The 70971-nt window shown below is 38.4% G+C and overlaps 6 protein-coding genes across 8 annotated transcripts; 4 read left to right on the forward strand and 2 right to left on the reverse strand.

The window, feature by feature from the left end:
• The first annotated feature begins 24943 nt into the window (after positions 1 to 24943).
• Positions 24944 to 27976, forward strand: WNK3 (WNK family serine/threonine-protein kinase 3). Of its 2 annotated transcripts, XM_089628204.1 has the most exons (7): positions 24949 to 25443; positions 25613 to 25650; positions 25817 to 26044; positions 26121 to 26344; positions 26441 to 26598; positions 26722 to 27028; positions 27116 to 27976. In XM_089628204.1, exons 1-7 carry the CDS (start codon positions 25342 to 25344, stop codon positions 27760 to 27762), a joined length of 1704 nt encoding a protein of 567 aa, XP_089484330.1. In that variant the 5' UTR covers positions 24949 to 25341; the 3' UTR covers positions 27763 to 27976. The 2 variants fall into 2 exon arrangements, with proteins under 2 accessions (XP_089484328.1, XP_089484330.1); XM_089628202.1 differs by having other exon boundaries at positions 24944 to 25443; positions 26121 to 26598.
• Positions 27977 to 28199: 223 nt separating this feature from the next.
• Positions 28200 to 30334, forward strand: LOC149383473 (uncharacterized). Its single transcript, XM_089627808.1, has 4 exons — positions 28200 to 28366; positions 29009 to 29413; positions 29495 to 29869; positions 29951 to 30334. Exons 1-4 carry the CDS (start codon positions 28289 to 28291, stop codon positions 30332 to 30334), a joined length of 1242 nt encoding a protein of 413 aa, XP_089483934.1. The 5' UTR covers positions 28200 to 28288.
• Positions 30335 to 31411: 1077 nt separating this feature from the next.
• Positions 31412 to 33019, forward strand: LOC149383474 (uncharacterized). The gene is made up of 4 exons (XM_089628205.1): positions 31412 to 31556; positions 31626 to 32024; positions 32123 to 32271; positions 32868 to 33019. The coding sequence occupies exons 1-4, from the start codon at positions 31470 to 31472 to the stop codon at positions 33007 to 33009; spliced, it is 777 nt and encodes a 258-aa protein (XP_089484331.1). The 5' UTR covers positions 31412 to 31469; the 3' UTR covers positions 33010 to 33019.
• Positions 33020 to 33248: 229 nt separating this feature from the next.
• LOC149383475 (uncharacterized) lies at positions 33249 to 35591 on the reverse strand. Its single transcript, XM_089627809.1, has 4 exons — positions 35201 to 35591; positions 34483 to 35122; positions 34060 to 34377; positions 33249 to 33985 (listed from the first exon to the last, which is right to left on the reverse strand). The coding sequence occupies exons 1-4, from the start codon at positions 35589 to 35591 to the stop codon at positions 33319 to 33321; spliced, it is 2016 nt and encodes a 671-aa protein (XP_089483935.1). The 3' UTR covers positions 33249 to 33318.
• Positions 35592 to 37643: 2052 nt separating this feature from the next.
• RABE1B (RAB GTPase homolog E1B) lies at positions 37644 to 39490 on the forward strand. The gene is made up of 2 exons (XM_089628641.1): positions 37644 to 38352; positions 38446 to 39490. Exons 1-2 carry the CDS (start codon positions 37771 to 37773, stop codon positions 39298 to 39300), a joined length of 1437 nt encoding a protein of 478 aa, XP_089484767.1. The 5' UTR covers positions 37644 to 37770; the 3' UTR covers positions 39301 to 39490.
• A 693-nt stretch (positions 39491 to 40183) lies between these two features.
• LOC149383477 (protein DEHYDRATION-INDUCED 19 homolog 5-like) lies at positions 40184 to 43170 on the reverse strand. 2 transcript variants are annotated; one of them, XM_089627621.1, is made up of 5 exons: positions 42827 to 43170; positions 42204 to 42349; positions 41903 to 41980; positions 41593 to 41810; positions 40184 to 40523 (listed from the first exon to the last, which is right to left on the reverse strand). In XM_089627621.1, exons 1-5 carry the CDS (start codon positions 42897 to 42899, stop codon positions 40421 to 40423), a joined length of 618 nt encoding a protein of 205 aa, XP_089483747.1. In that variant the 5' UTR covers positions 42900 to 43170; the 3' UTR covers positions 40184 to 40420. The 2 variants fall into 2 exon arrangements, with proteins under 2 accessions (XP_089483747.1, XP_089483748.1); XM_089627622.1 differs by having other exon boundaries at positions 42204 to 42346; positions 42827 to 43168.
• Positions 43171 to 70971: the final 27801 nt, after the last annotated feature.

Consider the following 70971-nt stretch of genomic DNA (forward strand, 5'->3'; position numbering starts at 1 on the left):
TTGACACAGACAGGAAAGGTAAGATAAGAGACAGCTTCATCAGAGTCCGGGTTATGATGGACATCTCGAAACCCCTTCGTCGAGGAATCGCTGTGCAACTTGGCAAAACTGCAGAAAAAATTTGGTGCGACGTGAAATATGAGAGATTGCCTATGTTTTGCTTTGCGTGTGGTATTATTGGGCATCAACGGCATTCCTGTATGGTGCCTCAAGCGACGGGAGAGAAGCAGAATGAAAGACTAGGGTATGGGAACCTTATGGCGGGGACGTGCCCTAACCGGTTCGCGTCCCCGATATTCAGAATCGCCGAGACCCCTAATGAAGCGAAGAGACCGTTGAATGGCGGTGGTGTGGAGGAGAACCCACGTCGGAGGAAGGAGGAGACACCGATGACGTCGATCAAGGGTAAAACCGGTCGGGTTGAGAAGAGTAGCCAACCTGAGGTCGAGAGGACGACGGAGACGTCGAAGGTCCCTCCGTAAGAGCACAGCACAGCGGCCGCTCCGCGAGTTCCGAGGCGGATCGAGGGATGGAGGAATCGCAGGTTCCAAGACAAGTGGACCCCCCTGTCCTTGGCGAACCCAATTGCAACAAGAGGCAAGAAGACTGTTGCCCAACCTCCAGCCAATCGACACCCATGGACGTCACGAATTCTGGTGAAGCCTCGGGAAAATCCAAGGAGCACATTTCCGAGGGTGGTGATAAGGGTGTAGGGAGCGGGAGAGTTAATGAGACGAATAGAGCTAAACGACATGTCGCTCCAAATATTCAGGACAAGTTACGGGCCTTTGATCAACGGGCCCAAACTGACAAGGCCCCAATATCCATTTATCCTTTCAGCAAGGATAAGCCCAAAGGGGTAGTAGACCCTATTGGGCCGAAGATCGGGATGGGGGTTTGGGAGGCCAGTGCTAACGAGAGAGACCGAGTGAAACTGGGCCGGCCATTCACTACTACAAATATAGTTTTCCGGTGCGGTTGACTTTTGGGTGCGACTATTCGCACCTAAAAGTCGCACCAAAAAGACTTTCAAGTGCGAATAGTCGGACCCAAAAATCAATTAAGCGCTGGAAAATTTTCGGGAAATTTTTTGAATTTGGGTGCGACTAGTCGCACCCAATAGTGTGGTACTACTATTGGGTGCGACTTAGTCGCACCCAATACTGTCTCCAAAGTTATAGGTGCGACTAAGTCGCACCTAAATGTCCTAAAAATTTTCGCGGCCAAAACTTCCCCCTTTTTTTACAAAATGTCATTGGGTGCGACTTTATCGCACCCGAAACCACTGACACAGGTCATTGGGTGCGAATTTGTTTCATCCAAAAGAGTCATTGGGTGCGACAAAGTCGCACCCAAATTTAAAAGTCTTTACATATAAAGCATGCTCGATGGGTTTTCATTCAAACACCCAAAAAAACCTATTCGCCCAAAAAAACCTCTGCGCCTCTATCTCTCTGTCTCCGAGTCTCTCCTTCTCTCCCACCCCGTCGCCGCCACCACCCCGTCGCCGCCGCCACTACCACTCTCTCTCAGCCTCCGAGCGCCACCACTACGCTCCTCCGACCGCCGCCACGACCCTCTCTCTCTCAGCCTCCGTCACGAGGACCGCCGCCACTGCCCTCTCTCTCTCCCACCCCGTCGCAGCCACCACTCCGACCGCCACCACTACGCTCCTCCGACTGCCGTCACTACGTACCATCTGTCTCTCTCAGCCTCCGTCACGAGGACCGCCGCCACTACCCTCTCTCTCTCCGGCCACCCCGTCGCAGCCACCACTCCGACCGCCACCACTACCACAAGGTTAGGATTCTTGAACTAGAGTTGATTTTGGATTTTTGAGCTCCGAAATTCAAATTTGGTGTTTCGGATTTCAAAGATGATTTTTGTGAAATTGATTGGTTTTGGTTGCTCATTGAACTCGATTAGTGATGGTTATAGCTTGAATTTGTGGATTGAGTTTGGATTTCCTTGGTTTGTTAGTGATTTGGCCGAAATTTGATGAACTAGGGTTTGAAGTGTCGAATTTTGGGGCTTTTGATTTCTGCGTGTTGATTGATTCCGACGAGCCCCTCCGCTGCTGCCTCTCCGACCAGCTCCTCCGACTTGTCCCGAGCCTCCGACCAGTCCCTCCGCTTCATTAGGTATTTTTCATAATTTGATTAGTATTTTGATTACTAGTTTAGTTTGATTAGTAGTTTAGTTTATAATTAGTTAGTTAGTTTGTAATTGATTTGTAATGAATTAGTTAATTAGTTTGTAATTAATTTATGAAATGAAATTTGTTCTAATTAGTTTAGGTTAATTGAAATTGTAATTAGTTTAATAATATGTTTAAGTTGTTTAGTTTAAATTTGTTTAGGTTAATTGAAGTTGTTAAATTGAAATTGTAATTAGTTTAATAATATGTTTAGGTTGTTTAGTTTTGATTAGTTTAGGTTAATTGATAGAAATTGTCAAATTGAAATTGTAATTAGTTTAATAATATGTTTAAGTTGTTTAATTTTAATTTGTTTAGGTTAATTAAAATTGTCAAATTGAAATTGTAATTAATTTAATAATATGTTTAAGTTGTTTAGTTTTGATTAGTTTAGGTTAATTGAAATTGTCAAATTGAAATTGTAATTAGTTTAATTAATAATATGTGTTAAATTGTTAATCATGAAATTAAAATTAGTTAAGTTATTGTATAAATGAGTTGAGAATATTGTATTTTTGTTGTAAACGAGCCACAGAGGTTCTGTTTAGGGTTTAGTTGATTATTATGATAGTTTTAGATGATTTGTATATGCTTTTAAATGAGTTTGCAGGTTTTTGGTTTGTTAGTATTATAGGGGAAACTCTGCCGAATTTTATATTGAGTTTCTAGCATATTATTCTCAAATAACATAAAATTCATAATCTCATCTTCATTCATTGATCTTCGTCCCGTAGCAATAAGTAATCGACTTCATTCGTCTTCGTCACTTAGCAACAACTCTTAATAATTGTTCTTTTTTCATTTCGTTTAGCGAAATCAATGTCCAATCCAAGTAGAGATTGGATCACCGAGAACAATCGGTTGTCCTTGCAGTATAAAATCGGAGTTAATGAATTTATCCGTGCTGCAAGAAGATTTCCGAACGATAATTACGAATATCGATGTCCATGCAAGCCTTGCAACAACGTGAGATGGCACGACATTGGAGTTGTAAGGCATCATCTGCTAAACAAAGGGTTTACCCCGGGCTACACAGAATGGTATCATCATGGCGAGGTCGTGCGTTCCGTCGGTCATCTTGAAGAAGTCCCCATCGGAGAAACAACCCAGAGAGGAGTAGGAGGAATACATGCTGCTGTGGAGGATATAAGAGATCACGAGGATTTCGATGGTGTTACGGAGCCGGCTCCGAGCGATGTGCGTGCGGAGGAGCAAGTGGAAGACTTGTTCGCTGAGTTGGAAGCGGAATTGTACCCTGGATGCAAGGAGTTTTCTTCGTTGTCATTCTTGGTTCAGTTGATGTACCTCAAAGTCACGAACCATTGGACGAACAAGTCGTTCACAGAACTGCTGCAGCTTTTGAGGAAGTCTCATCCAGTCGGTAATCGAATACCAGAGAAGCACTACGAGGCAAAAGCGAAGCTGAAGCGTTTTGGCATGGGATACGAGATGATCGACGCGTGCATTAATGACTGTGTCCTATTCCGAAAACATCTCGCGAACGTCGACGTGTGTCCGATATGTAACGAGAGTAGATGGAAGCCAACTGGTAAGAAGATACCGCAGAAGATATTGCGATATTTTCCCTTGAAAGATCGATTGAAGCGACTGTACGCATCTCGACACACGGCGCTTCATATGGAGTGGCACGAAAGAGATCGCGTCAGGGAAGCTGGCGTTCTACGACATCCTGCTGATGGTACCGCGTGGAAGAATTTGGACGAAAGATACCCAGGTTTTGCTGCAGAGCCTCGGAACGTGCGGCTTGGGCTAGCTGCGGATGGATTCAACCCGTTTGGGGATATGAGCCTATCATACAGCATGTGGCCTGTAGTATTTACGGCGTACAACTTGCCGCCTTGGTTGTGCATGAAGAAAGAGTACCTGATGCTGACGTTTCTGATCTCGGGGCCCCATTCACCAGGAAAAGACATGGACGTTTTTTTGCAGCCTGTGGTTGAAGAGTTGAAAGAACTGTGGGAGAATGGAGTCCGTGTTCGTGATGGAGCCAGAGATGAAGTGTTTCGGTTGCGTGCCGCGTTACTTTGGACGATAAACGATTTTCCGGCTAGATCGTATTTATCGGGATGGAGCGGCCAGGGGTATCTCGCTTGCCCTACGTGCAACTTTGACACGCCGTCCCTAAAAGTCAGAAGCAGGATCGTCTACTACGACCATCGTCGGTTCTTAAAAAGGCGTCACCGATTGAGGAAAAGCAACGATCACTACAAAGATAAGCACGAGAAACGAAATAAACCCGAGAAGTTGACTTCGCAAGACATACTCGCTCAGTTGGCTGGTGTTTCTTGCACGACTACTGGCAAACACGCTGCCTCTGTAGGCAAAAAACGAAAGCGAGCTGAGAGCGAACTGAATTGGACCAAGAAAAGCATCTTTACGAGTTGCCGTACTGGTCTGAGTCGCAGTTGAAACACAACATGGACGTGATGCACGTAGAGAAGAACGTGTGTGAGAATCTTCTCGGGACGATGCTCAGCTTGGAAAAGAAGAACTATGACACCGAGAAGGCGAGGCTTGACTTGATGGACTTGGGCATCAAGACCGCTTTGCACTTGGAACCAAATGGGGGTGGGTATTACAAACCGCGAGCGTCGTACGTTTTGACCCTTGAGCAGAGACAGCGATTTACAGAGTACTTAAAATCTGTCAAATTTCCCGATGGTCTGCTGGGAATTTAAAAAAAAATGTGACAACTGATGGGAAGCTCACAGGTTTGAAGTCGCATGATTGCCACGTGATCTTGCAAAGATTGTTGGCTGTTGGTATTCGTCCTTTTGTGCCACAACCAATACATGATACGATCACTGAGCTTTGCAACTTTTTCAAGTTGATAAGTTCGAGAACATTAAGAGCTGAAGATCTTGAAAGAGCGCAAGAGTCTATCGTCGAGATCTTATGTAAGCTTGAGATGATATTTCCACCTGCTTTTTTCACGATCATGGTTCACGTGGCGATCCATCTACCAGAGGAAGCGTTGCACGGCGGCCCGGTGCATATGTGGTGGATGTACCCTTTTGAGAGATACCTTGGGACGTTAAAACATTTTGTCAAAAATAGAGCTAGACCAAGCTCTATTGCTGAAGCTTATGTTGTAGAAGAAGCTCTAATGTTCATTGCAAGGTATATTGAAGATAAGAAAGTAGTTGAAGAAGTTCAAGTGCGAGAGCTCTCCGTTTTTCGATCCGAGATGTGTGTGCCTTATGGGATGATGAACGCGATAGTATTAGACGATGAGCAAAGAGAAAAAGTGGAGTGGTACATCTATACCAACTGTCCTGAAGTGGATCCGTATTTGGTGTAAGTAATCGATCCACTTGCTTCTCTAACTTATTTCATTGTTGTATTTTCTTTAAGCAATGTTTTAAACATGCAACAGCGAGCATTTGGATTTCTTGAACGAATCTGGAGTTCGCGATATTGAAGCGGAGCATAGAAAGGGATTCAAAGATTGGTTTGCGAACAAGGTAATAACACAATAACCCGGTTTTTTATAATTTTGAAGTACTTAATTTGAACGTAAGTTATTCTAATTTTGAAGTACTTAATTTGAAATAAATTCAGTACTTATATTTTCATAACAATTACAGAGTAAGGATGATGGGACTTTGGGCTCCGTGTTAACGACGTGGGAGCAAAAACACCATAATAGAAAAGGTGAATGGACGACAGATTGGGCGAGACGAGCACATGTAAGTCATATGTGATAATTAAGTGTATGTTACTTACATAATAATTAAGTTTTAATAATTTTTTATGTGTAAAGGCGCGGATAGTTACTCTACTGGCGGATCTTCAGCGACAAGCAGAAAAGCAAGGCGTAGTCTTTGACCAGGACGCCGCAGAGGAGCACGCGATGCTAGAAATTCTCGGGAACCGTCAAGATTGGTACGTTGGAATAGGTCCAACGGTCCCGAGAACATCTTGGGCTATTGCTCAGGCTCAGGACGAAAGCTCGTCGTCAGGCTCAGGCTCGTCGCGGCGTCGTGTTCCAGATCTAGTGGTTGGCGAGCTCCAAGCTCAGGTGGCGGCACAACAACTCGCTATGGCGGCACAACAACAGCAGATGGAGGAGATGCAGCGACAAATGTTCGCGTTCACGCAGCAGTTTTCGCCCTTGCCTCAGATGTCGTCCGGCACGATGCCACAGATGCCTCAGATGTCGCCCGGCATGATGCCATAGATGCCTCAGACGACGCCGTCGCCTCAGATGCACCCTATGCATCAGACAACGCCGCCATCAGTTTCAATGGCAGATGCTCAGACGACGCCTCCAGGTTCAGTAAATTACCAGCGAGAGCGTACGAGCGGAAGTGGACGAGGAGGTAGCAGCAGTTATGGAGGAAGATTTGGCAGAAGAGGGAGTAAAATGTTCAAGGATTGGTTTACAAACCGAGGAAAAGGAAAGGGAAAAGAATGAACATTTATTTTAATTATTTGTCGTACATTATAATAATTATTGTAATCGAACAACAAATGGTTAGTTTTTATTATGATTATAAATATTAATTAATGAATTTTCTAATTAATAAACTATTTAGTTATTTGATTACAATTATAGAATTCATAAAAAATAATAAATAAAAAAAATCTTAAAAACAATTATCGGGTGCGATTAGTCGCACCCAAAAACTTGGCGCGAGGGCCATTAGGTGCGACTAGTCGCACCCAATGACTTGGCGCGAAGGCCATTGGGTGCGACCAGTCGCACCCAATGACTTGGCGCGGACTTTTTCGAACATCTTTTCTGACTTATGGGTGCGAATATAGGTGCGAATATCCGCACCTAAAAGTCATGACCATCGGGTGCGACTAGTCGCACCCATGACCTTTAGGTGCGAACTTTCAGGTGCGACTTTGTCGCACCTAAAGTCGCACCTAAAGGTAACAATGGGTGCGACTTTCGACCTTTAGGTGCGAAAAAAGTCGCACCCAATGCTGTTTTTTGTACTAGTGATTGGCCGGGTGAGTTTCGATCGGCCAATGGCCGAGTGAAGGGCCTGGGCCGGCCAATGGCCGAGTGAGTCTGGGCCGGCCATTGGTCAGGTGAGTTTGTCTGGCCGCTCGAATGGCCGAAAGCGTCATCGGGTCTCGTCGGGCCGATAACACAAGGTTCCTCTCAGAAATCAAGTTTTCGATCATATCGACGCTGAAGGCTGTGAAGATGATGCATCAGTGATGCACTGGATACCTTGCAAGCGTGGTAGACGTCACGAAGACAGTCAAGCCCCAGCCGCATGATATTCCAGTTGGGCCGACTGGAGAATCGCACCAAGAAGAATTTGACCGAGACTGTGGACTACCAGCGTAGAAGAGGAGATAAGGCCGATAAGTGCGATCACCGCGGCCGCTATGGGAGTAATTCAGGGTGGAAGTCTCATGAGGAAAGAACGCATGTGGGAAGGGAGAGGATCTTGGAAGTGATAGCCAGTATGAGAAGCCGGTACCGCAGTTTGAGTTTGGTGCGGTTGGTGAGACTTGGGTCGGAGGGGAGGGTGATCCGGGTGCTGCGACAGAGACAGCAGGGCTCAGGCGGAGAGGATATCGGGGCAGGGAAAATAACCAGAAACGGGCGAGATCCATTGTGGCGGAGAAGGCATCCTGGAAGAAACGGGCCCGGCAAGGGCAGGACCCTCGTCCTGTGCCTTTGTCGGGAGGATTTGTGACAGACGGGCGTCCTATTCTTGAAGGCTTGAGTGGTTCAGTGTCTTCTCCTGTGTTCGCAGTGAGACAAACGCATGAGGATCTTTTTGTCTCGCCCTCCACTACATCACAAGATATTTTCGGCTCGGCAAAGCGGGATTTAGCTTGTGACTCTCTAAAAACCGAAGCGGCGCCCCACGATGATGTGGGCGACCGGGAGCAATGATTTCCTTCGTATGGAACATCTGGGGGTTGGGTAATCCTGGGACGAGGAGGGCCCTTCAGTCGCACTCTCTTAAGTATAAGCCCGGCGTAATATTTTTGTCGGAAACTAAACTTAAGAGTAGTGCGGCTGAACGGGTTCGTGTGTTGTTGGGTTTTGAGAATTGCTTCGCGGTGGATTGTTTGGGAAGGAGTGGGGGGCTGCTTATTCTTTGGAGGGAGTCGGTGTCCTTTACGTTGTGCTCCTTCTCGAGATACCATATCAAGGGGTGGGTGACCGATGAGGAAGGGAAGCGATCGAGATTTCTGGGACTCTACGGGGATCCGGTTGCAGCCAATAGGAGGTTCTCGTGGGTTCTCATTCGACGAGTCTTGGCCTCCTTTAATGGGCCTTGGCTTGTAGAAGGTGATCTTAACGAGGTGGCGGAGGATTCGGAGCTTAGCCATGGGAGGAGGAGAGAGGCGTATCTTGTCGACTCCTTTCGGCATATGTTAGAGGTTTGTGAGCTTGGAGATTTGGGCTTCGAAGGTATGGAGTTTACTTGGCGGAAAAGTTCGGACCCGGATAGCGTGGAGGAAAGGTTAGATCGTTGTCTTGGCAACCCGGAGTGGTTGGTTGGTTACCCGAAAGCAAAGGTCTTCCACCTAAAGTATTGGAGCTCGGACCATCGTCCCCTCCTTCTTGCTTCCGAAGGGAGGAGATTTTCGCTTTCCCCGAGGAAGGCGCGGTGGTTCTTCTTTGAAGAAGCGTGGTGCGGAAAGGAGGAATGTGCTACTAGGATCCGGACGGCTTGGGAGGCGAGTGAAGGGGTCGGTGTCTCGGCACTCCTTGACTCTCTCAGAAGATGCAAAGAGAGCCTCGGAGGTTGGGGTCGAGAGTTGAAGGCGGGTTTGAAGGACAAAATTGAGAGTCAAAATGTGGCGGTGAGTAGGGCGGGGGATAGAAGGTTCGGCCCGGACCGAGGGGACTTGGGCGTGAACAACGTCAGCTAGATGCGCTTCTTGAGAAAGAGGACTACTACTGGAAACAAAGAAGTCGAGCGGGATGGCTGAAGTGCGGGGACAAAAATACTACACTTTTCCACCGGAAGGCCTCGGCGAGGAAGAAGAAGAATCTTATCCGCGGCCTTGTTGATGATTCAGGGACTCGGAGGGAAGGAGATAAGGGTGTTGAAGCGGTGGTCTCCTCTTACTTTAAGGAGATCTTCACTTCGTCTAGACCTTCCCCGAAGTGCATTGAGGAAGTCGTTAGGTGGATGCCTTCGAGAATCAGCCCCGAGATGAATTTTGAGCTCCTCCGGCCCTTCGACGATGAAGATGTGAAACGAGAAGTATTCTCGATGGGACCCATCAAGGCCCCGGGAAGTGATGGGTTTCCGGCCTTATTTTATCAGAAGAATTGGGCGGTGGTGGGAGAGCGGGTGACGAGTGTGTGTTTGGGTATCCTCAACAACGGCGACTCGGTGGCGGAAATCAACGACACCATCATCACTTTAATCCCCAAAAAAGACAAGTCCGACAAGGTTAGTGAGTTCCGACCTATTAGTCTTTGTAATGTGATTTACAAAGTGGTTTCTCGGTGTCTTGTATCGAGGCTTAGGGTCTTTATGGAAAGGATCATCTCGGAGAATCAAGGAGCCTTCGTAGGGGGTCGGCAAATCTTCGACAATATCATGGTGTGCTTCGAGGGTATCCATACGATGAAGAGAAGAAGATTCATGAACGGGGGCTTTGCGGCTCTAAAAATCGATATGGCCAAAGCTTATAACCGGGTTGAGTGGGGATTCATAGAAGCCATGATGTTAAAGATGGGTTTCGCCGGGGAGTGGGTTGAGAAGGTTATGAGGTGTATCTCGTCGGTTAGCTTCTCCTTTAATATCAACGGCGAGGTTCGGGGGAAGGTGGTTTCGGAGAGAGGCCTTCGCCAAGGAGATCCGCTCTCGCCCTTCCTCTTTCTTATATGCGCGGAGGGTCTCTCGGGTCTTCTTAAGGAAGGAGAAAGAAGAGAGGAGATCACCGGGGTTCGGTTCGGCCAAGGTAACCTCCGGGTTTCTTACTTGCTTTTTGCCGATGATAGCCTCATTTTTTCCGTGCATGTGTGGAGGAAAGTGAAGCTATTAGGGGCTGCCTTGAGACTTACGCCGCGGCTTCGGGACAACTTGTCAACTATGCGAAATCCGATATTAGCTTTGGACGTGACGTTAAAGAGAAGGCTCAACTTGCGATCGCGGCTAACCTTGGGGTCTCTATCACGGCGTGTAACCTCAGTTATCTTGGTCTTCCCACGCTCACTGAGAAGAGGAAAGTTGAAACCTTCACCTTCATTCGCGAGAGAGTTTGGGCGAAACTCAAGTCTTGGAGGGGGATTTGGTTCTCTCAATAGGGGCGCGAGGTTCTCATCAAGTCGATCCTTCAGGCGATTCCGAGTTATGCGGTGACTTGTTTCCGTCTCCCCAAAACGTTAGTCTCTGCTATCCATAAAGCGGTGGCTAAGTTTTGGTGGGGTGGGAGTGGAGATGAGCGGAAGATGCAATTGTGTAAATGGGAAGAACTTACTAAGCGTAAGACCGAGGGGGGTCTCGGATTTCGAGACTTGGAGAAGTTTAATCAAGCTCTTGTCGCTAAGAGCGTTTGGCGCATCATTCGTAGACCGGATAGCTTTATTGGGAGAATTCTCCGCGTGAGCTACTTTCCGAATGGCAATATTCTCGAAGCCCATGCCCTTCGTATGGCTCGAATCTTTGGCGGGGATTAGTGTGGGGGAAAGAGGTGATTCGTCAAGGGGCGAGATGGAGAGTGGGGGATGGAGAGTCGGTGTTTATGGCGAGCGATAAGTGGATTCCCCGGTCCACCGGCTTTTCGCTCGTTGATCCCCCCTTCATCCCCGACGACATGCGTGTGGTGGAGCTCAAGAATCATGACGGTGAATGAAATGAAGCCTTGGTCCGAAATATGTTCGCGGGAGAGGATACGGATGCGATTCTTACGATCCCGGTTAGTAGAGGAGGGGCGGTCGATGTGCTTCGATGGCATTTCTCTACGGACGGTGAGTACACGGTTAGGAGTGGATATTGGAGCGCGTGCACCAACCTAGATATTCTGGGACCGTCGTCACACTCGGCCTTCGCTAAGTGGTGGAACTCCATTTGGAAACTCTCGGTACCCCCGAAAATTAAGCTTTTCATTTGGAGAGTGTGCAAAGGGTGGATTCCGGTCTCGTCGATCCTCCGGCGCCGTAAGATTTCCGACAACGACCGCTGCCCCTTATGTCACGGGGGCCCGGAAACGATCATACATGCTTTGTGGGGTTGTTGGTGGGTGAAAAAAATATGGAGGCTTACTACTTTCGAGGAAACCATCAAAGCCAACCTCATAGACGACGTGTTGGGGTTCTTCTACAACGTCTCGGAAGCCATCAAGGTTAGTAAATTTGAATTCTTTATTTTCTTGGTTTGGGAGATTTGGAATCATCGGAACAAAGTCCTCTCCGGACATGACAAATGGACCCCCGAAGCTCTTGTGGAGTGGACTGGTGGCTTCTTCGAAGACTATGCGGAGGCGAACAAGGGCCGTCCCAGCACGGGCTGCAAGGATCCGGTGCCGTCGTGGCCGCCGCCTAAACCCGGAGTTAGTGCTATTAGTGTCGATGCGGCGGTAGATACTACGGGTTACCGCTACGATACCGGCTGCGTGATTCGGGATCATCGGGGAGTGGTGTTGGTCTCGGAAATCTCGGCCAAACCGTATGGGTTCTCGCCGCCGCTTGCGGAAGCAGCTGCCATCCTTAGAGGCCTCTCTCTTGAAAAAGATTTGGGACTCGGGAGGATTGTGGTTCAATCCGATTGTCTCCATGTGGTGAACGCTATCAAGAATAGAGACACGCCTTCTACGGAACTCGGCACGTTGTTGGAATATATCAAGGGGAGTTCTTGTAATTTCTTTGATTTTAGTATTATTTATATAGCTCGTTCTTGTAATGTGGTTGCCCATAATTTGGCTAACTATGCGCTTTTTGTTAATTCGGAGGCTCGATGGTCGGGGATTGTCCCGCCATGTGTCGTCCGTGGTGTTCTTAATGACCTTATCAACTTGTAACCACGGTTTTCCTCCGCTATATGTGAGGGCTTTAATCCTATTTCTCGTGGTGCCGCCCACGTTTTATAAATAAAAAAACTCTGCTTTTTACGAATTCATCCAAATTATTTCTTTGATATTTTACTAGAGATAGATGGTAGATGATATTACTATTATGAAAAAATTATAAAAAAAAGACGCCTCATTAATGTGTTGAGAGTTGCCAGCCATGCATTGATAAATTTATGAAATTTCTTGCGACTATTTACAATTTTGCCACTCAATAACTTCTTGTCATTGGCTCGTCAGAGTTGGAAAACCTGCCTGCTTTGATGAAAGACGTCAAGAGGTATTCTACGTTGTTCTTTTGATGACGTGGCTATCACATATATTTTGACCCTTGCACTATTTTTTTTTAAAAATCCTATATGTGCAAGAAAATCTATTTCAGTCATTTTCTTAAGAGTATTGCTATTTGTCATGGGCCCAAATTTAAAAGATCCACACAATGTGTGACAAATTGAACAATTTTAAACAATTTATTGTGTTTATTGTTTTTGTTGGGGGTAATCGTGAGTCGTGAGTGGTGAGTGGTGTCAAAAATAATTTCCGTTTTCTTAAAGTTCATCAAAGAATTATAATTAGTCTTCCCTTTAAAATGGCAAAACAAAATATAGTTATCTATCGCTATCTCTCGACATATGTCCTGTAGCGTTTATTTTTGGATGATTATATTCATGCATATTGTTTTGTATTTAAGAAAGTATAAGATCGTGGTACTTTATTAAATACACATGCATTAATAATCCGGCCGGATATTGTTTCTATAGAGTTAATTAGCTTGTCGTAAAGTAATGTGGGCTTGTTTAGTGTTTATAATTCCACGACACTAACTCGTGGCCTCGTTTTGTTATTACTTCTCGACCTAATTTTCTTTGTAGAGGGTCTTTTTTTTTTAGGGTCTCATTAAAAATCTAAAAACCTTTTTAATTGAAAAGAAAGAAAGCAATTTAAAAAAAAAATTAATGCTTAGATTGGGTTTGGTAGGGCAATCTGGCCTGATCCAGGAGATATGTTAAAAGAAATACATGTTTAATGTTTTCTCTTTCTTTCCAAGTCCATATTTCTATATAGAAGTTTCTATCAAACTATTAGTGAATCCTTTCTGAAATGATTAGTCGATTTCGTCCACTTCAGTATACAGAGTATATTAAGTAATATATTTTGGTTATATTAATCCATGTGTGTTTTCGTAGTCCAATTGGCTACTAATCTCATATTTTTTTACATCTAAAAACTTTGATTTAATTTAGCCAAAAAAGATATCTCGAACGCTAATCGAATTAATAGTATTTAAAATTTAGATACTAAATTTTGTCACACAAAAAATTAAAAAAATTAAAAAAAAAAAAATTGATATCGTTATAGCGTTGTTTTTTCATGATGGAACAGCATGGCTCCTACTAAAATCGACAATCAGGGTCAAAGAGGACCGAGCTGAACTCACGAAATCATGTCCCAAATCCAAAAATGAAAATCACAAGCCAAGCTCACCAGGACCCACAACCACAAAGTTGTAACTTGAACAAAGAACAAATCACGACTCAAAAAGTGTTGGCCAACACCACACTTCACCCGGCGCCACGCCTTCATTTTTCTGTATTTTCTTGGGCGATAAGAAATCGAAAAGGAGAGCAAGACAAAGACGGTAATAGTTAGATGATTTTATCACTAATCAGTCTTATATATGATTATAAAGTTTTGTCCTAGATCTAATCCACGCGATTGTAAGTGTTTGATTTATTTTTCGGTATTAACATATACTATATATGATACAGTACATTCAAAGCAGTAGAAATCATCGGCCATGTAACTAATTTTAATGAGAATTATTTTAGCAGTAATAAAGTACAGCTACAACACACATTAGACTAAAGGAAATAGGTGCAATATGCATTTTATATTCTGGACGCATGTATAGCATTTTTGGCTCGACAGAAAATGGTTTATTCACTTATAATATGAACTCTTAAAAAAAATACTTTGGTCGGTTTACTCAAAATACTCTAGGTAACTCTCTTTATTTTTCCTTCTAAACATTTCATGTTGTTGGGCTGTTCGTGAGCTGGAACAAGAGCCTAAAACTTCCATGATTGCATGTGGAATTCAGGTCAAAATCCAATTATTCTCAAACCCTTTTATAATATTCTTACAGATAAAATAGCTCAACTTACCACCTTCCTTTGTCGGTTTGCTTCAATATGAGTTAGGACGGAGTTTCCAATCTGTGACTATATGAATTGGCTACACCGTGGAAGTCAAAATTTGACTTTTATTTTACAATAATGTCATATACAAATTCTGTGATATAATTAATTAGATTAGCTCTTTGTTTATTTTATGGGTATCAAATCATTAGGTGTAAGTGTAACACAATGATGAATATTTATCTCTCAATCTAATTAGTGCGCGTCCACGTGGCTCCCATCCCATATCACAAGGTTGATCTGCTGAATTCATGTGACTTTTTTCTGGAATAAACGTTGAACTAAAAATGTATTACCAGTAAAAACGACATAATTCTACATCATGAGACATTGATGGCTATGTTTGTAAATAATCTTCACTTTATTGTGTTTCAGCGTTACTACTATATGAGTGATATTTTGTAATTTTAAAAAAAAAATTGAAAGAAATCCAAGTTCTATTGCTTGGCGCTAGAGTATGATTTTTTTTTTAAATGGTTGATTAATAAATAAGCTTAAATAAAGTTCATTGTAGGCTTAAGCTGCTATTCATCGTGTTATTATATGACTTCGTGTCTACGTGAGATATAAATTTTACACTGCGTTGATACGACAGCGCAAGAAAAGGGAAAAAAAGGAATATGTTTAAATCTCCGCATACGAATATACATAAATCATTTTTCACATATATATTAATACATTTTTTTATCAACACGGGTAAACGTCACATATTATTTTTCTTCAATATATGTTGATCAACACAAATAAAAACTTCACGTAAAATATATTTTCATATGATAGTATTTTATTTCCATTCTTTTCATAATTTTTGTTTAAAGTGGACGCAGTCAATTAATCAAGGATAATAGAGCTACTAAAACTTTCCTAGTGGGCTTCGCCACTTCTAGGAGGCCGTTTACCACCCTTTTGCAACTCTAATGGAGTTCATTCGCGTGAATTTTTGCGTAAAAATCTTCATAGTTTAATGAAAAAAAAAATTGTAAAAGAAAAAAAAACGGATATATCATCATTTTCACCGACGACGATGATAGCCCTACTAAATCAGTACCATTTTTCTTTTACACAATAATCCTATTTTTTGCGTAGACATTTATGCTTAATTTCAAGTCTATTTCTAAATTAATACTCCTTTACCAATTAAGAATTTATGTAAATGTTAGAAGAAGAAAAATTAAGTGATGCAAAAATCTATCATTCATTTTTTTTTAAAGAAAAAAGAGCATTCAGTTAGAAGATTAGAAAATACTCACAAATCTATATTTGAAATTTTTTTAGGGTACAGCAACGACCTATATTGAGACAGACTCACAGAAATCTATCATTCTAAAAGAAAAAGTTCATTTTGTAGACTCCAAAGTTGTAAAAATATCAAGGTTAGACCCAGTAGTTTGAAAATATCTTAAATATACTTTTGACCCAATTTCAGACAAAAATACTTTTTCAGTTCATATAAACCTATTTCATTCATTCTCTCTCATTCGCTTCTCAAATCTCTCATTCTCTCATCATTTTGAGTCTCCAATTGGTTGAATTCGATCAAAAAAAGGTAATTTTGCTTCTTTATTCATCTTTTATAGACTTAATGATATATTTTAAAGAAAATCAAATATGTAGGTAGATGTAGGTTAAACTTTCTGGAATTTTACGTTATTTCTTGTGAAATCCGATAGTTTAGGATGAAATGCAACGACATTTTTCGATAAAATTCAAGAAAAAAGAAGGCTAATTTCCTATAGGATCCGATGGATTCCGATGAGATGATAATTTTTTATGGAATCCGATAAAATCCGACCAGTTCCGAGGAATCCAACCATTTGTGGTAGGTTCTAATTGAATGAGATTATCTTCTTATTTTAATGTATTTTTTACAGCGTATGTGTTGTTTAATGGCATGTGGGAGATAAAAAAAACACTTATGGGCATTCAAAAATGCGATAACATTTCCTATCGAAGTTTCGAAAGACATGATCTACATTGAGTTAGTGGATAAGGTCTACAAGAGAATCGATATAGACACATACAAGTTTGACTTAAAAATTGAAGTTCCATATGAAATGGGTACGATTCCAATGGAGCCTGCTTTCTTGAAGGATTATGTTGACGTTATGTATTATACGAAGCACAAAAATCGTAAGAGATTTCCACTTTGTGTAAGCTTGGTATCGAAAGAAATCATAGCGTCAAGTGCATATCGAGGAGTTGATAAAGGGAAAAATGTGATAGATGAAGAACTCCCTCGCGTTGAACCCAACAAGAGACAGAATAATATTATTATCAGCGATCGACACAATGTTGTTATCATCAACAATCGACAAGATGTTCCTATGTTCAACAATCGACAAGATATTCCTATCATCCGTTAACACAATGGTATCGATGATCAGTTGTATAATGGTGATGAAGTATACAGGCGTGACAGAGGTGGTGAACTAAACAGTGATGGAGGTGATGAAGACAACAGTGACGGAGATGATGGACACAACAGTGACAAAGGTGAAGAATTCGCGAACCCTGAAGAATATGAAGATTTTGTGGAACATTTTACGATACCCTCGGGAGACTGTCATCTACCACGTGAGCCTCTTATAGTAGTATCAGCAACGGATTGCGTGTCTTATTCATGAAAAGCGGCCTAGTTCACAGCCGATGATGTTGTCAAGGAAGAACCTAGTGAAGGTCCAAGTCTGTATCCAACTTCTTCCACAGGTAATATAAATGAGATGTACTTAAATTCGCGAATGAAAAAATATTACGTTATCAAAATTTTAACCGAATTTAATAGGTAGCACATAAGATATATATCTTAGGAACGAGTTTGAGTCCAAGAGATAACTGAAGCAAGAGATCCATATATATGCTCTTAGAAATAATTGAATTTAGAGTGAAATCATCTTCGAAAAGGATATGGTATATCATATGCAAAAATGATATGTGCACTTGGAAGCTGAGGGATGTTGTGCAGTGGTCTGATATGTGGCAGATTACGTCTTACGAGAGTATACACTTTTACTTGCATGTAGTTCGAACAGAAGGCCATAGACGAGCTGCACCTTGGGTTATTGGGCACGTCTTTAAAGATAAATATACTATTAGCTTTATGGCTGAGTATTTGACGCATAAAGTTAGAGAGGAAGTCAAGACAAGATGGGGTGTTGACATATCATACTTGAAGGCTTCGAGAGCCAGGGAGAAAGCTATTTTGTATGTAAGCGGTACGCTAGAAGATTCTTATAAGAAGTTACCATCTTGGCTATACATGTTGGAGCAGAAGAATCTTGAGACTTTGACTGAGTTTGTGAAAGATGGTGACAAAATCAAGTTCGCGTTCTTTTCTATTGGGGCGTGTCGTATAGGGGTCAAGTCATGTCGTCTGGTCATATCATTGGATGGTTCATTTTTAAGATAAAATATGGTGGACAGTTGCTCTGCGCAATTTTAATGGATGTGAATTCGCAGTTATATCCACTTGCATTCGAGGTCGTACACAATGAGTGTCATGCTTCGTGGATTAGTATCATACATGGTGTCGAAGTGGTATTCCCTGGTATCCCTCATGGAGCATGCTACCATCATCTAAAACTACATGTCCAACATAAATTCAAAACTGATCATTGTGGCACTGAACTCAATGTCGCCGCTTATGTCTTCAATAAGACAGCTTTCAAAGCTCATTTTTGGCAATTAAGATAGAAATATGTCGAGATGACAAAGTATCTCGAAGAAGTCGGTTTTGATCGATGGGCTAGAGCATTATTTCCTGGGAAACGGTAAAACTAAAACTCTACGTTTGTCATTATATTTTCTTAAGAATTTTATAACTTTGTTAATATGTTATTGTTTTGTATGTACTATGTACGATATAATGACGAGAAATAATGCAGAAAGCTTCAACAATAAGACGATGAATGATAAAATATTTCTCATTACCACGTTGCTTGAGGTCATTTAATTCACACTTCAAACTTGGTTTTTCTATCGAGAAGAAATAGCTAGGAAATACGATACAAAATTGGCGAAAAAGTTTCAAGATGATCCCGGCCATCTAAACAAAAAGGCATAGTACGTCACGGCGTACAGATTCGTTCTGTATGAATGTCATGTCAAGGAAACGAGAGGTGATTTTAATGTAGATTTGTTGGAAAATACATGCACTTGCGGACTATCACAACTCCTTGAAATCCCATGCGAGCATGCCATCGCATATGCACAACATCGGAGTGTCAACGTTTATTCCTTGTGCAGTCCTTTCTATTTGAAGGAGACATGGATTGGATTGTATAAGGAATCCATAAATCCTGTTGGAAATGAAGACCAGTGGAACGTTTCGGATGAGGTAAAAAAATATGATGGTTTCTGTACCACTTGAAAATAAACAAACCGATCAGCCGAAGAAAAGTAAACAAGGAAGGCGAATGGTCAATCGATACCTCACACAAGGCAAAAAAAATTGTTATTCATCGAAAATGTGAAAAGTGTGGTGGTATGAGCCATAAGATAAAGACATGCATTTGGAGGGATTGAGAACTTTGTTTTTTGTTCTTTTATGAAGTTTAGAACATTTTTTTAATGAAGTTTAGAACTTTTTTATTCTTATTTATTTATGAAATTTATAACTTTGTATTTTTATATATACGAATTTTGATTTTGTTATTTAGAACTTTTGATTCTTATGTTTATGACATATCATATCCAAAAATTTATTGACATATCATATAAAAAAAAAAAAATTTTGATTTTTATGTGTATGACATATCATTTCCAAAACAACGTTCCACATATCCCAAACATTTTCAAACGGAAAAAATAAAGAATAAAACATAGCATGGTATCTCTTCTTGATAAAATAAGTCGGTCGACCATTTCTTCCTGAACGTTCTTGTGTTATCGCTGTGAAGTGTATCAAACCCAAATCGACAAGGATGTGCTCCACATACTTGACTTCAAACATCCCACAATCACCACTGAAAAATAAAAAAAAAATGTTATAAACAAAATACGCTAAAAAATTAAGTATACAATTTGCTTAACCGGCTACACAATGTGGCACATTTTGGTCGACCAGCCATAGGAAATGTGGAAGTCAAATTTAGCTCCAACTAGCTCTCGCTCTACCCTCTAAGGCTCGCTAAACAATCCCAACGCTTCCATAACCGTTGGTAACGCTCGAACTCACATCTACATTATTGAATAAATATAAGATAATGACAACATCGGGTTCACAAGATTACATAAAACTTCAAATTTTACTAACCTAAGTCGTAGTGAAACGTCTAAATATTTCTTTCATCCGGACAAGGTCTTTCTGGCAATCCAAGACGGTTATAGTCCACTGTTCTAAGTCGACTTGGAAGGTGAACCAATGCATGTTTTTAAAGTTGACTACAAATAAAATCTCTTGCGCACGAGTCAATGGCAAAACTTTAGAATCTTTGTAGCCAGTCATCAGGATTTACACGATTCTCTCATCCCATTCCATGACATTCAGGTCTGTGCCTTGCCTTGCTGCAATTTTCTCTATTCCCTCATTCACGCTTTCCCGTTTGACTGCCGCTCGGGGAGGATTATAGAGAAGTATTTTTTTATTTCATTCAATATCTTGATTATTTCTTGAAAGTCTGCCTCTTAATGGCACTACTCATAGGTTCTATTCATGGGAGATATACTATACCATTAGAAACCAGTTATCTGTATGGTTTTCTCCTTCTAATGACATGCTGTTGTCATCGCCATATTTCATATGTCACTTAGTCATTCATATCTTTTTGTTTCAATTAATGATCATTCAGCTTTCTAAGTATATCGAACGTATATGTTTTGGACTCATCGAGTATCTATGATACAGACGTCTTGACGATACTCGGTAAACTATCTTTGGCGTCTCCGAAACATATGCGGAATAACATCAACATGCTATGAACGTGTATGAAATAACAAACATACTAATTAACTTTTAATATAAATACGTATTAACATTAATGTAATTCAACGCAATGTTCGAAATACCGTTTTCGATGCTATTTTGAACCTCTTGATTTATGGAAAATCGACACGCCGACGGAAAATCGAACGGAAAAAATGTGGAAAATGACAACTGAAATATCGTTTTCAAATGCCGTTTTTCATGGAAAACCGAACGGAAATAATGTTGCAGAATATACTAAATATATATGTATATATATATATATATATCTCAACATATGTACTACATAATATAGTTTTTTTTTTATCTATATCTATATCTATGTTATATATAATAATAACAATAGTATCAATTTATATATATATATATATATATATATATACATACATACCTATATATATATATTGATTAAACTAGTTAAGAATATTTATGGTCGCTTAAAAAGATTATCTACATAAATTTTTATGTAACTTAATTTATTTATATATATATCCTTTATCATTTTAAAATAAATACATTTAATGGGTTTTTGTCATTTTTAACTCTCTTAAGCATTGATTGGGCTTTGTTGTTTATTTTGGCCCTATATATTCCAACCATCATCATCATCCTCATATACGTTCTTAGCCGCAAAAAAAAATGATAACAGCAAAGGCATTGTCGCTGAAACTTACGTCGTTCATAACCTATGCTTTTGCACTCCGTCGAGCCGAAACAACGACGACATGGATATTCTTCGAGATTCACCGGCGTACGTGAGGTCTCATACACTTCTCTACCTTCTCCGATTTTCGATCGTCGATTTTCGTTTTCCCCTACTTTCTAAAGAATGAGACGATTTTTGATAATTTTTAAGGCAACGAGTGAACAAGCTTCGGCGAATGTCGTTCGGAGAAACGATAAGTCGTTTCGTTGATTTTTCGAACAACTTTCTACGACGAAACGAAAAAAATGTCTTCATCGGCCGTTAGTTCCGGCAGTGGCTTTGTCGACGAAAATTGCCGATTTTCGCTGACATTTGAAACATCGGTAGAAACGTCAATGGTCTTGGTGTAAACTTTCTCCATCAATTTCCTGTTAAATTTCATAGTGCGGGTCCACTTGACGAACTCATTAAAAGCAGCAGTGTTTGGTCCCTTCAAGGCTTTGAACGACGAGAGTCGAACTTCTGAGTACTTGGGCCGCGTTGGGTCCGTGAAATCGAAGGAGAATGTATCTTTCCGGTGATATTTTTGAGATGGCGTCCGTTGTGAGTCCCTTCCGTGTTTCTTCGTAGTTAGGGATGTAAGCGGGAGCAATTTCTTCGATACATCTTGCGCTGTGAACGTCTAATACTCTTAAAAGAAGATGGTGGCTTTGTCGAAGAGGGCGGCTTCATTGAAGATGACGGCTGTGAAGGAGGAGGAGGATTAGGAGGAGGGAATAGGATGAGAAGGAGGATGACGCGATCGAAAGAGATGACGTACGCCAGCTTGTGTAGTTGGTAACGGCCCCGGAGGTAAATCTATCACATCCTCTAATATGAGGTTGATCTTCTCGAACATGGCAAGATGTAAGTTGATGACACCAAATGTTTTAATAAGAAAATGATGATTTATAGAAACGAATGATTTAGAAATTAATTTTATAGTCAAATTATTTAAACATGGTCCCGCCTCATTCTCTCTAGTCTACAACTATTCGTGTACTCGGAGCTTTCAAGACGATTTCCTAAAATTGTACCATCTGATTTCACATATCCTCTGTCAAAACCCACGGAGCGGGATGAGAGGAGCTTCCACACGAGCGGGAGCACATTCGGACAAAAATGATTGATAAATAAACTAATAACTGATTAATAAATAAACTAATAATCAATTAATAAATAAACTAATATTTCATTAGTAAATAAACTAATATTTCGTTAAAAAACAAATTAATAATTCACTTATAAATAAATTAATAATCGATCAATAAATAAATAAATAATTCATTAGTAAATAAACTAATATTTCGTTAAAAAATAAACTAATAATTTGTTGAATAAATAAACTAGTAATCGATCAATAAATAACTAATAATAGATTAATAAATAAACTAATATTTCGATTAATAAATAAACTAATAACTCATTACAAAAAATTACCTGATGAGGAACTCGCGTAGTATCTGAAACATGATCTTCATCATCGTCTTCCACACCCAACAAGTCCTCATCTTCGTCTTCTTCAGCATATCTGAGTACGCCGACTTCTTTTGCCTTTGACTCTACTAGGTCAATCTCATCCTCAATACTACGTGGCCAATCACGTCATCGCATTCTGTCGGATAGAGAGATTGACTAAGTTGCGTCTCTAGCAACTGGAAAAACGTGCGCTCCCCCGGTCCATGGTCTCAATATCTGAAGAACGCCCAACTACAACACAACAAACATCTATAAATATTTTTAAGTTAGAGACGTTAAGTTCAAAGTAATTACTGTTTTTTTTACTAGGATCATCTCGACGTCCTTCTGGGTGACAACTCGGGTGCTGGGCCAGGAATGCATCCTTGGTACTCGAACACCGGCATTTTTACTGAGCTGTTGACTAGTCTCTTGGATAGCCTTGTACTCCCAGTACTAGCGTGCAAATTTCCCGACATCTGTCGTAGTAGTGCGATAAATTCACCGACAGCGACGATATAGTCTCAGGTCAGGTGATGTTTCCCCAATGCAGACTATAGAATAACGGCATGTCTTCTACCATATAAAGGTATTTTTCGTTGATGGTTTTGTTGTGTTCTACTCCGAGCTGATATCCCATGACAAACACATACAAACAAAGCTTGTAAGCATCATCTGGATCTTGACAAGTCTTGAATGCATTTACCAAGACGTCGAACTTGGCATTTGACACGTCGTTCAAGTAATCCGTTACGAGCTTATCGCTTTTTCGCTTGTCCTGCTCAACCCGCCGTTGGACCATCTTCTGTAGTCAAGCCGCTTATCAACGCGTACTCGAGCCGTCCGACCTCACGCATTTATTTCACAATCCGAAATGTATCTCCCTCCTTTTCGTTGGATCAATCTTATGGAGAAGAAGACTGTGTATGAGTACCGGGGAAAAGTTGAGCCTGCTCCCCTAAAAAAATTTCTCGAACAGAGTCTCCGAGAGCCGATCAATTAGACCAAGATCGTATATTTTTCCTTCACCATATTCAAGTAACCCGAGCCACCATATGTGACTCGTCCCGCAAAGTTGTGCTCGCAAAGGAACGTCAATTTGTCCTAAAAAATACACCAATAACATATAACTATCCTAAAATATAAAAAGAAACACCAATTTTTAGTATATTTTCCTAAAATATAAAAAAAATATCAATTTTGACCGAAACCATCAGATTTTATCTAAAAGTCATCGGAACACATCGGATTTCATGTTAAAGCATCGAAAATCATCGTAATTTATCTGAAACCATCGGAGTCATCAGAACCTATCTGAAAACATCGGAAAATCTCATATACCCTCGGAACTTGACGGAAACCATCGGAAGTTGTGCTAAATTTTGAAAATCCTAACTTCTATGAAAGCTTCTAAATTCGATTTAAATCATCCAATAATAACTAATAATCACTCCAATCACCTATTATATCTATCCTACACCAATAAAACATGAAATAAAGATAAAAAAAAAAAAAAAAAAAAAAAAAAAACGGAAAACCTTTTTCGTCATTTTGAGCTATGGAACCTTCAACCACGAATGAGAGCTTAGACAACCTTGAACGCCGAATTTAGAGCGTGGAAGCTCATCGAAATGACTTGGAGACGCTCGGAATCGGTCGGATTTTGATGGATTTGGTCGGATTCCTAAGGGTGAGAGAGAGCGAGAGAGAGAGAGAGAGATGAAAGTGTTTGAAATGAGAGAGAAATAGACAAGTTTGATGGTATATTTGATTTCAGGGGCATTTTTGTCCGAAAATGAGTCAAAAGTCCAATTTTGGATATTATTAAATTAGTGGGTCTAGTATTGATGTTTTAATAATTTTGAGGTCTACGTTCATTTTTGGGTGATGTAGCAAATTTAAAGTTATGAATTTGCAAAATAGTCAAAGTTTGTCGAATTTAGTGAAATGGAAAAACTGTGCAGTAGTCTGGTTTCAGGAAAAAAAAAATGATCCAAAAATTAATTTTTTTGAAAGTGATCAATTGTTTATAATAATCGTCAAAAATTTTAATCTTGGTTGTCAAAAAAAATTTGAAAATGTAAATTTAACTACTTTGCTTAAAAACTAAAACTTTGACTATTTTTCTAATCAATAAGTTTCAAATGGTTATTTTGTACAATTTTTCTATCATTTTTATGCATTATAATTTTTTTCACATAGTTTCACACTTAACATTTTTTTAGTACTCTTTTTTTTTCGTGGAGTCTCTTTATTTTCTGTTGTGATATAATAAAAGGGAAAGGGAAGGTTGGGTAAAAACATTCGGAAAATTGGTTGTACTTACTTTGTACCAAGAGAGAACACTGGTCGTCCTGCATTTCTGTTAACGTTACAATCAATAAATGCTTTCTTTCTCTTCTTTCCTAAAAAAAAGAATAGGTACTCGTATGTGTATCAAGAAAGTCCAGGGAAGAAGCGTCTATAGATCCTCATAAAGATCTCATCAGATGTTAGATCTAGCCACGTCATCATTGACTACGGATGCAGTGGGTCCTACATGACCACCCACGTGACTCGAAGAGCCAGTGTTTGTGTGACCAACGACGCTCACTTGAAAAGTCGCCTCAACTAATTACCAATTTCCCATTTTCTCGGCTCTCTCTTTCACCAGCAAGAAACACAAACGCACCTCTCTCTCTCTCTCTCTCTCTCTCTCTGTATTTCAGGTATCAGAATCAGGTTCGTACTCGAGTCTGGTTCTCGTGACGTACGATACACGTAATGGGATTGATGATCGGACGGGGTATATTTGGGGCTTTGCCGTCGAAGTTCGACCGACGATGACCGAAGCTAGGGTTTCCTAATTTGGACATTCATGGGGAGAGAGAAAATGCCTCGAGGTTCGTCGTCCGAGTCGGAACACGAGGATCTCGCGCCCGAGTTCGTCGAGATTGATCCCTCTGGTCGCTACGGTCGGGTCAGTATTTTATCGTCTCGTTTTTGTGGAGAGTCTAATGCTATGATCTTCGTTTTAATGGTTATTTCGTTGAGGCAATGGGATCGAGTATTCAATTTTCTATATTTAAATCAGCATCTCTTAACTGTTCGCGATCGTTTTCTTTCGCTGCCTATGGGTGATCTTGCAGTACAAAGAAATCTTAGGAAAAGGCGCTTTCAAAAAAGTGTATCCTTTTTGGCTGTATTCGGATTGATTTTAGGTTAATACTAGAAAAGTAATAAGATATATACGAATGTGTATCACCATACAATACAGCAACAGAGCAAAATCCGAGTGCGGATTCTATTTAGGTTTGAGACAAGTGTTTCCTTGACCGAGCTCGGTGACTCAGATATCGAGCCTTCGATGAATTAGAAGGCATTGAAGTAGCTTGGAACCAAGTCAAGCTCACAGATCTGTTGCGACACTCTGAAGATCTGGAACGACTTTACTCGGAAGTTCATCTTCTCAAGACTTTGAAGCATAAGAGCATTATTAAGTTCTACACGTCTTGGGTTGATACCAAGAAAGAGAATATAAACATCATCACCGAGATTTTCACTTCGGGAACGTTGCGACAGTGAGTTTTTTTTTTTTTTTTTCGTTTACTGTTTGATTGGCTGAAGATTGAGTTTTTTTTTTTTTTTTTTTCTCAGATACCGGGCGAAGCATAAAAATGTCGATTTGAGGGCACTGAAGAAATGGTCTAGGCAGATCTTAGAAGGCCTTCTCTATCTTCACAGTCACGACCCGCCTGTCATTCATCGAGATCTAAAATGCGATAACATCTTTGTAAATGGTAATCAAGGTGAGGTTAAAATCGGCGACTTAGGACTGGCTGCCATTCTTCGCCAGGCTCGTTCTGCTCATAGTGTTATTGGTAAGTGTTGCTTTGTTCTTATCATCGGTTTTACTATATCCTCTTATGATGGTGTACGGAATTTTGAAGCGAAAACGTGTTTCTTTTGCGAGTTAGGTACTCCAGAGTTCATGGCGCCTGAGCTTTATGAAGAGGAGTATAACGAGCTTGTGGACATATATGCTTTTGGCATGTGTCTGATGGAGTTAGTCACGTTTGAGTATCCTTATTGTGAATGTGCAAATGCGGCCCAAATTTACAAGAAAGTGACCTCGGTAAGAGCGTTCACAATCGAAACAATGTGTTGTGTGGCTTTTTCAAGAAATCAAACTACCCAAAAGTAGTTAGAAATTGAACTTTGCTTGAAACAATGTTGCCTAAACTTGCTCTTTCTTTAGGGAATCAAGCCGGCATCTCTGGCGAAAGTGACGGATCCCAAAGTCAAATCGTTTATAGGAAAATGTCTCGCAGATGTCTCTGAACGATTGACTGCGAAGGAGCTTCTAATGGATCCCTTTCTCCGACCGGACGAGGATGAAAGCGTTCATCGTTCGGTTCGACACGGATATCAAAACCCAAAGTCAATCGCAGAAGCCCACTCTTTCGAGGTTGATTCTGCTGAGCCAATTGTAGACTTCACAGTTCAAGGTCAACGGAAAGAGGTTACCAAAATATTTCTGAAACTACGAATAGCAGACTCTTCAGGTTTACCTCATTACTATCTTTTACCGTGCTACAATTTTGTTTACACACTATTGCATCCCAATGCTAAAATTCTCTTTATCGACCCAGGCCGTGTTCAAAATATCCACTTCCCGTTCGACACCGAATCAGATACTCCAGCTTCAGTTGCTGGTGAAATGGTTGAAGAATTGGATTTAACAGATCAAGATATTTCGACGATCGCCGACATGATCGAGTCTGAGATTCGAAAAAACTTCCCCGAATGGACACCGGAAGACGTTTCCGGCTACAATTTCGACGAACAAACCCCGTTTTCCGGTAGCTGGTCCTCCGAAATGAAGGACGGGGCTTCCCCTTTGGCCAGCCAGTCGAGTCCTCTGAAAGCTCTCGCTTTGGAGAGATTACCATCGGGCCGTAAGTACTGGTCAGACTCGCCCAAGGGAAATTCACCGGTCACACCGGGCCCGTCGAGCCTGTCTTCCCCGGGAGCCGCTCGTAGCTTGACCGAAGAGAACGAGGTTAACGACGACCCAGATAGCGACATGAGAATCGCAGGCGAGATTGAAGCAGATATCAAGACCGTCGCTGAGAAAGCAAAGACTCTGTTGGTGAAACAGAGAAAGGAGCTAGACGGTCTGAAGAATAAACACAGGTCGGAAATGTCGGATCTTCTGAACGGAATTTCGCCAGAAGCCCGTCAAAGAGTCTTAGAATTATGTAACGCGAAGATTCCTGACTGCGAGATTCAAAACTGAACACGCCTTTTTTGCTAACCTGTGAAGAAACTTGTCGTCTAGAAAGGAAGCTAAAAAAATTATGACCTGTGATTGTCCAGGTACATGTACAATACAAGTCTTTATAAGTTATAACTCTACCTACAGATGAAAATATATGCACAGTTCGATGAGAGGTATCAAAATTTTCCGACCAAGTCTGTAGATAATTGTACAGATGATTCATTCTCTTTGATTTCTGTCATGACCAGTGACACCAGTCTGCTTTTTATTCTCTTTGTTTATAAAGAGAAATTTCATTAAGTGGGCTTAAAAATTGATTAAATATCAAGATTAGACCCTAACTTTTTAAAATATCTAAAAATGGACTTTTGGACTCAAAACGGACAAATATACCCCTCTCCTCTATTTGAACTCATTCGCGCCTCTCTCCCTCTCTCCTCCATTTCACTCGTTCAAAACAAAGAAAAAACTGAGAACTCCTACGATATTGTACGACGGCATACGATCTTGTACGAGCCAGTACGATATAATACGATAGAGGACGATGGCGTACGATGGAAACGCTTCAATCTTCGGCGGCGGTGAAACACAGAAATCCCGAGCTCAAAAGTCATCTAAAAAGGTAAGTTTTCAACTAATTTGTTGTTAAATGTCTTTGGAAATAGTTAGAATAGGGTTTATGAGTTAGTATTAATCTTATTTGAGTTGATTTGAGTTGATTTGGGTCGGATTTAGAATGTTAGGGTTTGAAATTAGGGCCAGTGTACGATGAGATTGATGCATCGTACGATGTCGTACGATGCTGTACGATGTCGTACGATGAAATTCATAGAGCTCTACGATGTGATACGATGGTGTACGATGGGTTTATGTTTTCTAAAAAATTGTCGTACGACTTTGTACGATGTCGTACGATGCGGTACGATGCTATACGATGATTTTTAAAAAACTTTAATTTCTTGTTTTACGATGATATACGATGCTGTACGATGCTATACGATGATTTTTTTAAAAAATTTAATTTCTTGTTTTACGATGATATACGATATTGTACGATGCTATACGATGATTTTTTTAAAAAAATTAATTTCGTGTTTTACGATGATATACGATTCTGTACGATGCTATACGATGATGTTTTTAAAAAATTTAATTTCTTGTTTTACGATGATATACGATGCTGTACGATGCTATACGATGATTTTTTTAAAAAAATTTAATTTCTTGTTTTGTGATTCTGATTTAATTTTGTTGTTTTTTTTAGGACAATTTAAACTACATATACAACGTCTCATTCCCGGGGCGTATCACGTACGGTGGGACGGGGATCTTGAAGCTTGTACGGAGTAGATTCGATGAGCTCGGGATAAAAGAACGAATCCTCGGGACTCCGTTCGAGCAATTTTTTACGGAGAGCGAGCTTGGTTTCTCACCGGTGCTCGTACATACTCTCCTTCAGAAGAAGATCGAGGCGACAGTACGCGGCGAGATACATTTTGGTATCGGAGGCAAACGGGTACGATTTGGACGCCTCGAGTACGCACTCGTCTCGGGGATGACTTATGAAGACGGTCCGACCAAAGCCGAACAAGACGAGCGAAAGAACGATGGATTGATCACGGATCACTTGAACGGCATTGCCGGAAGCAAGTTGAGCGCGTTGATCAACGCGTTCACCATATGTCGAAGCCCTGACGCTGCGTTCAAGCTCGGGCTGCTCGTATTCGTCTACGGGTATCTTCTGGGGCAGCCGGCCAACAAAGCCATCGAAGAAAAGTGGCAGAAATTTCTATACATCGTTCAAGACCTCCCCTTCTTCTTCAAGATGCCTTGGGGAAATTTGAGTTGGGCAGAGACGTATTCCAGCTTGTCGGTGAACGTACGGCGTTATCACGAAACGCTGCAAAAGAAGTTGAAGGACAAGCCGGATGTGGCACAGAAAGAGGCCAAGTACACATTGACGGGTAATCTCCATACCCTTCATTACTGGGCGTACGAGGCTATCCCAGAGATCGGGATGAGGTTCGGGTCGAACCAGGGGATTCGTGTGCCCCGGATGCACTCGTGGTCTAGTAATGTGCTCATAATGGGCAAAGACATCGAGGCGGTCTTGAATAAAAAAACGGTAACTTTTTTATTATTTATCGTTTATTAATGTATTTTACATTATTTTGGAATATTGGTAACGTTTATTAATGTATTGTAGGTGGGTGTTCTTCAAATGCTGAGACCAAGGGCACCAGAGAAAGAAATGTTCACTCTCCTCGAGACACAGACGAGCAAATGTCTGTATCCCATAGACGTCGAGGGCGAAGATGCGACAGAGCCGCGAGACATCGAAGAAGAAATAGATCGAGTCGCGACTGTTGCAGAAGATGCCATCGTCGGAGACTCCGACGACGAACACGTGTCAGACACTCCACGTGTTCGTCTTGCTAGTCCGACCACTCCCGCAATGGGATCGAGGCCTACAGCGACCTCTCGCGCCGACATTCCCGAGGCCTTTGTCATAACACGGGAAATGTGGGGAGAAATGCGAGCTTCCCAAGAACAACTGCGAGCATCTCAAGAACAACTGCTAGCATCCTAAAAACGAATGATTCAGTCACAAGGGATAGTCTTACGTTCTCTTGCCACGACCGGCCGTAGAGTTGAGCGCATGAGTGTTAGACAGGTTAGAGTTCAAATTTAATTTAACGTTTTAAAGTTGAGTTTAAATTTAATTTAACGTTTTAGAGTTAAGTTTAAATATAATTTAACGTTTTAAAGTAGAGTTTAAATTTAATTTAACGTTTTAAAGTTGAGTTTAAATTTAATTTAACGTTTTAGAGTTACGTTTAAATATAATTTAACGTTTTAAAGTAGAGTTTAAATTTAATTTAACGTTTTAAAGTTGAGTTTAAATTTAATTTAACGTTTTAGAGTTACGTTTAAATATAATTTAACGTTTTAGAGTTAAGTTTAAATATAATTTAACGTTTTAGAGTTAAGTTTAAAATTTAGAGTTGAGTTTAAATTTTAGAGTTGAGTTTAAATTTTAGAGTTGAGTTTAAATTTTAGAGTTGAGTTTAAATTTTTTTGACAAGTTTAAATTTTGTGACATATTTTATTACTTTGACTTTCAGCTTTCTATGTGGAGGAGGCTGAACATTTTGTTCGAGGACGCAACGGGCTTGCCTGGGGGTGAAATTCCCACGACCCAAGATGATGGTCGTAAACGCCGGATCCCTCCTCCTCCTCCTCCTCCTCCTCCTCCGGCGGCTAGTCAAAAGCCGGCGTCTCCATCGCATGAGGCAGAGCCGTCTTCTACGCATCGCGAGTCATCGAAGAAGTCAGAGCCGTCTTCTACGCATCGCGAGTCATCGAAGAAGTCGAAGAAGCCATCTTCAACGCATCGCGAGTCGTCGAAGCGATCGGAGATCAGGCCGGTGACTTCTCCCAGGTTGTCGACGTCTTCGTCGAGTCCTCGTAGAGAAGACATTTCGGATAAGCTACGCCCGCTCACAACTCCTCTAAGGAAAAGACAGAAGGCACAGCTTACTCCGGCACGTCCACATCGGCAAGTGCGACAGAAGACGTCGCGTTGGTCCGAATTCACTGATCCGACGAGGCCCAAGTATTTGGAAAAGCCGATCCCCAAGTTCAAGCCGTTAAAGGACGTGAAGCAAAAAGAGTTTGATAATTTCGTTAAGTGGTTGCGGATAAAAAAGTGGGACGGCAAATTCATGGAGTCTGTTCGACTGAAGACGTGCGACGCAGACACGATTTTCTTCGACACGATATTGACAGAAACCAAATGGCTACATGATTCGGTATGTTATTATATAATTTCACTTTTTCCAATCAATTTAAAATAACGCTATATGTTTGTAATGTCTCAGCATATTGATGCTATGATTCACATGGTTCGGGCTCGCCAACGAGGTCTCGACGGTTATCGGCAAGACGTCCGAATCATGGATTGTCGGTGGGTCCAGCACGTGTACGGCCGATTCAGAACGGAAGAAGCGAACATCAACAAGGCCATCGAACTGGGAGCAGAGCCCGAACCCGTGGACTGGGACATGAGGGCAACTATTAGCCCGATGACTGGGTATAGGGACGCCGATATTTTGCCTTGGGATGGTGCTCGAGAGATCCTGTTCGTCGTGAACTTCCAGAACCTTCATTGGTTCACATTTCGGATCGACATCGAGGCCTGGACCATTACCGTCTTCGACTGCCAAAAGGATCTCATGCAGTCGTCGAGATATCAAAAGGACTTCACTGAGCTGATGGAGGTACGTAAAATGTTATGTTATTCACAATTATTACCTTAGAGCAACAATTAATTAAATTATAAGAGTTACTTAACATTGTTAAAATGTTTATTATTCAGACTTGGAGTCGAGCATTTGCTAGGGTTGTGGCCATAGGTGGTTTCTTCAAGAACCATCCCCACTCTTACCGGGAAAGTGAACATGGTGAAATTAAGTTCACTGTGCCGACGTGGATCGTCGATGACAAGGTCCCACAATGTGCTTACAGGTAAACAATTATCTTTTTATTGACAAGTTATTTTACTAGTTATTTGAACTTTTTTTTTGACAACTTTCTCTAAACAATCATGTTTTTATTGACAAGTTATTTTAGAAGTTTTTTTTTTTTTTTTTACAAGTTTTAATTGACAAGTTATTTTACTAGTTATTTGAACTTTTTTTTGACAACTTTCTCTAAACAATCATGTTTTTATTGACAAGTTATTTTAGAAGTTTTTTTTTTTTTTTTTACAAGTTTTAATTGACAAGTTATTTTACTAGTTATTTGAACTTTTTTTTGACAACTTTCTCTAAACAATCATGTTTTTATTGACAAGTTATTTTAGAAGTTTTTTTTTTTTTTTTTACAAGTTTTAATTGACAAGTTATTTTACTAGTTATTTGAACTTTTTTTTGACAACTTTCTCTAAACAATCATGTTTTTATTGACAAATTATTTTAGAAGTTTTTTTTTTTTTTTACAAGTTTTAATTGACAAGTTATTTTACTAGTTATTTGAACTTTTTTTTGACAACTTTCTCTAAACAATCATGTTTTTTCAAGTTATGTTTCAACTATTTGTGACAACTTATTCTTGTGTTGTAGCGGTGATTGCGGGATGTTCGCATTGAAGTATGTCGAGCACGTAGTACTGAACGAATCATTTGACACTCTTCAAAGTGAGAATATGAGAATGTTCAGGAAGAAATGGTGCGTGGACTTATTCTACAACCACCTTATCCCGTGATTTTGTATTTTCGGATGTTTATTTTTTATCTTTTTAGTTTTCTATGTAATAGTACCTTATAAACATATTATCGAGATGGTTTGTTGACTATTGTGTTTTTTATTGTACCTTATAAACATGTAATTCAATTAAAGAGATTCACAAAAAAAAACATCAAAAATTCACACATTCACAAAGGGTTTAGAACTCGAGACATTTATAAACAACTAAAGTTGCATCTTGACGCCATTAAACAAGATAAAAAGGTGACTCAAATAAACGTTAAAGTTTTAAACTTAAAAATAAAAATAACACACAAAGTCTAAAGTTTTAATCCCTCCAAGTGCATGTTTTTCTGTTATGTCCCCTACCACCACATTTCCCGCATTTTCGCTGCACGACAATCTTTTCGCCTTGAGATGGGTATCGATTAATTCTTCTTCTTCCTTGTTTACTTTTCTTCGGTCGACCGGCTTGCTTCTTTTCAACGGGTTCCGAAACTTTCATGTTTTTTATCTCATCCGGGACATCCCATTGATCTTCATTGCCAACCGGATATATGGCTTCCTTGTACATCTCAATCCACGTCTCCTTCAAATAAAAGTCACTGCATAACGAGTACACGTCCACGCTTCGATGTTGGGCTGCTGCGATAGAATGCTCGCACGGGATATTCAATTGTTGTGGTAGTCCGCAAGTGCACGTCTTCGCCATAAGGTCTACATCGAAATCACCTCTTACGTCTTTGACATGACATTCATATAGACCAAGTCCGTACGCATTGACGAACTGTGCCTTATTATTTAGCTGTGCGAGATCATTTTGCCACGTTGGTGTCAATTTTGTGTTCAACTTGTTCGCTATCTCTTCTCGTTCAAAAAACCAAGTTTGGAGTGTGAATCGAATAAACTCGAGCAACGTCGTAATGGGAAACGTCCTCGCATTCCTTGTTTTGTTGTTGAAGCTTTCTGCGTTGTTGCTCGTCATTAGGTCGTACCTATATAAAACATACTTGATTTATATAATCAACGACATAAAAAATTCAGTACAAAAGAAGTTCTAGACTCTTACCGTTTTCCAGGAAAGAAAGCTCTGGCCCACCGATCGACACCAACTTCTTCAAGATACTTTGCCATCTCGACATCCTTACGTCTCAACTGTCTAAAATTAGCTTCGAATGCTGTTTTACTGAAGGCGTAAGCCGCATCGTAAAGTTCAAAGCGACAATGGTCTGTCTTGAACTTGTGTTGGACATTCAGTTGTAAATGATGGTAACATGCTCCGTGAGGGATACCAGGAAACACAACCTCGACACCATGTATGATGCTAACGTGGCGATCGGATATGAACGCCAAATTAGGTACGTCTTCACCGATAGCTTCTCGCAATCTTCTCAAAAACCAAATTTAAGAAGCATGACACTCGCTATCTACAACTCCGAATGCAAGTGGATATAATTGTGAATTCGCATCCATTGCAATTGCGCAAAGCAACTGTCCCCCGTATTTTGTCTTCAGAAATGCACCGTCCAATGCTATGACCGGCCGACATGCTTTGAAGCCTCTACGACACGCCCCAATGGAAAAGAAAGCATACTTGAATTTATCATCATCTCGCACAAAGTCTGTTAACGTCCCAGGATTCTTTTGCTTCAACATGTACAGCCAAGACGGTAACTTCTGGTACGATTGTTCCGGCGTACCCCGCACGTACCCAATAGCTTTCTCCCTGGATCTCCAAGCTTTCAAATACGATACGTTCACACCCCATCTTGTCTTCACTTCTTCCCTGACGTTATGCGCCGAATACTCCGCCATAGAGTTAATTGAGTACTTGTCTTTAAATACGTGACCGATGACCCATGGTGCCGCTCCTCGATGGCCCTCTGTTCGAACAACACGCCCACATGAGTGTTTACCCTCGTACGACGTAATCTCCCACATCTCAGACCACTGCACGACACCCCTCAACCTCCATGTGCATCTCTCGTTTTTGCATAGAACATACCATCTCTTTTTCGAAGAAGATTTCACTCTAAATTCGAAATTATGTTTCAACGCGTACAAGTGGATATGTTTCTTCAGTTCATGCTTGTTTTCAAATTGCTGCCCAATATATATTTCTTCTGAGCTACCTGTTACTTTCAAAGGTTAGTTAAACAATATGTGGTTTCATATTATACTTGAATCTCATTTGAATCCACTTAAATTACCTGTAGAAGAATGACTTGGATAATGACTCGGGTTTTCCTTCACAACATCATCGGCGCTGAACTCGGGTGCTTTCCATGAATAAGGAACGATAGGTGATCCGATCATCGGAGGCTCACGCTGACATTGACCCGATGGTTCACAATGACCCGTTGGTACCGTAAACGTTTCCACAAATTCTTCATATTCTTCGGGATTGGCAAATTCTTCAAATTCTTCACCTCTACCATTGTTATCTCCGTCATATCCATCACTATTCTCTTCATCACCATCGCAACCTTCGTTTTCATCACCTTCGCCACCTTCGTTTTCATCACCTTCGCCATCTTCGTATTCATCACCATTGTGTCCATCATATTCGTCACTGTTGTGATTACAATCTCTATCACGCATGTATACTTCGTCACCGTTTCCGGCACCCTTGTACTCGTTAAACAAGTCATCGTCACAGCCACCGTCTTTGTTTTCAATTATAGGATCTTTTTGTCGATCCTCGATAACAAGAGTATTCCGTTTCTTCTTCGGTTCATTGCGAGACACCATTCCAACTTCCACATCTTTCCCTTTACATAGTCCTCGATACGCAATAGGTGCAATGACCTCGATCTGTTTCGGTACCAAACTTACACAGAGTGGAAATCTATTACGATATTTGTGCTTCATAAAATGCGAAACATCACCATTGTCCTTCAATACGGCAGGACCTACTGGAATTGTACCGACTTCATATGGGACTTCGAGTTTTAAGTCGAACGCGAATCTGTCTAACTCGAACTTCTCGTATAAGAAATCTACTAACTCCGTGTACGTTACCTCTTTCGGAATTACGAATGCACGAAATTCTGCATTGGTGAAAACCCATTGGTGTCCTTCCTTCTCCCAAGTGCCGTTAATCATGACAAAAACTGCAAAAAACAGTCAAACTATGCAAAATAAGCTTCTATATCGCACACCATCGTACTGCATCGTACAACATCGTATACCATCGTACACTATCGTACATCATCGTACATCATCTTACTGATAGACATCGTACTGCATCGTACAGCATCGTATACCATCGTACAGAATCGTACATTGTAAAAGAGGCATCGTACGGCATCGTACAACATCGTATACCATCGTACACCATCGTACAGCATCGTACAGAATCCAATTTTTTTTCTAAATTTCATCGTACACAAATTTAAATTTCATCGTATACCATCGTACAAACAAGTTAAACCCAGATTTTGGACTTTGTTTTCAGATCTGATCGATTTTTTATGCTACATTCTATCATATACATTCATAAACTTTGTAAAAATGATTAAGTTAGTAATCTTACCCATGATTCTTTTGAAACCCGCTTAAGTAGAGAGGATTTGAGTGGATTTGAGTGGATTTGAAAGAGTTTGAGCGAGTGTGAGAGTGAGAGTGAGGCTGAGCTGATATAGTCTCAGGGGCATTTTTGTCCATTTTCGGTACAAAAGTCCATATTTAGATATTTTTAAACATTAGGGTCTAATCTTGATATTTAATGGGTTATTAAGCCCAATTAATGAAATTTCTTTATAATCCAGTACTTGTAAAATATGCCATTTTGGATGTCCCAGTTTGGCATTTCTCATGTAATTTTTTCATCGCTATATTTTTTTTTCTTTCTGTGATTAGATTTTGTTGCTATCAAAGACTTAATAAATTGTTGGAGAGAAAACTAGAGTACCTTAACAAAAGACGTGGAACCAACAGAAGCTTGACTTTGTGGGGTTACATGATCCAGGGCCGGCCTAAGCTATATGGGGCCTTAAGCAAAATTTAAAACTTAGGTCTTCAAAAAATTAACAAAAAATTATATATCAACTATCATTCTCAATAAATATTATAATGGGCAAACAGCAATTATAATGGGGCAAACAGCAATTATAATGAGCCTTTTTTTCATTTTACGCATAGTGAGTAAACAACAATTATAATGGGATTTTTTGTATGTAAAATGGGGCAAAAATTCGAAGCTCATTTAAACAGAACTTTGGGATTTATTTTTACTCCAAATTTCAGAGGCCTTAAGCGGCTGCTTTATTCGCTTCACTGTCAGTATATAAACCACAATCCTAGCCCACTCTTGTTCGTAGCCTCAAATATTTTGAATTATACTCGTAATTTTTTCAGTATCTTATCAAACTTCTCACACTAATTAATTATAAATTACTCAAAAATTAGCATTCTGATTATAATACTAATAAAGTCATAATAAGAGAATCAATCTAAACACTGGTTATTCCTTAAACCTTATTTCTCTGCCCTAAGATTCACTGGTGGCCATCCTTGTTCCACATCTCGAAAAACAACACCCCCCAAGTCCTCGCCACGTGTCGCTACCTGGACCCGGTTGCACGCGAGACTCCGTGCAACAAACCAGAGTAGAGTGTGGAGAGGAATGGATAGAATTCGCTTCGCTATTACACCCAAACCCCTTCAGAATTGAAAGGCCCTCTTTTATCTCTCCCCCAAAAGGATAACACACTCACAATTACCCAGTCTCTCAAAAACCCTCCATTTCTCATCCCTCTAACTCTATCTCTACTCAGCCATGGCTATCTCCACCGCCGCCGCAGCCTCGGCCTCCGCTCGGCTGGTCTTCCCGACCAGCGCCGCCGCGGCTCACCAGCCCTCCTCCCAAGCCGCGCCAAGCCGATCCCTCTCGGCGTCGTCCTTCCTGGCCCTGACCCCGCTGACCACCGCCCTAACCCCGACCCCGGCCCTGGCTCGCCGGCGCCGAGCCGCGTTCACGGTGCGAGCCGCGAGGGGCAAGTTCGAGCGCAACAAGCCCCACCTGAACATCGGCACAATCGGCCACGTGGACCACGGCAAGACCACCCTCACGGCCGCTCTCACCATGGCCCTGGCCTCCATGGGAAACAGCGCCCCCAAAAAGTACGACGAGATCGACGCCGCGCCGGAGGAGAGAGCCCGAGGAATCACCATCAACACCGCCACCGTCGAATACGAGACCGAGAACCGCCACTACGCCCACGTGGACTGCCCCGGCCACGCCGACTACGTCAAGAACATGATCACCGGCGCCGCCCAGATGGACGGCGCTATCCTCGTCTGCTCCGGCGCCGATGGCCCCATGCCCCAGACCAAGGAGCACATCCTCCTCGCAAAACAGGTTTCCCAATCTCTCGCTCTCTCTCTCTCATAAAGATTGCTTCTTTATCATAGTGTCCAAGAATGGTTCTTTATTCTTTTTCTTTTTTTACAGGTGGGAGTTCCGAACATGGTGGTGTTCTTGAACAAGCAAGACCAAGTGGACGACGAGGAGCTTCTCGAGCTCGTGGAGCTCGAAGTCCGCGAGCTTCTCTCCTCCTACGAGTTCCCGGGAGACGACATCCCGATCATCTCCGGCTCGGCCCTCCTCGCCCTCGAGGCCCTAATGGCAAACCCGGCCATAAAGCGCGGCGAGAATCAATGGGTGGACAAAATCTACGAGCTCATGGACTCCGTGGACTCGTACATCCCGATCCCCCAGCGCCAGACGGAGCTCCCATTCCTCCTCGCCATCGAGGACGTGTTCTCAATCACGGGGAGAGGAACGGTCGCCACGGGACGTGTCGAGCGTGGCTTGGTCAAGGTCGGGGACGTGGTTGACCTCGTCGGGCTGAGGGAGACTCGGAGCGTGACGGTCACGGGGGTGGAGATGTTCCAGAAGATTCTGGACGACGCTCAGGCCGGGGACAACGTGGGGCTTTTGCTGCGGGGGATTCAGAAGGCGGATATCCAGAGGGGGATGGTTTTGGCGAAGCCGGGGACGATAACGCCTCACACGAAGTTCGAGGCGGTGGTTTACGTTTTGAAGAAGGAGGAAGGGGGGCGGCACTCTCCGTTTTTCAACGGGTACCGGCCGCAGTTCTACATGAGGACGACGGACGTGACGGGGAAAGTGACTCGGATCATGAACGACAAGGACGAGGAGTCGAAGATGGTCATGCCCGGGGACAGGGTCAAGATGGAGGTCGAGCTCATCGTCCCCGTCGCCTGCGAGTCCGGTATGAGGTTTGCCATCCGCGAGGGCGGGAAGACCGTCGGAGCCGGAGTCATTCAGGCCATCATTGAGTGATTCATCCATGAGTTCATGTTCTTTTTTTTCTTCTTTTTAATTTTATTATTCGATGGGGGCATATATTTTGTAGGATTTTATTTTATTTATTATGGTGGTGTTCTTTCTTTGGCGGTAAATTCAAGAGAACTTTGTTAAATCTTAAATGATATATATGAGTCAAATCGAGAGAGTGCTTTAGGAGGCTGAAGTGAAGTGGGTTTCTTCTTCTCTTTGTGTTTTGCGTCAAAGCTGTTGGCTTTCTATTCATTCCCAAGCTCGAGAAGCTTGAATCCTGAAATCTTTGTGAGTTTTAGTTTGTTTTGGAATCTGTTTGAGATTTGAGCACCACATCCGATCTAATCAACAATGAAATATTCAAAGAATAAAAGAAACAGATTTATATCGGTTCATTCTCAATGCGGGAGAGCTCAGTTCTGGATCCATTTTTGTAGCTGCACATTTCACTCATAACCCAAACCATCTTGTTGAATAGCCTCCACAAAATAAAAAGAATCAATTCCAGAGGTAATTATTGATTCATTGCGATTGGTTAGATAAAAAATAAAATGTCAACGCCCAAGTTATGAGAGATATGGCCCAACGTTGACTAAAAGACCTTGGGGAAAAAAAAAATTGGCAGTAGTTTACGATATACGAGTCCAATTGAGAGATGGTTCTTTAGAGGATCTTCTTCTCTCTCTCTCTCTCTGCGTTTGCGTCTAAGCTGTTGGCTTTCTGAACTCTCGATGTGATAAGTTTAGCTTGTTGTGGAAACAATTTCAGAGGATGATTATTGATTCATTGAGATTGGTCAGAAAAAAGTCAACGCCCTAGTTAGGAAAAAAAATAGGAAAAAGGCAGTAGTTTATTACCCTCCTAATTATACATACCCATCCATGGGAGGTAAACCAAAGAAAAAGAGTAAAGACGTTTCATTTTGGAATTGCAGTTTATATAGAGTAGCCTGAAATGGACTACTGATAGGTGTGCATATACACATATATGATGTAACTAAATACAAATCGCCCTTGTCACTACAAAGACATAAATATCACTCAAACTCTCTCTAAGAAGTACCTAGTGTGGAAATCTATTCTCTCTCTGAAACCAGGGACGATCTCGGACCGATGAGGAGGCACTAGAAGAAGAAAATGGTCGAGTCGATCAACTGTTGCACGAACTCCGCTCTCTGCTTCTTCTCTTCGTGGTCCTTTTCGCAATACGAAGAAGATGGCTCGGCACTGCACAAACAATCAGACAAAGTCAAAAGATGGTGAGATATTCTTTTTACTTTCAACTCTCATGGCGTTCACGAACGTTTGACTACTCATGGAAAGAAAGTGGCTGTTTACAATTCTAGCCAACCCAACAGCCATAGGTTTTTACTACAATTCATAGGTCCCGAAAGATTCGACTCAGAAACAAATTAACGAACTAGCTTAGCTTTGGACCCAAGTGTTGTTGGTCTAGTGGTCAGGTTCTTGGTTTATTTCCAAGATGTCCCAAGTTCGATTCTCACCAACACCTGGGTACCCACCTAGCAATTGCTAGTGTTTCAAGTTCTCAAATGTTATGGGGTCAGGCAAGGGAACAATAAATTAAAAAAAAAAAATGAACTAGCTTTGGGGATCTTGGTGCAGAAAACAGAAATCGAATGCATTAGACAGTCTAGTTTTTATCTTCTTTTTTTTCTTCTTTTAATGTGGCTTTTCCGTCACGGAGCGAAAGATAAAAAAAATTGAGTTGAGTTTATATCAGAGTTTGAAATCTAGCGCGAGATGGGGATATTATGAAAATTATATGTTTAAATTTAGTTTGATTCTATGCATGAAAATTGAAAAATATTCTTTTTAAATTTATTTGTTATTCAAATATCCCATGGAATACCCTCTTTTTGGCAGTATACCTCGCGAAAAGCAATTCACCCCGTGGTACGGGATATCCCTACCGTTTGTCAAATACCGTGCAATACCCTGGTACGAGACGAGATACCCTCAAAATCAGAGGTGCGGTATGACCGCGAGATGCGAGATTCAAACCTTGGTTTATATATCCAAGAAACACGAAATTGTCTTAAAACGATGCCAATCATATCGCCAAACAAAAACCTTAGGCTTCAAACAAACAAACTTCGTTTCTGAACGTTGAAAAGAGACGCTTTTAGGTGAAAATCTAGTTTTTATTTTTTCTTCTTTTAGGTGAAAATGTGGCTTTTCAGTCACGAGAACAAACACGAAATTGTCATCAACCGATATCAATCATATCCCTAAACAAACAAACTTCATTTCCGAATGTTGGAAAGAGACACACCTTGTTAAATCCAAGCCAATGCTTGGGTCCGCAGCGGAGCTTTTATCCTGCTGACTAGTCTCCTTGGGCTCCAAAAATGGAAGTCCGCAGACGAACGGAGAGAGAAGCGGGTCCGGTGCGAAATCATGAGTATCGTCTCGATCCCGTTTATGGAATTCTTTTCCCGCCAATGCCGAGGACGTGTTCCAAAATCCCGACTTTTGCGATTTTCTCCGATGCTGCAAAGAAAGAAAAAAAAAATCATAGACATAAAACGAAGATTTTTCCTACATTTTTGGGTTTTTTTTTTCTAATCCCCATTTCAGCGTACCTTTAAGGAATTCGCGTGTTGCACCATGAAATGTCCGATCAAATCTTTCCCTAGAGGCGCTGCGCATAACGGGCAAACCTGAAATATAAATATGTAAATAAATAAATTAGGTCGCAAATCACAATGCAGTTTGTGAAATTCAAGTAGAACAATTCTCAATCAAAATTCCTAATTTACGGAAGATTTTTAGCGGTCTTGAAACACACATAAGCTAATTAATAATCAGTTCACTCGAGATCATTGAAACCTAAGAACAGAAACAACAACGTCAGGGTTATTTAGGGAATTTCACTTCACGCACTTCGGTTTTCAAGTCGAAGCAATGCTCTTCCTGCAAGTGAGAGCAAAGTGAAGTAAGCTCAATTTCCACATAGCAGAAAGGGCATGGAAAACAAAGTCTCGGGTCTTCATCTCCTTCGGTCTCGCCCGAGACGAAATTCTGATCTGCTTCACAAATTTTACAAAAAAGAGTGTTAACATGAATCAAAACCTTCAATTTTAAAGCATAAATCTCTCACAAGTTAAATTAGTTACACATGAACATACACCAATCTAAGGTGCGCAAAAAAAAAAAAAAAAAGACAGCAAAACAACACAAACCACAAATCTCTTAAATGAACCGTGCTTTTTTGAGAAACACAGTTTATTCAATACTTTTTTTTTTTGTTGCTTGAAACAGTTAATTTAATACTTGCCAAAACAAAACAATATTTGAAATTTTCCGTTTTTCTAAGCTATCAAAACCAATTAGTCATCATTCTAATTAAAATTAAAAACCTCCACACAAAAAAAAAAAAAAAAAAAAAAAAAAAAAAAAAAAAATTGTGGGCTGGTTATCACAAAAAATCCAAACCTGTATTTATTACCCCCAAAGTCTTGAGCTTTATTTATTACTGAAAAAAAGGAAAAAGATTCAAGTCTCACCAATCCTAGAAGCGTGGACAGCAGAGAAGTGCTTGGCCGAGTGAGCCCTTGAAGCCCAGAAGTCAACATCCATTATTGGTCAAACTTCTTTTCCAGCAACAAACGACGGCGTTTAAGTGAGAACAAAAATAGGCACAAAAATGGAAATTGAGGTTAGCTCTTCTTCTGAATCTGATAAGGGAATCTAAAAGGAGAGAGATTTCATTCTCATAATCAGCTTTGATGAGTTCAGAACTTCAGATGAATCTGATAGGGGTTTGTTGTTTGTGGGTGTGTTTGCTTTGCCTTAGCTTTTTTTTAGCTTTAGCTTTTGTATTTCAAAGGAACATTATATTGCTCTGTCTGACACTGAAAGCTTCTCTGACACACAAAAAGCTAGTTGGTGGATAGCTGACACGTCGAAATGGCTTCTTTTTTTTTTAATGCAAAAGTTAACGAATTGACAAATATTACAATGGGATTTTCTTTTTTGTTAATATTAATATAGTATTATTATTGCTTTGTCATTGTTAATTTCATAATTTAATTGGTTTTACATGATTTATTAATTCATGCACAAAAATTAAAAATCAAAAGAGAAGTATTGATGAGCCCAGCACAAAAAAAGTTTGTGGGCATAGCGAAGACAAGCTTGAAAGCTCAAAATGTGATATTTTATAATTATATGAGCTGATGCTCTATACTAAAATAAAAAATAATAATGCGTTCAATTCTTCACTTCAGAGATGACTCTGATGAAAAACAATTGTTATTTAACAATTATTTGTTTTCCTTTTATTATTCACTAAATGACAAAATAATAACTTGTGAGAAAATATGTCCACGAGAAAGAGTCTCGCGTTGAACAAACACTAAACATTTGAATTCTTTATACATGTTCTACTTAATAATCATTATTAAAAGCTATAGAACTTAAAGCGTGTCACTCTCTTGCACGCGCGTTGCTTGGACAAGTAAGTGCGACGTCGGTGTCAGTGTCGGACTTAGGAACTTAAAGGCGTTAAGTGCGCTTTGTAGGCGCACTTAGGCACTTCATCAGGTGGCGCGGTTCGTGGACTCTCTCGCGGCGCCGTGGCGGTTGCCTTACCAACGGTCGCGTCCTCTGACATGGTGGTTATTTTTGTGTGTTTGTTAACGAACAATTGCGTCGTTTTGGAAACAAACGGCCGTTTGGTCAAAAATCGTGTCGTTTGCGACTATAACTGTCGTTCAAACGAATAGCTACGACTGTTCGCCGTTACCAATCACGAACAGGTACGATTTCCTATATAAACCACGTTAAGTTTAGGAAATTCGTCACTTGGTTTTCGAACCTTTATTTCTCTCTCTCTCTCTCAAATTTCCCATAAATCGTTTTTGCCTATGTTCGAATTTCACTGCGTTTTGGTGCAGTCCGAATTCAGGCTTGTCGTATCTTGCGGTATTCTTGTTTATGACCTTAATACATTTTCGAGGTGCAAAAGATATTAAAAAAATACATTTCATGCGTGATTCAAACTCAGACGTTTATAACTTCGAAGAGTTTCGCAATTTCTGGAGTGTTAACTACCTAATTATTTGGCATCTTAATCTAAGAGAGCAAATATCAAGAGAAAGTGAATCTGAAAAACTGTTCCATGTTTTCACGAAGTAAAAGTAATAATATAGTTGGAAATTTGAACAATTACATAAATAAATAAATTCTGAAAAAGAAAGTTTATATATCATTGATAATGATTGTGCATTTATTTTTAGAAGATTACAAATCACAAGAAGAAAGTTGCTAAATAAAGAGCATTAAATGAGAGGACAAAATTGCAGTGGCCATCAATACTAATTATGAAGAGTTTTTATATTTTTCTCATATTTATTTCTAAGTTTTTGGTTATTACAAGATAATATACAAATTCCAGTTTTGGTTATTTGGTGGGTATATCTCTATTTTACGGACATCAACATCCATAAAACAACATTTTAATTCTTTAAAAAAATATCATTTCGTATATCTCGTGAGTTGTTAGAAAATGATTTGCGATTTGTAAATTTTTTATCGCGCTATGAAAATTTGTTTAGTTATAAAGTTGAATATCATATTCAGGGACGGAGTCAGATAAGCTCATAAGAAAATTAATTTGAAGAAAAAAAATTTCAGCAGGAGTTAATTTGTAAATTTTCAAGATAAAATATATAATTTTTATTAAATAGACCAAAAGTGTAAAAAAAAAAAAAAAAATAAAAAATGAAGGGGGCTTGAGCCAATTTGTATATTCACTTGATTGATTGTTGGTCTCAAAAGCGGAGGCCGTTTAGGTTCGGGGTGGGCAGATGCAAACCCCTGTACTTTTAAAAATTAAAATTTTATCCTTAAAATTAAAAAAAAAATCATGTTTGCCCTTCCTAAATATTTTTTTTTCTTACACACCCCTTACAAGTTTACAATTTTTACCTTAGAAGTATACACTTTTATACCGAAATATAATAATTTTTTCATATTAATCCCTCTTATATATTGTTTTTCTTGCATGCCCCTTAGAGAATTTAGAAAAAAAAAAATGAATCAAATGTGCCTCCTCTAACTACAAATTCTAGCTCCGTCACTGATTGATCTAAATAATATTTTAGAAATTATTGTATAAAAAATTTCCAGCAAATTTTTTCCTTCAAATTTATCTAAATTTTGATTCGTTAATTTCGTCATTAATCTAGCAATCTATATTTATCAGACGTCAAATTAAATCATCGACTGATCATAAAATTTTAATTTTTGCTTTCAAACAATGTTTCTTGCGATTTCTCAAGGACTTCGAACCATTGAAAAACAAAACTAATTCATGACATTTATTAGTCGAATGTTTTAATAGACTAAAATATGACAAAAAAGTACAGTCAATCTTCCACACGCGCGCAAATTGCTCAAAAGCTTAATTGCACACATGCTAAAGCACGCTTCGCAAAACTTCTCTAATAGGTTATCTCATAATTCCCAACTATATTGTATCTCCATTTCAACCAAAGACATGGCCTAACAATTAAAAGTTGTTAGACATATAATATTAATTTATTAAAGGGACAATTAATACAAAAAGAGTTGAAGCCAAAAAGTATTATATAATATGATATTAATATATATATATATATATATATATGTATATATATAACGTCCACAGTCCACACCAGACAACCAAACCAAGACACAAGCATGAGGTAACAAGTTTGACAAAAAGCTGCTTTAGTGTGTCAAAGCTGAGAGTGATCAATAAAAAGTCATTTATGGGTGCTAAAAAAGAGTGTGTGAATTGGGATCGTGCATTACACCTGGAAGAAAAAACTAAGTCCAAAGAAGAAGCAATAAAGATTGTGGTTGTGAGATTTTTTTTTTTTTTTTTTTTTTTTTTACAAATCAAATATTGTTTTGATAAAGAAGAAAGAAAACCTACATGGAAAGTTTCGTTTTCTCTTTCTTAAATATTGTTAAGCACGCATCATTATAGACTTGCACCAAGAGAATTTGGCTTTTCTAGTTAATACCTTTTGGGGCCAAATTATAATAATTACAAAAGAAAAAAAAAACTAAAGGGAAAAAGGAATAGATAATTAGGGCTGATCAGTTACATATCATCTTCTTATATATATATACTAGTCTGGAACACGTGCTTCGCACGTGGTGTTTGTAGTTGTAATCAATAAATAATTAAAATACATATGATTTAATTTACCATGTTTTTCTTCAAAGCATGATGTTAGAAATGAATATAAAGATATCAAATATTTCCACCATACATAGTCAGTAACATATTTTTTAAAAAAAGAAAAATTGACGTAAGTAAACTAAAAGCGAAAAGTTAGGTGTCTTGATAGAGAAATAAAAGGAAGGAAAATGTAGAAACCAAAAAGTTTAAAAGTAATTTAAGAACACATGTTTGACTCAATTTTTTTGTTTTTTGTTTGACGTTGATGTTGATGGGGAGTGATCTTCCTTTGTGGTTTGGACTGTGTGTTGTCGGTCTTGATGATCACCACTGGGTGGTTCTTTGTTTTGCAGCTCATGGTTGAAAGAATGGAGATCGGTCAGCTTGTAAACTTGATTGACAAAGAGCTGTCGTTCCATTCCCGTTGAATTGTATTTTCTTGTACATTGGACCAGAAAGGCTTTTGTGATAGCTTCTTCAGCCTTGAATATTGGTTTCAAAGAAGCACTTTGTGAACCCTGTATAGCAATATATGGAAAACCATTAATTTAAGAAATACACACGGGCATATATTATTGATTTACCTGGTTCATAATGTTGTATATTTGTTTAGCCTTACAGGAGAACAACTTTTCAGCGATATACCCAAAACAGATTACTTCAAGCTTGTTCGAACCATCGGTCAAGATTAATTGAATGCGTAACCTACAAATTGTAATTTCGTATAAGTAAACAATTGTAATTGGTGTTAATAAATACTATGTGTATCACATATATACCATGGCACAACTTTGCTTTTTTCGGTTCTACAATTTTGGCATGTGAACTGTTGATTTATGGGTATGTTGGTTCCTTTCTTGCATGTTGAACAACCATTGTAGTAGAAACGTTGTTCATAATTTTCGACAAGTGCCGTCGCTTTGATCCAATAATTTCCCGATTTATCCTCCTGTCAACATTTAATTGTTTAGACAATACAAATAGTAATTGAACATATAGTTGGTAGTTGACAAAAAAGAATTATGTGATACCTTCGTTGTCATATTTATGAATTCAGAAATTATCAATAAATCACTTCCTTTAGGTGGCGGAATAAGTTGCGTCGTAGGATTTTTTTTTTTGCTCTTTGGCCAACTTTTTTAGACATAATGCATTAGCAGTATTCCTAGATTTATATATAAATAAACAATGTTACAATGTAAATAATAAGTTTGAAATGTATTTAAATGAAACAAATATATGTATGTATTTATTTATATTTGTATATACCACAACGAAAGTGTTTTGGCCACAGAAAATTCAGGATTGATGAAAATTGTGCTCCCCCAGTTTGTCGATAAAACTACGCCACCAGAAAATATTAATTCCAAAACGGTACAAGTGATGAACAAAATTCAAAGTTAATAAAATGGGATACACAAACTATGCCTTATTTAAAAAGGAGTGAAAGTGATAAACTTGTATAAATTTGTTTATCGAAGACATAATCAAGTACTAACCAAAATTTTGAATACTTTTATTAGGGAGCTAAAAATATTTGAGTTGATCTTGTGTAAGAAATCATAATACTATTTTGATAATAGTCAAGAATTATCTAATGACATAAAGTCGTTAAATTTTTAGCAATGTCCTACTCCAACAGATACATATTACATATTCAAACTGTAAACAAATGTGATATTTTGGCCCTTTGAATGCAAAATATATAGTTAATCCATGACGTTTAACATGTATCTAAGTTTAGCTTTGTTGAGTAGTGCTTTCAATATATTATGAGTATATAGGTAGGTTACTCTTATTCCACTATGAGTTTATATATATATATATATATATATATATATATATAAATAAATATATAGTCTACGTACATTATAGTTTAACAAGATAAACATAGAAGTAAATATATATACCTTGAAACTGTTTTGCTTTCAAATTGATTGCAGCAATAATCGGCCTGGTTTTTATGATGGCTGATATTTGGTTTGATTCATTGGTAGCAAAATTATCCCACAACGCTAAGCTGATAACATCAAAACTGACAGAAGTGTATAACAGTGTTAGATAATAGTAATGAATAAATAAAGTTTAGGAGAAATGTATTCGAAAAAACCTTTGATCAATCAATGTGATTTGACAGAAATCAACGTTATTTTTCTTTTCTTGTTTTGAAATGTGTAACACGACTCCTACAACATCTGCAAAAGAATCGATGTAAAAGGAGATTAAATAGAAGGAAATAAAGTAAGACATTAATTTGAAAAAATGAATTAACAGTTTATATTAAAGTAAATAATAAAGTACATACTTAATGCAGTTGTTGTGTCAACAAAATTCTTGCACAAATCGAGTGAAGTGAATTCATACAATCCTTCCACCATAGTTGTGTTATCTTCTTGGATTTCATCAATTTTTGTGTCTCTTTTGAATGTCAAATGAGTTTCCGTCTCGTATAATTTGTATGAAGGTTTCTCGTCTGCTACTATTGCATTTGAAACGTTATAGGTTTTACCCAGCTCTAGGGTGTTTTGTAGAGGTTCGATGTCGTGGTTGAATATTGTGCCTGTGTTACAAGTGTTAGTTTTATTAAAAAGTAAAGCTTAATTTTAAGAAGCGCTAACCTCAGAATCAATTAAGACCATGCTTTGGTGTCTCATTCCAGTTTGAGTATTTTTCTTCGGACTTTGTTTTTCAGCTACTGTTAATTTGGATGTCCATTGATGGTCTCTCGGTTTCAAGTCTTTGATTAATTTAGTTGGTGTACTAACGGCGACGTCACTTGTGTCCAGTGGCGGAGCTAGGATTTCAATTAAGGGGGGGGCAAATTTGAGAAATATTTTTGAGGAGGGGCATTATTGAAAAAAAACTTACAAATTTGGGTCAAAAACATAATTATTAGTAAAATTTAGGGGTAAAATTATAAAAAAAATAAAAAAATTTGGGTCTAAAAAATAATTTTCAAAAATTGAGGGGGGGCATTGGCCCACCCTGGCCCCCACATGGCTCCGCCTTTGCTTGTGTCTTCATTGTTTGGGTTATTGGCATTTGAGGACGAACAGAGAAAGAAAAAAAATGGTATCATAGACGTTTAGTAAATAAAAATTAAAATATATGATAGATAAAGAAAAATATAGTATCATGTTTTATTGATATGTACTTCGTAGCTGATGTTTTTGGTCACATAGAAAGGAACAGATAAAAGTTAACGATTTTCCTATTGTTCTTCTTTCAGCACATTTCTTTGATGTTTACAAACTAACAATTATTTTCTACATTATGTGCTCATCCTAAGCAATCGACTCGGTGTGACCGAATACAGTATCAGCCAATCCAATCTAGAAACCATTTTTAATCATTTTGCTGCGAACCCATGACATAGTTTAGAGATAATTTATTCAGGTCTTTTCATCTCTCTTCTTTTGTTAAAAGTTTGGACTCAAAACGTATATATGTTTGTAAATATCATCACAAATCACATTTAGAACCAGTCGAAAGTTATATCAATTATTTTCTACATTATGTGCTCATCCTAAGCAATCGACTCGGTGTGACCGAATACAGTATCAGCCAATCCAATCTAGAAACCATTTTTAATCATTTTGCTGCGAACCCATGACATAGTTTAGAGATAATTTATTCAGGTCTTTTCATCTCTCTTCTTTTGTTAAAAGTTTGGACTCAAAACGTATATATGTTTGTAAATATCATCACAAATCACATTTAGAACCAGTCGAAAGTTATATCAACTAAAACCTTTGGTTCCTCTACTAATGAATCTGTCGCCCATTTACTAAAAAGGAGTAGAAAAGTATTCCTTTTTTTAATAGCAAAAACAAAAGTTCAATGAAGACACCGAGATATTTGATACAAGGTTAGATGTGAAAATTAAATCTCATTTTGTATTCTTAGCATTTTCAACTTGTATAATGGTGAAAATAGTAAAGGTCTTATGCTTGAATTTTCCAAATTGTGGGAATTAGACCATAGAATTATATTATGATAACTTTGATGTAAATGCACAATTTTTTTTATAGATAATATTTTATTTTCTATTGTGTATGTAAGTAAATTTTATTTAAAAATAACAGAAAACTGATGAAAAAACATATGATCTTTTTTAGGTAATGAAGTAAATACGAGTTGAGAAAAGATAAATTTCTTATAAAATTAAAAGGGGAAAAAAATGAAGGACTAAAATCTCAAAATAAAAGTTTAATGGAATAATTCGCACACCTATAATTCAGATATCATTAGAGATAAAAACCATTATTTCATTGTAAACACCTTACACCTTATGTAGACAAAAAGAAACTGTTTTTTTTTCTTCTTTCCTTTCTTAGTATTTCATTATTTATACCCTATAGCATACATACTCGCTATCTTTTCGTTAGAATTTGAAGTTTAACAAACTCATTCCATATTTCAAAATCAGGAGTGATGATAACGAAAATTCAATGGTTTGGCTACAATTTTCTTGCCTTTTTTTTCATTCTTACACTATCAGTATATATTTGAATTTTTTGTGATTTTTCTTTACTTTTGTCAAAATTTCATGTCATTTATTTTGCTTCATTTTAAGATATCAGAATATAATTCTATGGTCTAATTCCCACGATTAGGAAAATTCAAGCATAAGAAAAGGGTATGAGGTAAAAAAACTAGTTTTTTTTCGTTTTTTCTTTCTTAGTATTTCATTATTTATACCCTATAGCATAGATACAATTAAATACCATAGACATTGGCGCACCAATTAAGAAGACAGCCTTTTAACTTAGAAGAGATTTATTTTATTATTTATTTAAAACAAACAAGAAACATAAAAGAGTTTTACATTGAAGAGAACTCATAACCTTGATCAAAACAGGCAGAAAGGGGAAGGTTTACATGTTAGACATTGCAATTTGTGTTTTTACCTAAAATAGACTCAGAAATGCAATATCCAAGCAAATGAATATGGATGTAACTATATAACATTTATTGTCCAAGATTATATCGACCAGCGGGGAAAAAAAAAGACCCACTACCATCAACTTGAACACCACAAAAGCTGAGGGGTTTCTTTTTCATTCCGTTCTAGCTGATCTGTTCATATACACTGTTTTTCTGATTGAGAATTTCATATGATTTTAAAAATAACAGGACCAAATCATGTAATGCAGAACAGTGTAAAGGAAAAAGCAGAAAGGTATAATTGGTTCATTTTTAAGATCGCACACATCATATAGGACTGAAATTGCGAAACTCTTTAAATCTTGGTATTTGCAGGTTACAAGAATGCCATGGACTACATCATAATTTAGCTATCAACTTCAAGAAACTCAAACATCCACACAAAAGAGTTCGAATATCAAAACTGTTATAAATACCAACATTAATAGACGCATAGAGTGTATGAGACGAAAAAAATATGTAACTACAGATAAATTTGAGTTATAAACGATAGAACGAGAATACTCTTTACAAAATGGCTGTGCCAAGAAATGTAGAGAAGAGTTGCAGCATGTATGATGTGTTACCTGGACGATGATGACGAAGACATATTTGTGAAGATGTGCACTTAATTTTCTTGCCTGGACAAAACAGAAAAACAATAGAACGGAAGAGTTGGTATTCACGATAATAACATATGTAAACAAGGACATCTCAATAATTGAATACCATATAAATTTACGATGCTAAGAAAAATATAAAACTAACGTTGTGAAAGAAAAACAGGAAGAGAGAGTTTATTTTACCTGATTCAGTGGGCTTTCTAGGTTCTGGACGAGCGGATGTGAAATGATTTTGTGAGTATGAGCATACATATAAACCTGTCGAAATGTGAAATTCAACTTATTGCAAATTTGATTGGTTTATCAATATATTTTAATGGGCCGGATTGTTTGATAAGCAGAAAGAATTAAAGGTTGATTTGTTTATATGAAGAAAATATAATATTGACAACTATATAAGAGGAGAAGATTGCTCGTGATATATTTTTTCATCATTAATGTTATTCGTTTGTTATATCATGGGAGTTTTTCATAGAAAGAAAATTAGTAGTATTCTTTATTATGTCTTGGCGTATCTACGTTTAAGATCTATATATCTTGGAAATTGGAAATTCTGATATGGAAACCATATATTTTCCTGATATATTTTTTCATCATTAATGTTATTCGTTTGTTATATCATGGGAGTTTTTCATAGAAAGAAAATTAGTAGTATTCTTTATTATGTATTGGCGTATCTACGTTTAAGATCTATATATCTTGGAAATTGGAAATTCTGATATGGAAACCATATATTTTCCTGATATGGAAACCACATATTTTCAACATCTATATTAATTATGGAAACCATATATTTTTCTGATATTGAAACCATATATTTTCAACAGGTATATTGAGTATGGAAACATGTTAATTACGTGATATGGAAACCAAACTCGGACTGCCACACATAAATAAATTTTAAAAAAGCAAGAAAAGGACGATGGCGATTCTCACTTTGACGGTCGTGGAAGGGTCTTCCGAGAAAATCCCTCGGGTCTTCGACATCGCAGCATTCGCAAGGCTGCTTACTTGAAAAGGACTTGTTTTTGGATGTTTTATTTTTTGTTAAAAAAAATGCACTCACAAACCTGGTAAGAAAATAAATTAGCTTAATTAAAATAATTGTTGGGAGATTTATTGCTTGTGTAGTAAAAGAGGAACGTACCAAGGTGATATGAATTTCACAATAGCAGTAATGATAGGCAATGCATATTGGTCTGTTCTATTTGTGTCTATCTTGGAAAACATTGAACCCACACAATATGCTATAGGAATCTTACTCAACAAAATCATTTTTTTAAGTACAGATTACCAGTTTTTATATCAGCTTTGCAGAAAATTAAAACACCACATGAATATTGTAGCTTCCAATAAGAAACTTTAGCTTAAACGAAAACCGAATCACATAAAAAGGGAAAAAATAAATAAAAAGATTAGATCTGGAATCGAAACATGAATTCCTACTTTTTCACAACAAAGAAAAGCCACCGAACAGACATTTCAAAGTGATTTCTTGAACACATCAACTCGAGATAATTTATTATAAAAAAGTCGGCCCGAAAAATCTATAAGAAAAGGCAAACGAACGCCATTAGATAAACATGTGTATGTAGTCATACCATTTCATATGTTTTATGAAAAAGGAAATGGATCAGCTTCACTATCATCAAGATTGAAGTCTGTCCCCGGCCCAAGAAGAATGGGAACGGCGTGAACATCAGCGAGAAGATGACAACAATGGCGATGGGGAATCGAGATCCGATGTGGCCGCAAAAAACTCAAAACCTAGAATTTCATCTTTAAATTCGAGCAAGGAGAAAAACCTTGTGTACCATTAGCAATTTCAATGTATGCACGGGGAGTTATTTATTCTGATCCAAAAAATAATGGACGCCATTTTAATATTCTAAATAGATAAAATTCTTAGATACACAAAACATCAAACACCATGTGGGCACTACACATATTTGAGAGATTAGACAGTAAAGATCTTATAAGAAAAAAAAAACAAATAGAGAGAGAGAGGGAGAGAGCTACCTTTGCAGCAAAACATCAAACACCATGTGGGCACTACACATATTTGAGAGATTTCCTCTTTCCCTCTATGTAATTTCGGAAGTCTGAATAGATATTAGTGGAGATCAATTGTGGGTCTCTCCATCTCTCTCTCGCTCACTCTATCCATACGCTCATTCAAATCTCTCTCTCTCACTCTCCATGAATTTCCCAGCCCAAGCTTCTAGGTTTTTAATTTTCTTCTTTGTTTCCCAATCAATCTTACAGGTTGCGGAGCAAGATTGTCCTTATTTACTCCTATGGACCCCTGGTTCCGGCAAGAAAACCCTAATTTTATCTGACAAAGAACACTCAAGTCAAGACAAATCCAATCAACAAAAAACAAACTAATAAGGAAGACAAATACAATCAACAATTTTGAATGATCGTTGAATCTCAAAAGAACAAACATAATTTCAAAGTCCTCGGATCAGTTTCAAATTTCAAACCCGAAAAGTAAAAACTAAAAACCCCAAATTTGATTTCAGAAACTCCGACCTAGCCACAGAATCGAGAAGAGATCACAAAGAATTCCATGTTATCCATTCAAATCGTAGAATCCAAATTAAAAAAAAAACTCTAAAACACTCGGAAAAAGCCCCGAAATTCGGAAAAAGAAAGAAAACTCGAGTCTTTTCTGAGCTCTAGTCAAATATGAACTCTTGTTGTTTGATTCTATGTCCACCTCACTAAATGTCAGCCAAGCCCTAAAAAATCAATGATGAAGATCTTATAAGAAAAAAAAAACAAATACAGAGAGAGAAGGAGAGAGCTACCTTTGCAGCAAAACATCAAACACCATGTGGGCACTACACATATTTGAGAGATTAGACAGTAAAGATCTTATAAGAAAAAAAAACCAAAACAAATAGAGAGAGAGAGAGAGAGAGGGAGAGAGAGCTACCTTTGCAGCCAAGGACAGGGACAACAATGGCGATGGGGAATCGAGATCCGTTGTGGCCGCAAAAAACTCAAAACCTAGAATTTCATTAAATTCGAGCAAGGAGAAAAACCTTTGCAGCTAAGGACAGGGACATTGAACGCGGGGATACAGCCGAAGATGACAAACATTGAAGAAAGGAAAAAAATTAAGTTAAGAGACGCAACGCATACAGAGGGAGATGAAGGGTTGTGACGTTACGAAGCAATGCGTGTAGGCAGACTCAATTCTTGAGAAAAAAAAATAGATGGACGCAATAAAAACTATGACGTGGCATGATGTAATAGGTTAAAAAAGTTGTGAACAGTCTATGAATAGTGTTTTTGTGATTCACACTTATTATATTATATAGATATAATATGGAACTATTTGACTTGATATGGTTATTGAAATGCCTATACAAGTATTTGTTAAGTTTTAATCCCACCTATCAATAATTCATTCATAACAGTTACAAAGCAGTGTATATAAGATTTTACGCCAAAATTCAAGATGCCCATAATGTTGGTTTTCCTTGTACTGTGAGACAAGCTTTGTGTTGAAAAATTACGCTTCCAATCATGACATGTTTCTCAAACTTCTGTGCAGGTTAATATTTTCTATACAAATAAGTTTGAATCACATTTTGATATTATATATTCCTCAGTCGTATTGTTGAGTTAAATGATTAATTTGCGATCATATACTAATTAATTAGTACTAGCAATTTGTTTGACAGTAATACTCTTGAATTGTATCGCTTTATTTTGTTTCGAAGCCCTGGTTATCAACTGCACCGCTTTAAACAGGTCATGAATTCAATAGATGAATTGCATTCGCCGGCATCGTTCAATGACCGCTAGTCTTATAGATAGTTTGTTTCCTCAGATAGTTCAGTTCTTCTGAAAGAATACATCTTGTTGGGTTCTCGCTTCCAAGGCAACTTGGAACGGGTCATGTGCTGCAGGACCAGCATGGTCGTCGGGCATTAAATAAAGAACTTGATGACATTCATATCGGGATCATACATTAAATCTAGAACAAAAGTAAATAAGGCTCCCCAGAAGAACCAGACAGGCCAGGTGGTTGAAATGCACCAGGAAATATTTAGCAGGTTCCGTTTAGAAAAAACCAATTCTTCATTCTAGCTTCTTCTTCATTTTTCCTGACAACATACATCACTCTGGTCATAGCGGACGCACGGTACGGTAAAGGTAGGAAAGGGATGAGACACCCTAGATGAAATGGATCATAGGCTCAAATGTATTCGGCTCAAAACCAACCCCCAGAGGCTCAGAGATAAGGCTTGTATCATTGTTGTTCCTATACATTCACTGATAGAACTTCCTTTCTTCGCCTTCCTTCACTTCATGTTTTCAGAAGGCTCGCTCTCTTGTCCACATTTAAAGGTTCTTTGTTAAGTTAAAGAACAATAAAGCGAAATCCTAAAGGACTACACGCAAGGGCGTTCTGACTATGGTACACAACTTTCATTGTTCACGCATCATATGTGGATTGGTAGATTTCTCATAGTTGGTGCTGCTGCGTGAGGATCCCACCAGAGTGCCTTCTACTTCTAATAGGCCATAAACTGTTGTCAATGGTGCCCACAAGAAGAGTTGTAGTCTTTATATTGTACAATTGATGTAATAAAGTCTCATGAAGACTCTTGCTTGTAATTGCTTATTCATTAATAAAAAGTTGAAACGTTCATTCATTCCTCCTTGTCTGTTTGAAGCTTTATAATAAAACACTAGTCTTTAGTCCATAAACAAATTAAACAACATACGAAAAGACAAATGTAGATTTGCATGAACAAACTCTTCATGGTTTGCTTAAAACGATATATTCGCAATCTAAGGGTCAAAGGACTATTGACCTCAGTATAATTGTTAGAAGAATCTATGATGTCTGGTTATGAGGCATTGAGAGTTGGAGACTCTATAGTTCTTCTAGGTATCTTCCGAAGGTACTGAATTGACCAGTGCACTTCTAGAGACAAGATAAGAGCAAACCATTTAACCTCTTATGTCTCGAAGTCACTACGTATGAATTGCATCGTGCTTACCTTAATCCTGAAATGAGACATGCCATTTCACACTTTACGTATTCTCATTTGAGAAAGTCAGAGTTCGGACACACTATGTGATTCCGAACAAGGCCTATTGGTGAAGTACTAAGTTGTGAGAATGTCATGAGTAACTTTGTAAAGTTCTCATAGATATGGAATTCATGTACAAGATTGTTGAAATGCAATGTATATCACCTCATGCTTTGTTCCTTGGAGTGTGAATAAATGAACTGGCCAGTGTCCAAATTGAGTCCTGACTCTTTTGGATGAAACAATGTGACTTGTTAGCTCCTCGTCAATACATTGTTTCTAACTTATTCACAAGCGACAAAGGAGTTGAGGAAATAACAGCTAGAAGGGTAAAATGGTAATTTTGTAAATCCCGACTAGCTGATGATATTCATGAAGGGTAAACACTGATAATATTATGTGGATCCACTCATTACAATTATGTTGAATTCTTGTATAGAAAATAAATTCATTTGAACCGATAGATTTTCAGTGTCAACTCTTTAGTGGAGTCAGTTGACATTAAGCTAAACTTGGAAAAGGTTTGTGAACTTTTGAGTCCAAGTATTTTAGCTCAAGCTTTGTTCATTTGGATCCATGAGGTCACTATCACGAATCACATCGATTAGGAATAGTTAAACTGGAAGCTAAGTCAAAACAAGAACGAAAATTGTCAAAAGGGTATTTTTGTCTTTTGAGACATAGCATGAAAATGAATGTCAATAAATTTTTTGACAAGGTCATTTGATGACCCAATGACACTCGGCCATGACTTGATCAATGGGCCTTGTGGATTAATTTCATTTCATAAGAATTTTATTAAAAATTCTTAATGTGCCTTTTTCATGTTGTCATGAACAAATGGAAAAGCTTCTAGAAGCCTTTTCTAGATGAAATAGGCGCCCAACATACCCAAGAGAAAGAGAGAATATTTTGTGCATAAATGTATGAAGATACTTGCCAAAAGAAAATGAGGAAACAAATTTCCTCTATGAGGAAACAAGTATTTCGGCCAAGAGAGAGTCAAAGGCAAGGCATGGAACAAAATAGGAAACAAATCCAAGGCTTATTGAAGCCTATGTTGGCCGTGTGACTCAATAGAGGAAATGAGGAAATTGGCTCATGAATATGTGATATTCTATAGAAGAGGAAACTACCTTGTTGAAGGTAAGACCTCTCCTATAAATAGGAGCCTCATTCTTCTCATTTTTCTCATTCCACATAAGTTAGAGATTGAGAGCTTCTCTCTCTAGACCTTGTGGTGGCCGAACTCCTCTCTCTCTCTCTCTCTCTCTCTCTAGTTATTTTTCGATTTTTTGTTTTGGCACCTAGGTCCTCATTTGACCTAGTGTTTAGCTCTACGACTTCAAGACTCGTTCTTAAGTCGTAGTGTTTAAAAGTGCCCACACACTAATTCCTTTTCTCTCGAGTGATTTAGTGATAGAAACTTTCGTGGTTGCTCGAGTTGCCGAGTAAGGAAGAGAGACGTGCTGCAAGGGGAGACGAACGTTGAAACCTTTTTTCCAAAAGCTTCTCAACGTTCAAGCGTCTAAAAAGGTTAGTAAATTTATTATGCTCATATTAGTTTTTATTTACATGTGCTTGCTCTTTGTCTAGGTTGGTAAAAACTGTTTTACTTGAAAAAGAAAATTTTTAAAATTCCGCCGCTTAACGAAGCGTTAAACTTTTTCTTAAACCCTAGATCAATTCCAACAAATGGTATCAGAGCTATGGTCAAAGATATGCATGTACATGTATTTAAATTTATGAGCTTGAAAATCGTTTTCGAAAGTTTACTAATTTTGTGACAAGTTAGAATTGTTTTCTTAGATTTTTTTTTTTAATTTATTGCTCATGCCTTTAAATTAAAAATCATGTTGATTTTCTAAGAGTTTGGGATGTTAGTAAAACACGTTAGAATCAGTTCTAAAAGTTTTTAATATTTTATATTAAAAAACGTGTTTTTAAGTTTGAGAAAATTTCGAGTAAATTTTGTGACTAGTTTTCTTGTCTTGCTAGTTTCTTTTATCAAAAAATTGGCTACGTAAGCCACCTAAACTATATGAATTGTAAATTAGCCAACCTTTGGTAAATAATTTGTAAATAGCCAACTTGCATACGTGGCAGTCAATTAACTACCTAAAATATATGTTTGGTTGTGTTAAATAAGGCTTTTATTAATTTGTTAATAAGTTTACTTGGCTATTTACAAGAAATTAACGAAAGGTGGGTTATATCTCAATCCACTATATCCGTGTGGCTATATAACTTAATAACCCTTCTTTTATTTGCTTGAATCGTTTTATGCTTGTTGTTATTTCTTTTATACGATATTATTACCTTGCTAATAAAACACAAATAAAAGCTTTAACAACCTCCTAAAACGTTCCGTTACACTCGATTCTTTTTCGCACCTAAAAAGGACCAAGCTTTAATTATTTCTTTTTCTTCGAGCTGGAGTAAAACCCACAGTAAACGTGGCATAACTCTCTGCTCAGAAATTGAAATTTAATGATTCTTGAATCAAATTAAAGCTCTGTCTGTCCTCTGTCCAATGCCACCAGTTTCAGGTCAAAAGAACATCGGAGCCGCCAGTTATGGCGATTTTACTCCGAGGTGCGCGGCTGTTCCGAAAGTCCAGTTTTTTAGAATTCCGGATTTTCAGCCCCACTACCATGAGTTATAGAACTCTAATGAGAAAAATTTCTTGAGCAAAAATATTTTGCATAAGATTATAAACATGATGTGTAAGATTGAAATGTTTTGATTTTTGAAAGTTTAATTGAAATTAAATTTTTACAAAACTAGTTTGAATTTTGAAAAACCGTTTTCGTTTTCAAACTTGAAAATATTTTGTCATCCAAATCAAATAAGTTTTCAAAATGTTTTCAAAACTATATCTATATCACATATGTTCAAAATCTATATGCTCTTGAAATTTTGAGTGGGAGGTCTCCTTGTAGACAAGCCGAAAAATAAAAAGATGTGTAATCTCAAACTTTCAAGTGTTCGAGTGAGTTGAAGTTCACACTTCCCTCACGCACTTTCCCGAAATAGAAAATAGGAAAAGATCCGAGTATGTCCCTTGTGCCTTTATGCACTAACACTGCTCTGAACATGAAAATCTAGTATTATTTTCTAGTTGTCCGCTCTATCGCTCTATAACTAGGAAAACCGTTTCCGAACTTACAAGAGTCGATGTACCAACTCCAAAAACTAAGTGGGAGGGTTATACTTGTTGTTTGTAACCCACGATCCCCAACACTAATGAAAAGTGCAATTGTCGCTAGACTAAGAGTCACCCTCGTGGCTCTCTCTTAAATGAGAGTACTCAAGGGCGCTTTGCACTCATCATTGCTCAATGAGCTAAATCTGAAAGTGAGACAATGAGACAAGACATCCCCTCGGCAGATTGTTTTTCAAAGTCAATCTTTTGGACTAAGTGGTTGGTTACACACTTAGACTCAATCCCTAATAATCCTCCCTCGAGGCCCTGCGAAAGGATTTGAGTGATCAAACCAATTTAAAAGGTGGCTGGTCAAAATTGGTGTATTGACATCTTGGCTAAGCATTAATGATGTGTCATTTACTTATAAATGGAGATTTTTTGCGGCCTTCCCTCGAAGGAGTAAATTATCGTTTAGTTTATAACACCTTTGGATTTTATCAAATGTTTAAAAACTTAAATCCTAAACCAAAGACTAATCATAAACTTGTTTCAACTTTTATAAGCAACATGTCTCGCAAACATCCCTCAATCATCCTTTCCTCAAACAAACTCGAAAACAAAAACTACGTAGATTCGAAACGTAACCTCGACATAATACCTACCTTTAACAAGCACAAATGGGTACTCACCACCCCGTGTCCTCCTCTGACAAATATTGATTCAACTCAAGATGACAAAGACGCCTTGGCGGCCTGGCTCTACTCCGATGAGATTGTGAGGTGCTATATCTTAGCATCAATGAACAATGTGTTGCAACAACAACATCGTGACATCGAGACTGCCACCAACATGCTCTACAATCTCCCTGAGATGTTTGAAGGGCAAAGGCGTCAAGCAAGGCAACAAGCAGTCCGACGGTTTATGAATTGTCACATGAAGGCTAGGACTCCTATTGGAAACTTTAAGATACTGATCATTAGTTATCTGAATAAAATGGAAATCCTAGGATCTGAGATTGATGGGAAGAATGTCATAGATATGATCTTAGAAACTCTCCCCGCATCTCTTGATACCTCCAAGATAAACTACTCCATAAACAAGCTAGAGTACATTGTTACCAAGCTTATGAAAGAACTTCACACTGCTGTACGTCTCACTAAGAGAAAGAGGAATAAAGGAGAGGCACATGCTACTGAGCATAAAGCCTCCACCTCTGGAACTAAGAAGAGACCTCACAAGGCCGATAAAAAGAACTGTCCTGCCTATCTCAAAGCAAAGGAACATAGTATCGTACTAGTTACCGAAACATGCTTAGTAGCTGATAATGTATCAACGTGGATTCTTGACTCCGCTGCTACTAACCATATTTGTTGTTCCTTGAATGGTTTCAAGAAAACCAAAAGCTTAGAGGAAGGCGAGTTCTGTTTCAAATGGGATGATGGGAGCCTGGTGTCTGCGAAGGCTGTGGGATCTGTGACACTGTCTTTTGAAGACCGCACTTTAAACTTGAATAATGTTTATTTTGTTCCTACCTTTAGGAAGAACTTAATATCCGTTGCTCGTCTTCTTGAGCAAGATTATTGTTTAAAGTTCATTAAGAATGGAATTCGTATTTCGTTTCCTGATAATTCTTTTGTCACTGATGCATGTATGAAGCATGCTCTTTTCTACATCTATCTCACTCAACCTTCTCTATTAGACACCAAAAGAGGATCAAACTTTCTGAATCCCACACCTATGGCACTTAAGACTTGGTCACATCAGTCTAAATAGGATTAAGAGACTTGTGAGGGACGGTCCTTTCCAAGCCTCTGCAATAGGTTCACTGCCTACTTGTGAATCCTGCATAGAAGGAAAAATGACTAAGCGACATTTCTCCGATAAGGGTCGAAGAGCCACTGAGTTGCTGGAACTAATACATTCTGATGTATCTGGTCCGCTCAGCCAACAGGCACGTGGGGGATACGAATACTTCGTTACCTTCACCGATGATTACTCGCGATATGGTTTTGTCTATTTGCTCAAACACAAATCCGAGACCTTTAACGTATTTAAGGTCTTTAGGGCTTTAGTGGAAAAGAAAACTGGCAAAGTGATCAAAACACTTCGATCTGATCGAGGTGGTGAGTATATGTCTGGAGAGTTCGATGACTTTCTTAAAGAAGAAGGTATCGCTTCTCAGCTTACCGCACATGTCACACCTCAACAAAACGGAGTGCAGAGAGAAGGAACCGAACTCTTATGGAGATGGTTAGATCAATGATGAGTTACTCATCACTCCCTCTTTCCTTTTGGGGATCTGCCCTCGAAATAGCCGCTTACATTCTGAACCAAGTTCCATCCAAAACTGTTCCTGGTACTCCTTATGAACGATGGACTGGCCGTAAAGTAAATCTGGGTCACATCCGAATTTGGGGTTGCCCTGCACACGTGCTAAGGCAAAAGACTAGAAAGTTGGCTAGTAGGTCAGAATTGTGCTTATTTGTGGGATATCCAAAGGAAACCAAGGGTTTCATCTTCTATAGTCTCGAGGACGATAAGACTTTCGTTAGCACGAATGCTCGTTTCCTTGAGGAGGACTTTATGAAAGATGCAAAACCTAGAAGCAAAATTGTGCTTGAAGAAAAGTTGGGTGAGGAAGCTTCTACCTCATCTGTAAGAACTGTTCTTACCCCAACTGAAACACAACCTAACTCTTCAGAATCTCGTCAAGTAGTACTTCGACGTAGTGGGAGGGCTACTCAAAAGCCTGACGGGTACACGTCCTATGGAGACTCTCTCGTAGCCGTCTTTGACATGGATGATCCTGTTTCCTATAGCCAAGCGATGGCTTGTTATGAATCAAACCTTTGGCTTGACGCCATGAAAGTTGAGATGCACTCGATGTATGTCAACAAAGTCTGGAAACTTGTAGACCTTCCTGAAGGGATTAAACCCGTAGGGTGTAAGTGGATATACAAGAAGAAAAGGGGTCCTGATGGGAACGTCGAGACGTTCAAAGCACGACTTGTGGCGAAGGGTTATACCCAACAAGAAGGGATTGACTATGAAGAAACCTTCTCTCCAGTCGCGATGCTTAAATCCATCCGCATACTCCTATCCATAGCTGCATCTCTCGACTATGAGATCTGGAAAATGGATGTCAAGACAGCCTTCCTGAATGGCAATCTTGACGAGCGCATTTACATGGCTCAACCAGACGGTTTCGTGGAAGAAGGTCAAGAGACAAAGGTTTGTGAGTTGCTTAAGTCCATTTATGGATTAAAGCAAGCATCTAGGTCATGGAATATTAGATTCGATGAAACTGTAAAGAGCTTTGGCTTTGAACAGTCAATAGATGAGCCTTGTGTTTACAAGTTAATACACGAAGGCAAAGTTGTGTTTTTGGTATTATATGTCGATGATATACTACTCATTAGTAATGACGTGGGTAAGTTATCTGAGGTTAAGGTCTGGCTGGCAAAGCAATTCGATATGAAGGATCTAGGAGAAGCCGCGTACATTCTGGGAATCCAAATCTTTCGAGATAGGAAAAACCGGACCCTGTCGCTCTCTCAAGCATCTTATATTGATAAGGTGATGGATCGCTTCTCGATGCAAGACTCCAAGAAGGGCCAAACACCCTTTAGGCATGGAGTTTCACTCTATAAGGACCAGTCTCCCAAGACTGCACAAGAGATTGAAGACATGAGGAAAATTCCTTACGCCTCTGCTGTAGGAAGCCTCATGTATGCTATACTTTGCACTAGACCTGACATCTGTTTCGCAGTTAGCGTAGTTAGCCGTTTCCAATCCAACCCTGGACCCGAGCACCGGATTGCTGTTAAGCATGTTCTAAAGTATCTTCGAAGAACTAGGAACTTGATGCTTACATACTCAGGTACTGACCTGACTATGACGGGATATACCGACTCCGATTTTCAAGCGGATAAGGATTCCAGGAAATCAACTTCGGGATCTGTGTTCATCCTTAATATTGGAGCTGTTGTGTGGAGGAGTATTAAGCAATCTTGCATTGCTGACTCCACAATGGAAGCAGAATATGTGGCTACTTGTGAAGCATCCAAAGAGGCTGCATGGCTTAGAAAATTCCTTAAGTATTTGGAAGTTGTTCCAAACGTCGACGAGCCCATGACCCTTTATTGTGATAATAGTGGGGCTGTCGCTAACTCAAAGGAACCTCGAAGCCATAAGCGCTCTAAGCATATTGAGAGGAAATACCATTTGATTCGAGAGATCGTGCAGCGTGGAGACGTGGAAGTGAAGAAGATCTCAACGGTGGACAACCTAGCAGATCCATTCACAAAGGCCCTAGCGAACATGGTCTTCGACCAACATCGAGAGGGATTGGGCATGAAGGACTACACACATCTTCTTTGAGTCAAGTGGGAGTTTGTTGTCAATGGTGCCCACAAGAAGAGTTGTAGTCTTTATATTGTACATTTGACGTAATAAAGTCTCATGAAGACTCTTGCTTGTAATTGCTTATTCATTAATAAAAATTTGAAACGTTCATTCATTCCTCCTTGTCTGTTTGAAGCTTTATGATAAAACACTAGTCTTTAGTCCATAAACAAACTAAACAACATACGAAGAGACAAATGTAGATTTGCATGAACAAACTCTTCATGGTTTGCTTAAAACGATATATTCGCAATCTAAGGGTCAAAGGACTATTGACCTCAGTATGATTGTTAGAAGAATCTATGATGTCTGGTTATGAGGCATTGAGAGTTGGAGACTCTATAGTTCTTCTAGGTATCTTCCGAAGGTACTGAATTGACCAGTGCACTTCTAGAGACAAGATAAGAGCAAACCATTTAACCTCTTATGTCTTGAAGTCACTACGTATGAATTGCATCGTGCTTACCTTAATCCTGAAATGAGACATGCCATTTCACACCTTACGTATTCTCATTTGAGAAAGTCAGAGTTCGGACTCACTATGTGATTCCGAACAAGGCCTATTGGTGAAGTACTAAGTTGTGAGAATGTCATGAGTAACTTTGTGAAGTTCTCATAGATATGGAATTCATGTACAAGATTACTGAAATGCAATGTATATCACCTCATGCTTTGTTCCTTGGAGTGTGAATAAATGAACTAGCCATTGTCCAAATTGAGTCCTGACTCTTTTGGATGAAACAATGTGACTTGTTAGCTCCTCGTCAATACATTGTTTCTAACTTATTCACAAGCGACAAAGGAGTTGAAGAAATAACAGCTAGAAGGGTAAAATGGCAATTTTGTAAATCCCGACTAGCTGACGATATTCATGAAGGGTAAACACTGATAATATTCTGTGGATCCACTCATTACAATTAGGTTGAATTCTTGAGTAGAAAATAAATTCATTTGAACCGAGAGATTTTCAGTGTCAACTCTTTAGTGGAGTCAGTTGACATTAAGCTAAACTTGGAAAAAGTTTGTGAACTTTTGAGTCCAAGTATTTTAGCTCAAGCTTTGTTCATTTGGATCCATGAGGTCACTATCACGAATCACATCGATTAGGAATAGTTAAACTGGAAGCTAAGTCAAAACAAGAACGAAAATTGTCAAAAGGGTATTTTTGTCTTTTGAGACATAGCATGAAAATGAATGTCAATAAATTTTTTGACAAGGTCATTTGATGACCCAATGACACTCGGCCATGACTTGATCATTGGGCCTTGTGGATTAATTTCATTTCATAAGAATTTTATTAAAATTTCTTAATGTGTCTTTTTCATGTTGTCATGAACAAATGGAAAAGCTTCTAGAAGCCTTTTCTAGATGAAATAGGCGCCCAACATACCCAAGAGAAAGAGAGAATATTTTGTGCATAAATGTATGAAGATACTTGCCAAAAGAAAAAGAGGAAACAAATTTCCTCTATGAGGAAACAAGTATTTCGGCCAAGAGAGAGTCAAAGGCAAGGCATGGAACAAAATAGGAAACAAATCCAAGGCTTATTGAAGCCTATGTTGGCCGTGTGACTCAATAGAGGAAAATAGGAAATTGGCTCATGAATATGTGATATTCTATAGAAGAGGAAACTACCTTGTTGAAGGTAAGACCTCTCCTATAAATAGGAGCCTCATTCTTCTCATTTTTCTCATTCCACATAAGTTAGAGATTGAGAGCTTCTCTCTCTAGACCTTGTGGTGGCCGAACTCCTCTCTCTCTCTCTCTCTCTAGTTATTTTTCAATTTTTTGTTTTGGCACCTAGGTCCTCATTTGACCTAGTGTTTAGCTCTGCGACTTCAAGACTCGTTCTTAAGTCGTAGTGTTTAAAAGTGCCCACACACTAATTCCTTTTCTCTAGAGTGATTTAGTGATAGAAACTTTCGTGGTTGCTCGAGTTGCCGAGTAAGGAAGAGAGACGTGCTGCAAGGGGAGACGAACGTTGAAACCTTTTTTCCAAAAGCTTCTCAACGTTCAAGCGTCTAAAAAGGTTAGTAAATTTATTATGCTCATATTAGTTTTTATTTACATGTGCTTGCTCTTTGTCTAGGTTGGTAAAAACTGTTTTACTTGAAAAAGAAAATTTTTAAAATTCCGCCGCTTAACGAAGCGTTAAACTTTTTCTTAAACCCTAGATCAATTCCAACATGAACTAGATCAGAATCATTCTCAACGAGTCCATAAGAAGTGATCCCGTTTTTTTATCGAGTTCGGGTAGAGACCAAAGGTCTTGAGCGACCGATCCGGCTAAAAATTCTTTCCAACATGATTCCATTTCGAGCACATATACATACAGTTAGAGTGAGCCGTGTAATAGGCAACCATTTCGCACGGTTCGGGGGGCACACTGCGTCTTGACCCCTATCCAATTTTTGGGCCAATTCCCCCTTCGTACTACCAAAAAATGAGATTCTTGCCGAATCCGAGTTTGTTGCTCCAACCATTACCAAACTAATACCTATTCCGTTTAGTACTTTAGGTGCAAAATAAAGGAAAAAACGGATTTTTTTTAACAGTTTGGGGAATGGAAACAGAACTTCCTTTTGGTTCTCCACGAAAACAACTTTCCTTTTTTGAACCTATTTTTTAAAGAACTAAAAAAAATGTAAAAAGAGCTTTTTTAGAATTATACAAATTAAAAAAAAAATGAATCATATTTTATAAATCCGCGTATCTTGAAATTCATTTCGGATAATTGAACCTTTTCAAGCTGTTTCTTTTTAAGAACCAAAAATATTTGTGCCAATTGGATATCTTGTTATAACCTTATCGGCTACCTTAGTACAGTTGGAAACAACAAATGAAACATTAAAGAATATCAGATACATTGTTGATTAATAGCTCTGTTTTTTCTTTACACTTTTCTCTCGATCATGCCTCAACTCGATAAATTCACTTATTTATAACATAGTGCATTGTGAGCGAATATTTATAACTAACATTTATCTAGTATTTCCTTTTCACAAAATCGTCTATTTTTTAATCACGAAATTGCTACGTTACAATATGATCAAAGATAGATTGCATTTTTGTCGATTGTCTTTTCATCTCCCACGCAGAGAGCGTAAAAGCTTAAAATCTTTGATATTTTATTTTGAAAATAATAATTTAAAAAACTCGGTAAGATATAGTGAAGAATCGCCGGAGAATGAAGTCGAAAGCCTATGTAAAGAGGTCGTCGGCCAAATGTAGATGAAAATCACCATAAAACCACACGTAGAGTACGGACAAAAAATACCCATGATAAAGGGTTCGTCAATTCAGTCTCGAGAGAAAGTCATACAAATCGATTAGTAAAATAGTATTTGTTGAATATCCATGCTTTATCTCTAGTATGGTATTCTATTGAGACCATTTGGGAACTCATTGTTCTACGAACTTGTCGGGAGGGGGTCTTAGGGTTAGAAGGATTATTTTTTTGTCTGAGATCTTGGGGTACATGGTGGGGTAGTATTCTTTTTTCAAGAATTTTCTATATGATTTAAAATAGTTTCCAGGTTCGATTATTGATTTTATTTATTGAGTGATGGTGTTTGGCAGATCTTAATAACTTCACATTAATATTTCATCATGGTGAGATTACGACTGAAGTTAACGAGGTTACTAAGCATAAAGGTGGGAGTTCACGTAAGTGATAATCAAGTAGTGTTAATTAATGGAGTATGACGATGAAGATCTAATTCAATTTTCAAACACTTCAAGCAATAGAGAGGAAGTGGGACATGATAATGGTACCAATGTTTCGAAAATTCTTAAGAAGTACGGCCAAAGTTTCAGAAGTTTAGAGAAGAGAACTAATATGAAGAATTATAAATGGTTATAATTCTAAAGAGCACAATACTCAACATCATAGCTATATTTGATTTGACACATTATATGTACGCTATAGCCGATAATAATCATTATCTTTGATTTAGTGGTGTACCATCAATTGAAATTGATAACATTGAAAAGCCCGAATTTCTTTAAACAATATTTGTAATGGATATTGATATCGCTCATTTTCTGCTGAATGGTATCCTTATGACCATCAATGAGTTAGCAAGAAACGTTTGTATATGAAATATTGGTGTATCACATAAGACAAAGTAATAACAAACTAAATATTTTCTCAAATAATATACATATATGTGTGTGTTTGTGTATGGTGTGATGTATATATATACCATATAAATATATATGTATTATGTATATATATATTTATACGCAAACGCACATTATCTTTATAAACTTTGTGTAGATTATACACTAACTAATAAACCGATGACTAATATTGAATGTGATTCACAATACATTAATCAATTACGGTGTATAAATTTGATTTAAGCTAAGACAGTATTAACAAATGACATTACTCATATGCGCTAAACCATATAAATTTGATTTATGTTAATAAATTGCGGTATCTAGTTTTGTATAATGGTAATCTCACACATAATTCAATGGATTGGTCTTGGGTTTGAACTATTTAGACTGAAGAAATACATGTCCCCTTACAAGTGGAAGATTTTATTCTTTTTCAGTTTAATATCTCTATACTAAATTATGTAATATTGTCACATGCGCTTGTACTGTTAATATATTATATCATTTAATCTTGATCAATATTGACACTTCTAAAAAGCAAATGACATTAAATGCGCAATTTATTAAATATAAATCAATCGAGGGGTAAATTTGATTTTGGGTTTATATTATAAGAACCAACATAAAAAAATAGTATTAATGAAAATTAGCGTAGTTAGAAAAAGAATTTAACTTGAACATAAAAAATAGAAAAACTCATATAATTGTGGTAGAAAAAACTTGATGGAATGAAGAAAAATGGAGAGAGAAAAACTAAAATTCATTTTATTAATAAATATGATTATTAAAAAAACAATTAAATGACTCTGAAATAACTAAAATGCATATGAGTAATAGTATGACAAATAAATTTGGTTTGATGAGATAATGGCCTATTATTTTTTATTTTTTTTTAAATGGCAATTTGACTAACAATTTATGGAGATAGGGTTAACTACAGGGCTAGCAGTAGTTGAAGCACCCAAGCCCACAAATAAGGAGTAGGTTCGAGTTATCGCAAAAGCAATTTGCTCATGGGTATAGGGGTTTCCTATGGATATATGGTTAACCACAGGGGCTAGCAGTAATCAACATTTAGACACAATTACCTAGCTCAAAATCCAAAATTTTAGATTTCAAGTTGATTAAATAAACCTTATTATTTTCAAAAGGTTTTGCTACACGATAATAACAAAAATTTATATTAGAAATTAATTAATAACTCATGGAAAAAGGTTTGATATACGACGTAAGTTTTAGAAAAAATGACACATAGATACCTTGTGTTTTAGTGAAATATCAAGTTTAACTTTTGTTTTTAAAAAATGTCGAGTTCATACCTTCTATTTAACTAAAATTATGAAATTATACCCCGAAATAAACAACAAGGCCACAAGTCTTCTTTTTATTGAATTTTTATTGACTTTTCATTGACGTTGATTATATATTTATATGTAAAGACCAATTATCTTTATTCATTCGTGCTATATATGTAATTTATTTAAAAACTAAAAAATAAACAACAGATTCTTAATCGTGGAGAACACAGAAAAAGATAAATGGATAAAAATTGACAGTTGATAGTCATCAAAATCACAGATTTGAACAGAGAATCCAAGATTCAGAGTTGCAATTCGAACACGGAATGAAGTCATCTATTGGAAGATATGAATTTTACAATTTAATTTCAATTTAAGACTATTTTTATTTCTAAATTGGGAATTTGAAAGTTAGGGTACTGTTTAGATTTGGTTCGGTTTTTCTTATATAAGATTTAATATCAATGAAAAGGAGATTTGTGACACTTTCAAGATATAATTTCATCATTTTAGTTAAACAGAAGGTATGAACTCGACATTTTTTAAAACTAAAAGTTTAACTCGACATTTCACTAAAACACATGGTATATATGTTTATTTTCCCCAAGTTTAATATTGACTTAATATTATGCATCAATAGTATTCGGGGCTGAACCTTTTTACTTTTTATTTATTTAAGTAAATCTTACGACTATGGTTCAAATCAAGGAACTAAATGCCGTTTTCGTTGCCGTTTCCGTTGCCGTTTCGAGCCTCCTGATTTACGGAAAATTGTCATGCCGATGGAAAACCCAACGGAAAAATTGTGGAAAATGGCAAGTGAAATGCCGTTTTCAAATGCCGTTTTCCATGGAAAACCGACGTGCCGATGGAAAACCGAACGGAAATAATGTGGT

The sequence above is a fragment of the Urtica dioica genome, chromosome 10, assembly GCF_054948205.1.
Source record: "Urtica dioica subsp. dioica isolate 48M chromosome 10, U.dioica_male_clone48M_v1_H2, whole genome shotgun sequence".
In the NCBI taxonomy this organism is placed as follows: domain Eukaryota; kingdom Viridiplantae; phylum Streptophyta; class Magnoliopsida; order Rosales; family Urticaceae; genus Urtica; species Urtica dioica.

Bases quoted from the DNA above. Each gene is read 5' to 3' on its own strand.
- WNK3 (XM_089628202.1), top strand. From the start codon at position 25,342: ATGGGGAGAGAGAAAATGCCTCGAGGTTCGTCGTCCGAGTCGGAACAC. The intron at 25,444-25,612 runs GTCAGTATTTTA...GTGATCTTGCAG, and splicing joins CCTCTGGTCGCTACGGTCGG to TACAAAGAAATCTTAGGAAA. The intron at 26,045-26,120 runs GTGAGTTTTTTT...TTTTTTTCTCAG, and splicing joins ACTTCGGGAACGTTGCGACA to ATACCGGGCGAAGCATAAAA.
- LOC149383473 (XM_089627808.1), top strand. From the start codon at position 28,289: ATGGCGTACGATGGAAACGCTTCAATCTTCGGCGGCGGTGAAACACAG. The intron at 28,367-29,008 runs GTAAGTTTTCAA...TGTTTTTTTTAG, and splicing joins CTCAAAAGTCATCTAAAAAG to GACAATTTAAACTACATATA. The intron at 29,870-29,950 runs GTAACTTTTTTA...AATGTATTGTAG, and splicing joins CGGTCTTGAATAAAAAAACG to GTGGGTGTTCTTCAAATGCT.
- LOC149383474 (XM_089628205.1), top strand. From the start codon at position 31,470: ATGGAGTCTGTTCGACTGAAGACGTGCGACGCAGACACGATTTTCTTC. The intron at 31,557-31,625 runs GTATGTTATTAT...GTAATGTCTCAG, and splicing joins CCAAATGGCTACATGATTCG to CATATTGATGCTATGATTCA. The intron at 32,272-32,867 runs GTAAACAATTAT...CTTGTGTTGTAG, and splicing joins GTCCCACAATGTGCTTACAG to CGGTGATTGCGGGATGTTCG.
- LOC149383475 (XM_089627809.1), bottom strand. From the start codon at position 35,591: ATGCGTGATAGAGATTGTAATCACAACAGTGACGAATATGATGGACAC. The intron at 34,378-34,482 runs GTTGCTTTGCGC...GTTTTTGAGAAG, and splicing joins AAGACAAAATACGGGGGACA to ATTGCGAGAAGCTATCGGTG. The intron at 33,986-34,059 runs GTAAGAGTCTAG...TGTTTTATATAG, and splicing joins GCTTTCTTTCCTGGAAAACG to GTACGACCTAATGACGAGCA.
- RABE1B (XM_089628641.1), top strand. From the start codon at position 37,771: ATGGCTATCTCCACCGCCGCCGCAGCCTCGGCCTCCGCTCGGCTGGTC. The intron at 38,353-38,445 runs GTTTCCCAATCT...CTTTTTTTACAG, and splicing joins ACATCCTCCTCGCAAAACAG to GTGGGAGTTCCGAACATGGT.
- LOC149383477 (XM_089627621.1), bottom strand. From the start codon at position 42,899: ATGGATGTTGACTTCTGGGCTTCAAGGGCTCACTCGGCCAAGCACTTC. The intron at 42,350-42,826 runs GTGAGACTTGAA...AAATTTGTGAAG, and splicing joins TGTCCACGCTTCTAGGATTG to CAGATCAGAATTTCGTCTCG. The intron at 40,524-41,592 runs GTGTGTCTCTTT...TTGTTTGTGCAG, and splicing joins ATTGGCTTGGATTTAACAAG to TGCCGAGCCATCTTCTTCGT.